General features: G+C 32.5%; 8 protein-coding genes across 24 annotated transcripts; 3 read left to right on the forward strand and 5 right to left on the reverse strand.

Annotated features, from left to right (window-relative positions):
• The first annotated feature begins 2,544 nt into the window (after nucleotides 1–2,544).
• LOC100797663 (adenine nucleotide transporter BT1, chloroplastic/mitochondrial) lies at nucleotides 2,545–7,061 on the forward strand. Its single transcript, XM_003526367.5, has 3 exons — nucleotides 2,545–3,414; nucleotides 6,146–6,307; nucleotides 6,421–7,061. The coding sequence occupies exons 1-3, from the start codon at nucleotides 2,875–2,877 to the stop codon at nucleotides 6,892–6,894; spliced, it is 1,176 nt and encodes a 391-aa protein (XP_003526415.1). The 5' UTR covers nucleotides 2,545–2,874; the 3' UTR covers nucleotides 6,895–7,061.
• A 1,292-nt stretch (nucleotides 7,062–8,353) lies between these two features.
• LOC100798193 (cellulose synthase A catalytic subunit 1 [UDP-forming]) lies at nucleotides 8,354–14,387 on the reverse strand. Its single transcript, XM_003526368.5, has 14 exons — nucleotides 14,145–14,387; nucleotides 13,774–13,969; nucleotides 13,487–13,665; nucleotides 13,150–13,267; nucleotides 12,866–13,055; nucleotides 12,225–12,491; nucleotides 11,777–12,122; nucleotides 11,433–11,570; nucleotides 11,226–11,351; nucleotides 10,573–10,785; nucleotides 10,191–10,455; nucleotides 9,799–9,995; nucleotides 9,326–9,676; nucleotides 8,354–9,205 (listed from the first exon to the last, which is right to left on the reverse strand). Exons 1-14 carry the CDS (start codon nucleotides 14,226–14,228, stop codon nucleotides 8,621–8,623), a joined length of 3,255 nt encoding a protein of 1,084 aa, XP_003526416.1. The 5' UTR covers nucleotides 14,229–14,387; the 3' UTR covers nucleotides 8,354–8,620.
• A 1,696-nt stretch (nucleotides 14,388–16,083) lies between these two features.
• Nucleotides 16,084–19,468, reverse strand: LOC100798718 (protein OVEREXPRESSOR OF CATIONIC PEROXIDASE 3). The gene is made up of 4 exons (XM_003526369.5): nucleotides 19,223–19,468; nucleotides 18,638–19,027; nucleotides 17,267–17,575; nucleotides 16,084–16,423 (listed from the first exon to the last, which is right to left on the reverse strand). The coding sequence occupies exons 1-4, from the start codon at nucleotides 19,397–19,399 to the stop codon at nucleotides 16,283–16,285; spliced, it is 1,017 nt and encodes a 338-aa protein (XP_003526417.1). The 5' UTR covers nucleotides 19,400–19,468; the 3' UTR covers nucleotides 16,084–16,282.
• Nucleotides 19,469–21,456: 1,988 nt separating this feature from the next.
• On the forward strand, nucleotides 21,457–23,639 carry LOC100500138 (uncharacterized). Its single transcript, NM_001250434.2, is given in 3 exon segments — nucleotides 21,457–21,641; nucleotides 22,327–22,558; nucleotides 23,245–23,639. Coding segments are annotated over 3 exon segments (687 nt in total). The 5' UTR covers nucleotides 21,457–21,483; the 3' UTR covers nucleotides 23,542–23,639.
• An 8,566-nt stretch (nucleotides 23,640–32,205) lies between these two features.
• On the reverse strand, nucleotides 32,206–34,519 carry LOC100799240 (TATA-binding protein-associated factor 2N). 2 transcript variants are annotated; one of them, XM_041016317.1, is made up of 4 exons: nucleotides 34,338–34,519; nucleotides 33,427–33,823; nucleotides 32,666–32,792; nucleotides 32,206–32,524 (listed from the first exon to the last, which is right to left on the reverse strand). In XM_041016317.1, exons 2-3 carry the CDS (start codon nucleotides 33,816–33,818, stop codon nucleotides 32,693–32,695), a joined length of 492 nt encoding a protein of 163 aa, XP_040872251.1. In that variant the 5' UTR covers nucleotides 33,819–33,823; nucleotides 34,338–34,519; the 3' UTR covers nucleotides 32,206–32,524; nucleotides 32,666–32,692. The 2 variants fall into 2 exon arrangements, with proteins under 2 accessions (XP_040872251.1, XP_006581363.1); XM_006581300.3 differs by having other exon boundaries at nucleotides 32,672–32,792; nucleotides 34,338–34,495.
• A 6,500-nt stretch (nucleotides 34,520–41,019) lies between these two features.
• Nucleotides 41,020–46,426, reverse strand: LOC100799769 (acyl-protein thioesterase 2). 3 transcript variants are annotated; one of them, XM_003526371.5, is made up of 10 exons: nucleotides 46,174–46,426; nucleotides 45,425–45,517; nucleotides 45,158–45,272; nucleotides 44,132–44,168; nucleotides 43,923–43,992; nucleotides 43,607–43,711; nucleotides 42,357–42,507; nucleotides 42,191–42,273; nucleotides 41,534–41,627; nucleotides 41,020–41,450 (listed from the first exon to the last, which is right to left on the reverse strand). In XM_003526371.5, exons 2-10 carry the CDS (start codon nucleotides 45,453–45,455, stop codon nucleotides 41,360–41,362), a joined length of 777 nt encoding a protein of 258 aa, XP_003526419.1. In that variant the 5' UTR covers nucleotides 45,456–45,517; nucleotides 46,174–46,426; the 3' UTR covers nucleotides 41,020–41,359. The 3 variants fall into 3 exon arrangements, with proteins under 3 accessions (XP_003526419.1, XP_014631689.1, XP_040872243.1); XM_014776203.3 differs by having other exon boundaries at nucleotides 45,425–45,551; nucleotides 46,174–46,421; XM_041016309.1 differs by lacking the exon at nucleotides 46,174–46,426 and adding an exon at nucleotides 45,806–46,070.
• Nucleotides 46,427–51,412: 4,986 nt separating this feature from the next.
• On the reverse strand, nucleotides 51,413–58,031 carry CYP43 (peptidyl-prolyl cis-trans isomerase CYP43). 7 transcript variants are annotated; one of them, XM_026128697.2, is made up of 15 exons: nucleotides 57,765–57,942; nucleotides 56,970–57,094; nucleotides 56,832–56,886; nucleotides 56,518–56,606; nucleotides 56,203–56,227; nucleotides 56,035–56,067; nucleotides 55,507–55,545; nucleotides 55,277–55,394; nucleotides 55,024–55,151; nucleotides 54,492–54,801; nucleotides 53,913–54,025; nucleotides 53,539–53,746; nucleotides 52,460–53,449; nucleotides 52,291–52,362; nucleotides 51,500–52,102 (listed from the first exon to the last, which is right to left on the reverse strand). In XM_026128697.2, the coding sequence occupies exons 2-15, from the start codon at nucleotides 57,045–57,047 to the stop codon at nucleotides 51,775–51,777; spliced, it is 2,586 nt and encodes an 861-aa protein (XP_025984482.1). In that variant the 5' UTR covers nucleotides 57,048–57,094; nucleotides 57,765–57,942; the 3' UTR covers nucleotides 51,500–51,774. The 7 variants fall into 7 exon arrangements, with proteins under 7 accessions (NP_001344107.1, XP_025984482.1, XP_006581364.1 ...); NM_001357178.1 differs by lacking the exon at nucleotides 56,035–56,067 and having other exon boundaries at nucleotides 51,413–52,102; nucleotides 57,765–57,934; XM_006581301.4 differs by lacking the exon at nucleotides 56,035–56,067 and having other exon boundaries at nucleotides 57,899–58,031.
• Nucleotides 58,032–63,511: 5,480 nt separating this feature from the next.
• Nucleotides 63,512–68,531, forward strand: LOC100800837 (uncharacterized). 8 transcript variants are annotated; one of them, XM_006581306.4, is made up of 6 exons: nucleotides 63,512–63,723; nucleotides 64,365–64,795; nucleotides 65,039–65,664; nucleotides 66,277–66,330; nucleotides 66,573–66,711; nucleotides 66,812–68,531. In XM_006581306.4, exons 2-6 carry the CDS (start codon nucleotides 64,397–64,399, stop codon nucleotides 66,989–66,991), a joined length of 1,398 nt encoding a protein of 465 aa, XP_006581369.2. In that variant the 5' UTR covers nucleotides 63,512–63,723; nucleotides 64,365–64,396; the 3' UTR covers nucleotides 66,992–68,531. The 8 variants fall into 8 exon arrangements, with proteins under 8 accessions (XP_006581369.2, XP_006581373.1, XP_006581374.1 ...); XM_006581310.4 differs by having other exon boundaries at nucleotides 67,406–68,531; XM_006581311.4 differs by having other exon boundaries at nucleotides 67,990–68,531.
• The last annotated feature ends 1,400 nt before the right edge of the window (nucleotides 68,532–69,931 follow it).

The following is a 69,931-nucleotide window of genomic DNA, read 5'->3' on the forward strand; positions in this document are numbered from 1 at the left end:
TAAATGTTACTAGTTTTGACATAGTTTTGATGTACAAGAAAATAAATGTTACTAGTTTTGACATAGTTCGTTGACGACAGTAAAAAGCTAATAGTCAAATGTTTCACCTTACCTACAAAAGAAAAGGTTAAATGATATAATTTAATTTTAGAAATCTAATGTTATTAGATCCTACATTTTAGATATTTCAAATTTTCTGTTCAACCCTTAATTTTACATATATTTTATTTTAGTCCAATTGAACCCTAATGGAATATATTTATATAAGATATTGTCCACAAATAATTTAATTAATTAAAATATAAAAAATAATAATAATAAGTTATGCAAAATCTAGAATTGAATAGAAATTGCAAAATTTTAAAAACGTAGAAACTGAAATGGTGAAAAAAAAATTAAAAGGACAAAATCATGGATCAAGAATTAAAAAGAGACTAAAATTATAATTTAGTCTATTTTTATAATGCAGTACGAACAATTAGAATTTTAATAAATATAAAATAAAATATTATGAATATAAAAAGATAAGTTAAATAATATAAAATAAAATAAAATACAACTGTTATTTTAAAGAATATAATAGTATAAAAATTTAAAATGAAAATATACTTTAATAGAAGGATGCATTTGATCAGACAAAAAAAAGAGTAAGTAAAGAATAAACAATAACTAAAAAAAAGAATAGTATAAATTATAAAACAATAAATGCAAAGGTCACCTATGCGAGAAAGAATAACGAGAAAAGGAGTCAAACATGGTAAAAATCCAATCTCTTTAATCAAATTTATATATATTTTTTTTATTGAATTTTGATAAGAGTTGCCATAGCAACACATTTATCACATTTTTTAAATTATTTCGTGTGAGAAACGACGTATTTTTGCCATTAATTAAAGAAGAATATTTTTTTTATCATTCAATAAAGAAAGAAGATTAGTAACACTCTTTAGACTTTAATATATTTCTTTTTTTTTTTTAACATATTCTTCTGTCACCGTATCAATTAAAGAAAAATGATAATGATTAAGAAAAGAGCAAGTACCTAACTTCTCAGCCCGGCAAGAGGCAGCTGCACTAATGACCAAACAAAACGAACTTATATATTTAGCCCACGTTGTGTAGTTTGTTTTATTTTCCTTTCTCATCGAAAAAAGTAGAGAAGAGACACAGCACACACAAAAAAATATTCAAAATAATAATTTATTTTATTAATTATTTGAGAGAAATTAAAACTACTCATGGACTATATTTAAGTCTATTAATTACTAAATTTATTTTTGTCTTAATTGCGAGGTCTATTAATATATTCATTTGTCATGAGATGTATTTATTAGGTTATTAAAAAAATATAGGAAATTGTTGAATAGTATGAATATTATCTCACATGAAATGTATGAAGGTTTAAATCAACAGCTGTTGCATGATTTTTGTTAATTTTTTTTTCTTTTCATTTGATCTTTAACCAATAAAAAAAGACACCTATATTTTGTACTATTTCGTGTATGGACTTTGGTACCATTTAGCGGTACAAATTCAGAAAAAAAAAACCATTTAGTGGTACTACAAAATATATTTATTAGTTAAAAAATTATCTTTTAATAATAATTATCACTTAAATCATTTAATGTTATAAATAAGTTTTTAGAAAAAAATTAAAATTTATAATATTATTAATTAAAATTAATTAATTAAAATATTTTTATTGATCATTATGAATCAAATATGTATTTACCTGAAATAGTAACATATAAAAATATTAAAAATATCATTACACAACCATTTTTTTTTTTAGCTTCGTGGACCCTGTTATGTGACACCTCCGGACGGGCCAAGGCCTGTATATGCAAAAAATGAAGATATCACCGATAGGAGAAGAAAAAGAATAGGAAGAATAAAACAAGTCAAAATACATTCTCTTTCATGAAATTTGAGTTTTTATTATTATTTAATTTTGATACCACGAGGCGAGGAGTCATGACAACGCACTTTTATTATTTTTTAACACATTTTTTATTAATTAAATAGGAACTTACACATTGTTTCTTATATTTCTTCTAAAAATGTACCCAAAAAATGTTTATAACATTTCTCTTTTTTCTAATAAATTCCTTTTAAGATATCTTCTTTCCATTAGTTAAAGAAGAAATTAATAACATATCAACATGTTTTTTAATACATTCTATGCTATTCGTCAAACTTTATTGTAAATTACAAAATTATGAGTGTGATTTATTAAACATAAAGTAAAATTTATGATTTTTAATAAATTTGTATTAGTAAAAAATATTATAAAAACGGTCAAATTGTTAAAAAATTAAGAAACAAAATTATGTCATTTTTAATAAATAAAAATATATTTAATAAATTTGATTCTACTTGATTTGAGTAAAGGTTATTTATCATAAAGAATGCATGTCGTTTATAAAGAAAATTAATATATTTGACTATTTGAGAGTACTTGCGTATCTTTTTATTATTATTTTGATTCAAGCATATCTCTTTCTATAAAGTATAAATATACGAAAATTGAGGTTTAGGATTCGCCGCCGCATAGTAACGCAACATTAAAAAAAGAGCAAGCACGCCTAACTTCGGAACCCACCAAGAGACAGCTGCACTGAACAAAACAAATTTAAATTACGATATTCGTTTCAAGCAGAGGAGAAGGGACACACAGTTCACACAATAATAACATCTTCATTCGTTTACCCACTTTTCTTTACGACCTTATTCCTTCGATTCTGTCTTAGAATGACGAATTCACTATCTCCCTGAAACCATGACTGTGAGGGACAGTCATCATCATTGAGCCTTACCCAGAACTAAAAAAGCAATCTTTATCACATATCACAATTCACAAAGCTTCTGTGGTTGATGGGTAGAAGGGGAATCCAACTGTTTGATGAGAAAAGAGATGTTTTTTTCTCTGTCTGCAATTTGGGGTTTGAATCCAAGGATGGCTACCATCAATTCGGAGGTTTGTTTGCCAGTGTTGGTCAAATGGGAATGGGGGTTGGCGTGCAACCTAACGACCCTTCTGACTCGCGTAACAATGATGGCATGAAATTTCCCTTAAACGAATTGTTCCTCAAGCATGTTCAATCTCAGGGGAAGGAAGAGGGTGTTGAGGAAGGAGTTAAGGGGAAGAAGAATAAAAAGGGTGGTGGTGTTTCACTCAAGCTTAAGATCAGGAACCCTTCACTGAGGAGGTTGTTTAGTGGGGCAGTTGCCGGGACCGTGTCTCGGACCGCCGTGGCGCCTTTGGAGACTATAAGGACTCTCTTGATGGTGGGGAGTAGTGGCCATTCCACCACTGAGGTGTTCGACAATATTATGAAAACTGATGGCTGGAAGGGATTGTTTAGGGGTAATTTTGTTAATGTCATTCGGGTTGCGCCTAGCAAGGCCATTGAGGTAATGTATACATTCTTCTGCTGCCTCTTTTATCATTTATCCCTATCCCTATATGATGTTTAATACTATGCTTGATTTTTTTTTACCCCCTTGGGTTACTTGATTGATATCATTTTGGTATATTTATTTTGCAATTATAATTTATAAATCTTTTCTGTTATTTGATCAGTGATTTTGATGCCAAGAGTGGGGGTTTGTTTATTTTATTTACTTTGTTCTTGATTTGTGGATTTCTTTATAACATGGATTAAATTTTCAACTATTGTATTGCAAGTGTTTGTTTAAGGAGGGCTGAGGGCTATTCATGTTTTCTATGTAAAGAGTGTTTGCAAGATCTTGAATCTATAATTTTTTGTTTTTTAAGGTTGTATAAAGAGTTCTCAGGAATTAGTGAATTAGATAATTTTTGTTTTGTACAGATGATAAAAGGAGTTACAATGAACTTTTACAAGTGCTAAAACGAATTTAATTCACCAAAGCTTTGGGTTATACGTTCTGGATTGGAGCCAGGATGGAATTGTGGATTTAAGCCGGTTTTGCTGGAGTCTCATGTAGATTTAGAGATGATTGAGCATAGGTGTAATATGATCACCCTTGTGATCCTCTTCTAGAGCCATTCACAACATCTTCAGGCAGCTATGGTGCCTGGAGCTTTGTCATACTGTTAGAGAAGAAAAGAGCTTCAGATTGGCTAGCTAAGTTCTCTCACTCAAGGGTACGTTTCTTGTTATCAACTCATTGAAGCTCCTCCAAAGGGATTGTCTGATTCTGCTTGATGACTTGGTTGGGGGGAGTAGCTTTTCCAATTTTCCTACATTAGTTTCTGTTCAGTTTTCTTGGTCTTATAAACCCTTTCATGTGCCCAAATCAAAATTGTTTCATTTTCTAGGTCTCCTTTCACATGCCCCAAAAAATCAATTTAATGCATCATTTTTATATGGAGAGAGAAATTGAGTGTGAGTATTAAGTATTTGCTGATTAGCTATGATATACAATTGTAAAGGTCAGGATTGAACAGAAATACAAGTATACAACACATCTTAATAGGTAGTTTATATCAATTTATCCCTCAAACCCTTTTCTTTTCTGTTGTAATGTTTTCTAATTCAGGTGCAGTTGGTTCTTTTCGCAGAAACAACCTCTCCTCTTATGTTGGGAGGCTCGTGCGCTAGACCACCTTTTAATGTTTTCATCGAGAGATCTACCAATTGAAACTATGTGCAACCATTTCTTTTCATGATAGTGTCCACCTTCAACTGTTTGCTCCAATATTTTTGCTTGTCTTTAATAAATTTTTTTTATATATTGTCTTTTCTGAAAAAGGCTACTCTAAACTTCTAAAGTGGCAATGTGTGTAAAGTGTGCAAGTATGGTAGATTCACCTTGATTTTAGTGAGTTGAGATAACAATTTACTTTAAATTAAATCAAGGGTAAATACGCCCTTGTGAACTTTACAGACAAGTTCACTTTAGATGTGCTTTTTCATATTTTAATACACCATTTGGCCATGGTTCTTTCTCTGGAGTAATCTTCATGACAAATACTTTGGTTTATTGCTCTCAGAATTCAATTACTTTTAAGTTTTATTTGGATGCTTTATATTTGCCTTACCCTTTTAATCCCGTAACAGTTTTATGGCTTAATTTGATTTGATTTATATTGCTAAAGAGCTTTGATATGATAGTGCCTTGTTCTTGTTTTCTTGTGTTTTAGGTGGGGGTCATATATATATATATATATGGCCCTTCAGGTAAGTCAATGTGCAAGTATGCTTTTAGTTTAATTTTCGCAATTTTCTGCTGGTGAACTTGTGAATTCAATTTTTAGTAACTCAGACAAACCCTTGTAATCAAATGACTTTGAATCCCATACACTGTGTTTTGAATGTTTGAAAATAAGATATGATTTGATTTGGTTTAGGAATCAAATTCTATGTTTTGGAATCCTTTATAAAAAATGGGATTTGAGTTGATTAGAAATCCAATCTTATGTTTGGACTTCATTGAAGAGGGAGTTGATTTGATTTCATTTTATTATTGGCTACTTAGGAAGAATTAAATGTTTAATCTATACAATTGAATATAAAATCAAATTAATTCCCACCTAATGCTACCAAATTAGAAGGAAAAAGAATGAAATCCATGGGATTATAGACATAAAATCATTTCCTATTTTTAACACTCCAAACACAATCATGATGATTTCAAAGAGGTCTCTCTACCTCTTCGTTTGTGGGCATGAATCTGGATATGTTTAACAGTTCTATGGGTGCCAATTAGTATGGCTTTTGATGACCATGGTTTTTAGTAACAGTTATTAGTGTCTTCAGTGAATATTTTCTTCCAAGGAAAATGATTATGCTCCCAGTGAAACAATCATGATAAGCTTCCTTTATCTGATTTAGGGATTTAATAATAATCCACATACATCATGCAAAATCCCTTTTTGCATTGAAGGAGTATTCTAGAGTAGCATAAAATCGTATTTTTAAATTCCAAGCTATAGAAATTTTACACCTATTTGCTTTACATTTCCTTCTGTACAATTTTTCATGTACAGGAAACTGTCATTGATACTATCAGATTTTGCATAGGAAAAAAAATCCTTCTGTGCTTGTTAATTTGTTGGAAAATCATGCTTCTAAATGTAAAAGGCATTAAAAATCTATTAGAGACCAAATCGACATGGTGGTTTTTATGTATCTCAATATATTTTCACCTGTTTCTGCAGCTATTTGCTTTTGATACAGTAAACAAGAACCTATCCCCAAAGCCTGGGGAGCAGTCCAAAATCCCAATTCCTGCCTCATTGATTGCAGGTGCCTGTGCTGGAGTCAGTTCCACTATATGTACATATCCACTTGAATTAGTCAAGACTCGACTAACTGTCCAGGTATGTACATAACAAAATACAAAAATGTTTGCTTTCCCACATTTATGTTTTAGATTTTCAGAATCCTATCCAAAATAGAAGGGAAAACTAAAACTTGGTCAATGATTTTGCAGAGCGATGTTTATCATGGTCTGCTTCATGCATTCGTGAAAATAATTCGAGAAGAGGGTCCTGCTCAACTTTATAGAGGCCTCGCAGCTAGTCTTATTGGAGTTGTCCCATATGCTGCTACCAATTACTATGCCTACGACACTTTAAGGAAAGCATACCAGAAATTTTCTAAACAAAAGAAGGTCGGCAACATTGAAACCCTTTTGATTGGTTCAGCAGCTGGTGCTTTTTCAAGTAGTGCAACTTTTCCACTTGAGGTGGCTCGCAAGCAGATGCAACTTGGAGCTCTCAGTGGAAGGCAGGTTTACAAGGATGTGTTTCATGCCCTTGCATGCATATTTGAACAAGAAGGGATCCATGGTTTATATAGAGGGCTGGCACCTAGTTGCATGAAGTTGGTACCAGCTGCTGGAATCTCTTTCATGTGCTACGAAGCATGCAAGAGGATATTGCTAGAAAACGATGAGGAGGATTAGGACGAGTCAAAGAAGAAAATACTTTGTTTCGGTTTAGTCAAGAAACAGAACTGCATACTATGTTTATGCATAATCGAATAACTTATTTTGGATTTCTCTTATATTACCTCAAATCACATTTATAAGCAATTGAGAATGGAATATTGGTTTTGTCCTTTTTATGTTAAGCATTTTGGTTTTGTCTCTTGGCTTAACTGCTCATCTTCATGGTCAAAATCAACTATTGTTGTAATCCTATTCTTGTCAAATTAACGGAATACAAATCACTGATTATTGGCCTATTTAAATGTATGTGTTCATTTTCTAATGCTGCGACATTCCCAACTTTTACTTCTTATGCAACATTTTCTTTCCCTTTTTTGAAGTCAATCTCTGAATTCTAATACTTTCTAGCAACGGTGGGGGAAACGTGTAACAGAGTCTCACTGTTGGCAGTTAAATTTCCAACAAAATTGACTCAAGCAATTTTATTTATTTATGTAATTTGATACACGGGAAAGTTCCCAGCAGCAAGCAATGGTAAGTGATGTTAAACACGTTAAATGATTATGTATTTTTGTTATTTCACTTAATATAAGGATAATTTAGTCTTATTACTTGTTGGCTCTATCTTTTCCTTTGTCTCGTAAATTTTAGATTTTGCATGTTGAATAGAACTGAAGTTCATCTCTCTTTTGCACTCTCTTCCTTTTCTTCTTCCTCTTTATTTATATTTGCATTGTTAACAAGACACATTAATAACCAATTTCAGTAACTGTTGCAGACCATAAAGTTTTCAGCAAAGGACCAATTCGCTAAATTCTTAGTAACATATCTTCACAACACATTGCTTTTATGTAGACTAAAGGCCTAAAACTTGTGATTTTCTAGGCCATTTTATATTCCTAGTCATCTTCAGTAATTGTAGTCACCAACTCTTTTGTGAATTCCCCAGCAATTTTTTAAAACCTAACGTGTCCAAGATAATTGCTGTTATGTAGACTAAAGGCATAAAACAAAGGATAAAACATTTTAAAGAGGACATTTACCTTGGTTTTCTGAACAGGTTGCTATATCCTGGTCTCATGGGAACAGAGGTATTGATCCCAGTATTCATGATATAATAACGTCGGGCCATTATTCTTAAAAATTTCAGCAACAGTTAACAGTGACCAGTTTTTATTACAAAATTAAACGAATTATTTATTTAATCTTTAATATAAAAAATTATTGATTTTTGAACTACTGTTCTAAAGATACTGTTGAAAAATTATTTAGGTGTACACAAAATTATTTAGGTGTGCACACAACGTGTGTGTATATATATATATATATATATATATAATCTAGCTTAATTCTGAAACAATTGTGTATACTCAATAATTGTCACTAATTTCTAAATTGAGGACATGTTGGGTTCTTGCCCCGTCCTAGTAGTGCAGTCTGTAGATAGAGAACAATTAACAAATAAGAGGACATGTTAAAGAACAAAACACAGGACCTTGTTGGCTTTCATTAAATATTCGCATAAACAAATTTATATTCAGTGGGAAAAAAATATAACATACACCTCAACATGACTGATTATTCTTGTAAGGAACATGTAGATAAATAAATATAAATAATAGAAACAGAGAGGGTAACATTCCCATCTATTTCAGGGGTTCAATCCTCCAGACAACCTTGATAGGCTGAAAATTCTTGCTATATACACGACAGCAACCTTGTCATGAATCTTACAAGAGAACTAACAGTTGATACCACATTGACCATTGGTTAATTTGTTGGAGTCAGAGGTGAAGGGATCAATCCTCACCCACAGCAAGGAGAATATTGAAGCAAGAAGAACGGACCAAACAATAACAATGGTTGGGGTACGATTTTGCCTGCCCAAGAGACCCTTCAAGAATGGGTATAGATGGGCAATGACCCAGATAGCGAAGAACAGCTTGCCAAATAGTGGACCCCAAGACTGGTAACCACTGTTTATGGCATAGGACACCCCGGCAACAATCCCTACCAAATTCACAATAAGCACCGTTGTAGGAGGGATGAGAAGTGATGTCCATTTAAACACGTAAAGCTCGGCAAAGTCACCATCCTCATCTGATGCCTTTGATGTAACAGTAAAATTTGTATCGATCCCAGCAAGCACTTTAAGAAGCCCTTGGAACACAGCAAAAAGATGCGCAGATGTCCCACCGATAACCCAGAATTGTTCATTTCTCCACCAGTCTTCTATACTGACCCCACTCCACCTAAGCTCAAGAATTGAAGTGGTAAAAATGGAGACGAAGAGAAGAATGAACCACATGCTGGCAAAGTTGCTTATCTGCATAAGATTAACCAAAATGTTAATTGGACTTCCAAAATTTAGAAAGTTCACATTGACAATTAGATCACATCAAGAATTATAAATTTATCAGCAAAAAAAGAGATAGAAATCATTTACCTCAGGAATAATAAATTTATTTGTGAGAAGACAGAATGCAGGAAGCGTACAGTAAGCAATCAATGGGATTGAGGTAAATGGGTAGACAATGGTGTTGATATAAGCAAGCCTCATCAGAGGCTTCAACTTCCCATTGTAGCCATACCACAAGGGACAATGCCTGCTAAGAAAGATCTCAATTGAACCTAAGGCCCACCGAAGCACCTGATTGAGACGATCAGAAAGATTGATAGGGGCAGAACCCTTAAATGCTGGGCGAGGTGGCATGCAATAGATGGAAATCCAACCACGAGCATGCATCTTGAACCCAGTCAAGATATCTTCTGTCACAGAGCCATAGATCCATCCAATCTGGTGAAGCCAGAAAATGTTTAATTAACATCTAAACAAGCTACTCATTAATGTTGAATCTCATATTTCCTTAATATCAGAGGACAGGAATGAAGAGCAAAATGATAAATTGACATGCTCACCTCTTTTCCCCACTCTGTCTTGTCTTCGTAACCACAGCTGATGACATGGATCGCTTCCTTAAGAAGAGTTGCAGGGTTTGTTGAAGGTGGAATGCCACCCTGCTCCATGAAAGTGGCAGCAATAAAAACTGGAGACTGACCAAAACGCTTCTCCAAGCTCTTTTGAGACATAAGTAGTGTCCTTTCATCATCATAACCTGAAAAAAGACACATTGCAAATTCGCATAAGTTACCAGTAAAGTTGATCAATGGAATATAGGGGGCAATAAAATTACAAGAAATATGGGTACAGTGGATTCTCCTTGTGATGTTGGAAGCCAAGTCACTTAAATATTGAGCCACCCACACAAAATTTTATATGCATAAACAAGAGTTTTTTCATAACAGCATACCTTCAACACCCTCCTCTATGTCTTCCATATTAAATATGGGTACAGTGGATTCAGTTCTGCCCATCGCTTTCTTCTTGTCACTGTACTTCTTATTGCCACCCTTTCCCTTCTTTCTAGAACCCCAACAACTCTTTACAATAATGTTAGGTTCCAAATCTTCCTCAGTCAAAACAGGATCATAACCATACAAAGCCTGCCTATTGAAACAACAACCAGTTCCCACATAGACTGGGCCCTGAACACCATCCTGACCTTTCATGTTGATCTGACAGGTACAAAAAAAGAAATGAAATTCAGCCAAAGCACTGATGAGCAATGCAAACAAAGAAAATGTTTTCAATTTAAACTTAAATAAATGACACAAAAATAAAGTGATACATACATCAAAGAACACAATATTGCGATTGGCATATCGATCGTGCAAGTCAATGCCATCAAACCTCTGAGGAAATTGCACATAGCATGTCTTCTTTCCAATAACAGGATCCATCATGAAACACATGGCTTCTTTGAGGGCTTTGCTATTATTGAAATAGTGATCACAATCCACATTCAGAAGATATGCACCATTGGTCAAGACAGCAGAAACTCGAATCTACATCACACAAGATAAACCAAGGTTAGATATGCTCAAACTGGTAAATAAAAACCACAACCATCATGGCCAACCTTGGCACAGTAAAGGAAATGTATAATTGATTTGCAGAAGGAACAGTAATAATTTCTTCTACTAACTCAAATACAAAATCCACATGATCAACTACCAACATCGTTCACATCCTAAAGCAGATTAGAAAACTTGTTACAAATAGTTGCTACTCTATCATTGTGCCGTGTTGAATCACACCATCAGTTTGTAGGTTATTTTCCATATCTATTTAGTTCTGACATAAACACAAGTAAAAGAGTAAAACCCACTGCTACATAAAAGTCATAAACTTGATAAGAGTGAAACAAGACACAGGACAAAGACATTAAGAAAAGTATAAATCAGCAATTTCATAAAACATAAATAGAAGCTTCAGTTTAACAAACCAAAGCATTCATAGCTCCAGCCTTCTTGTGATGTTGGAAGCCTGGTCGCTTCTCACGAGAAACATAAACAAGTCTAGGCAGCTCATTTCCATCTGTATCCAGCCCCCCACTATGACCTAAAAACACCTGCACAAAACAAAAATTACAACTTGAAAATATAACAAAGGGAAAAAGATTATTCGTGCACTTTGAAGAAAATGGTAATACCTGAATCATTCCCGGATGATCCCTAGGATTATTTCCAGGCCAAGCAGTTCCATCCTGCATTGTCCAACCTTCCTCTGGCATCTTCTGAGCTTTGGCTACAAGGGCATTGATCCGTACTTTGAATTCTTCATATTCCCTCTGATAAGCAAAAAATATCTATATTTAATTTCCTATACTCATGTACCAAACACTACAGGCCATGGGTGGAGGGTAGTAAAGAAGATTTACATGCTCAAGTTATGGAACATCATGCTTTGTCAACAAAGTTTTCACATGGGATTATTATAAATGTCTAGATATAAATATTTAACTGGAAGTGGAAACACAATGCCTCAAAGAACAACCTTCATTGCTCGTCGCTCTTTTACAAATGAGGGCTGAATCTTGTCCTTCAAGTAATCAATCTTCTGGGCAAAATAAAACTCTGGGGCTCTTGGTTCAATATTGTGCTTTTTGCAAAAAGGCACCCACTTCTTTGCAAACTCAGCTGTTTCTGATAGTGCTTCAAAGGTCAACATAGCTGAACCATCATCTGATACATAGCAGGAAACTTTGTCGACAGGGTAATCAACAGAAAGTATAGACAAAACAGTGTTTGCAGTTACAAGAGGCGGCTCTTTGAGGGGATCCACTGTACTAACAAACACATCAACAGGATCTAACTGTGATGGTTCTCCTTCACGATCATACCTAAACAAGACATGCTAAGATTAGTGACATAGAAAATGACACATTATAGTTAAATCAAGATGCGAAGCCGAACAAAACATGAATAAAATGAGCAACACGGACCTTAAAGCAAGTCGTTCAAGATAAGTCTCACGATTAATGGGAGACCATTTTGGAAACTGATCCAAGAGCCAGGATAAGGCAAACCAAATCTCACAAATAACTGATGTCAACCACAGGGGGTATGCATCTTTCACAGGGTGAGTTACACGATATTGTAAGAAGAAACCAAGAATAATCAACCGGAGGATGATAACAACACGATAAGGTGTCAGCTGAGATGAAGGAATTGGCACAACACGACTCATAGGTTGTCGAGCATCATCTACCCTGTCAGGAAAAAAATTTTGACTATTTAACTTAAAATAGAAGAAATGAAATTCAAACTGCATAAATATTGAAAGCTAGTATATTCTGCCTGCAAGTTATGAATTTCATTAAAAAGAATTTAGACCTGTAATCCCCCCACCCCCACTTAAAATAAAAATGATGTAACACTAACACAAGTACTAATCTATCCTACAATGACAGGGAACTAAAATGCAATCTTTGTAACAGAGAATGTGAAACACCATTAATGACCTAGAATGCTATGCAAAGAAAAAAATTTCATTGTCTAACTTACATTATCAAAGATTTCTGCAATACTTTCCAAATTATGATCTAGTTATTAAACATCAATGAAAATGGCATAAGTGGCTTACATTTGAAGTTCTTCTCCATTAGAACCAGTTCCTTCAACATCTCCACCTTTCCCTTCAGTGTATCTACCAGTCATTTGCACCATATTTTTCTCCTGCTTGAGCTTCCAACCTTCAACCCTTTCTTTCCAGTCAACATTTCCCAGACCATAAGAATTCAAGTCCTTTGATGGGTCCACAATTCTTACTGGAACTGTAATAACAAAGATTTGGTCAAATATAAATTTCATAATAACCATGAAATAAGAAATATCATATTGTAGCATCACTTCAAGTTAACTCTATACCTGGTTGCCTTGGATCAACATAGGGAAGTGAGTGAACCTTTTCAGATGGGCCCAAAGGACCTGAAGTAGTTCGCACAGATTGAGTATCAGGTGTGGCACACGGAATCTCACCAGACATCTGATCATATTAAATTAAAAATGAGATCAGAGGGTTATATTACTCTCCCGGCCAGCAGTCAGCATAAAAGATGTAAGAAAAACGCATGCAATATCTAGGCAATTGGACGCACTTGAAAAAGTAATTAGAGTAAGTAATAGAGAGATCAATAGTTTAGGCAATAATTAGAAACAAATGTAGCACATATGGAAACCATAAAACAGTTGAATAGATTAGTACCGTTTGGCCATTGGTGAGGAGGGGAATTGGCTGTTGAGATTCGCGTCTAGAAGACGACGACAGGTCAGCGTCATCTTCCCACTGGCGCCTGGCCTTGGCTTTTCCTTGGGCATAATTGAACTCATTCTCGATATCATCAGAGTCATCTTCATCTTCATCACCCTCCACTCGAGGACTCCCTAATAAATAATATCCACAATCATCTCGTTCAAATCAAAACTCAATCACAATACATCATTGTAATTGTAATAAAAAAAAAAAACAAGTAAACAAGCTCACAAACCTACCTCTGTGCCTCTTGTATCTAGTCTTGCACTGTGGACAAGACTGGTTCCCATCCTTTCGCTCATATTCATAACAAGGACGACACACAGGGAAAGCACACTCGTTGCAAGCAACAAACACATCACCGGTGGCAGTTAATCCAACAGTATCACCGCATATTTGACAGATTTGCCCATTCAAACTCTTCAAGGGTTTAGACTAGAGATTTAAAAGCATCGCACTAAGTCAGAATTATTTTAATTCATTACTTAATTAAATAAAAACTCGAAGATCGAACTAAGTAAAGCAAAAAAACGCTAAAGTGAAAATCAGATCTGACGCAGACGCAGAAAACGAGAACAACATTGTTACGGAGAGAGTGTGTTAGACTCACCCCGCTGTCAGAAGAATCGTGGCGAATCCGAACGAGCTCGTTTCGCTTATGCGAACCTGCGACCATTCCCGCACTTGCTTCCATTTTAACAGAAAAAGTGCTTCGCTTAATCGCTTCAGATCAAAGATTGTGAGAGAGAGAGAGAGAGAGATCAATTTGGAGGCAAAAGCAAAGCGTGAAAATCTTCGCCCATTCAATACGCCATCTCTCTCTTCACTTGCAGACTCCAGCTAGCTGGCTAGACTCTCTCTCTCACTGTCTGTTTTATGGTTATTACTTTACCGGATGAACCCGTTCCCGGTGTTCTTCACAAGCCGTGTAAGCTCTGGCTTATGCGGCTAAGCTCAGCTTCTACTTTGTCTTCTTCTGAATTCATCCAATCACGTGAGAACACGTGTTAACCGCTGTGAAAGAGACGCCAAGCGATGTGGAGTTTGGCATGTGGAATATTTCCTGAAGTGGCACCAGGCTGTCCGAGTTATTACCGGTTGCTCCCGTTTTTCCTCTCACCGGCTGTCGGTGCCACGCGATTTTACAAATGTGCTCCATCGTCGATCAAATTACAGATCTAACCTTATTACAAATATAATAACTGGACCGTTACAACTAACGCTGAATAATTTGCTGTCCTTGTAATAATATTATGAGTGACCGACAAATGAAATTATTTGTCAAATCAGTGAAGTGATATTTTTAATTATATCTAAATTTTATTAAATTATATAATATCATGTATATTAAATTTATATATTTTAAATATATGATTAAATAAGAAATTATTTGTATAGATAGAAAATATTTGTTTGTATAAATAATATTTACAAGTTTTTTTTTTATAAGTTGACATCACGTATAATTTGAATAGAGTTTTTCTGATAGAGTTCATTTGTTGTGGTAGAAAGATGATATTTTGAAACAAAACCCAATGTGAACCAGCCCATTTAAAATCTAGTTTTATTTTGTGAGTGAAAGCAAAATACAAAAAGAACATCTTTAATTTTCTAAGAATGTTTTGCTTGTGTACTATTAGAAAAACAATGTAATAAGGTTTTGAATGGAGTGCGGCTTGAAAGAATTTGTACAAAACTTTATGTAAAACATTATTTTCGGATTTCTACCACCAACTACACTTTACACTAATTCATAAAGGAGCTTACACACCCTAATTAATAATTAAAAAAAGAGCTTACACGTTTAAAAGTATGCCCATTGTGAGCATATGTAGGATTAGAATAATACTATAAATTGCATACGTCGAAAGTTGTTGTGCAATTTATATCACTGCATTAATAATTGTATTCAATAATTTATTCTAATAAATAATAGTTTATTTATGCCTCAAATAATTATTAAGGATTTAAGCAGTAAAAAAAAAAGATTTGTGTCATAAAAAAATTATGAAAATAAAACTTTAATATAACCGTTGGATTTAAACTGTATAGAGGTGCAATCATATTTGAACTCTAAAGAATCTTAGTTGCAGGTTGAAGAATTGATTTCGAATTCAAAATTTATTTTATACAAATATTAATTTCATGTTAGAAAAAAAAATTATAATTAATATGAATCCAAAATTAATAATGAATTAAAATAAATTTAAGTAATTTTTGTGTTGTATTTAAAATCTTAACTTTTTCCAATACTATCACGCCCATTACTCGAAGCAGCACATCTCTGTATCTGCATTTCTTAGGCAGAGAAAAGAAAAGGGAGATCAATCATTATATATCATCTCAGAGGAGTCGGTGGAGCTTTCGCTAACACAACCTTTTCAATCTAGTGTGTGTATATCGGGGTAGATCACCCTTGGGCAACATGGCGTAATGCTTAAGAATAAATTATATTAATCTTCTCAAAAGACTATTACATGACAAAGAACTAGAGAACCCCTTCTTAGTATTTGAGATAAGAAGCAAAGGACCAAAAAATGCACATAGTATCAGGGAACTGCAGCCCTATTTTCAATAGTCAGTGTCATAACCATTAACCAATGATCACTTATGTCACTTCTACTTCTTCGCATAACTAACCCTCAAAACATGACCAGGGTTGGTGAAAGTGAAACGTAGCTTGCTATACAATTGTAACATTTTTCACATAGCCTACAATATAAAAGCAGATCAAAGAAGTTAAAATCTTCATGCAGTTTCAGGAACAGAGCGCTGGTAAGGAACACGACGATCTGGAACTCCCTCCTCAGCACGTTTGTCTTCAAACCACTTAACAACTTTTTTTCGAGGAATGTTTGTTACATGTACGATACTACTGATCATTGCATTCTGCATTGTGATTCAAGGCAGACAGAAAACAGTATCGAAGTTAAAAAAAAATGCTTTAATGAAAACTACAAAATGATAATAATGAAAAAATCTATATGCAGTTGCTTAGGTGTTTTTAGGGTTATTCTCCAATCAAAATAGAGTTTCACTCATGTTGACTTTTAATACAAACCTTTTGTTATGCAAATTACCACGATAAAACTCCAATTTTGATTTTAAAAACAACACCAAAAGAACATTCAAGTTTTATTCTTATAATCACTAGAAAGACTCGTGTTGCCATTAGCCTATTACCAAATGCAACATATCATGTTAGTAAGTAATAGTAATGGAAATTAGAAAACAGAGCAGTTTGATTTGAGCAGGCTTTTTTTTCTTTGTCTGCCCCTTTTTTTCACTTTTATTTGGGGCAAATAAAGATAAGAACATGTGCATATTTAGTGTTTATGACAGAGGTCAGAGAGGGAGTGAAGTCTCTATCTCTCTGATATTAACATGGAACATTTACCTTTGAGCACTGAGAATGAGAACCACTGATTAACTTTCATTTTAGCAATTGTAGCACATGTCATAAAATTTCCCAACCAAAATTATGACACAGAATCATGAAACACAAAGGTATTAAATTACAGTATTAGACATCTTAATTGTTTTGCTTAAAACCTCAATACCAGTACCAGCCGTACAGTCATGCATTATTTGAAGTTTCCCCCTTGAAACTATTGACTCAAGAGGAAGTTGCTAGTAAAAGAGAAAAAATGGAGTGAATAAATCAGAAGATTAGTTACAGAAGATCTTCCATCACAAAACTTGTAATGTTTAAGTATGGCAAATGTTACTTACAGTGGGTCGTTTTGATCTCCTATAAACTCTCTCCAAAGTGTCAACATGGGCCTTTTTCAATCGCTTTTGAGCATGCCAATTACGTTGCAAGGTATGAACAGGTACTTTAGCCTTGGGTTCAGGTTCCGCATGATCAATACTTGTTTCTTTATGAACAATTTCGCTGGGCTTAGTTTCAAGTGATACTACAGTCGTTGCGGGTTCATCAGGTATTGTTAGACTCATCATTAAAAGATTTGGAGGAGGGTCACGAAGCATTTGAAGAACAAGAGCCCTGTCAAGACAAAGATCAGCAGCAAGATTTTTTATCTGCAACAAGTTAAAAAGCGAATTAGAGGTATGAAATCCTGATGTTGATACAAGGGGGTGTCCTGACAATAGTGTCTTTCATGTTAAGTATGCATGACAATAAAAGGAATTCACCCATCTATGGCAATCCCTCACATGAGGAGAAAACAAAAATTTCCACCAGAAAATTTATCTTATCTAAAGTTTAAACCTTTTGGGGAGTCAAAAAGTTTTTGACTTGGTTCAACTCAATTTACTCTTCAACCTTATTTTACCAATCTAGTTTAATCCTATTTTGACCGATCCATTAATATCCACTTATATATATAATCCCAAAAGTTTTGTAGATGTACTGAAAAAGAAAACTTCTCTTTCTTCTTCTTCCTCCTCCTTCTTGCATATTGGGCTAACAAAATATTCGTTGCAGTTCTGTGAACCAGGATTTTTCACACCTTAGGTTACAGATTTTCTCGTATTTTCCCAGCATCTTCTTCATCATCTGAACACATAAAAACTACCTTCAAATTTGCTCCCTTTCAAGCAAAATTCAAGCCACGATTTTAATCTCAGTATTTCAACAAAAATGGAAATAACTTCATGTTGAAGTCAAGGGGCTTGCAAATTAAAGTGGGATCCTCTGCTCTAACTAGTATCAATTGCCCTTAATCAGAAATTCAGAACCCCAGGCCATTCAGTAAGCTAGCAGCTAGACCTGGAAAGTCTCAACAATCAATCAAGGCTATAGGAAGTTTCTGCCTACCGACTATCAAGAAGAGGCCATAAAATCAGAAATTGCATCATATAACCAACAGTATTGGAATAAAAGTCTTTAAACAAAGAATTGACATTTTCCCATACAGATTGTGATTTATCAAAATTATACAAGCACCTCAAGTAGGGAACAAATCAGCACGCTTAACCTCTGCCAAGGGTAACCAAGACAATACCATATACCCTTAGTTATGGTCCCAAAAACATATTTTTTATCGGTTATCCATTTAAAATAGTTAGCTAATTAAGCACAAACGAAGCTGGAACAGGGCAATTTCTTAAAATAACGAACAAATGAAACAAGACACTTACACTTGTTTTGCGGCGGCCAGCTTTTAAAGCTCTAGCCAATTTCTTCATCTGCCAACTCTTAAGGTTCAGCGACCTTTCATCTCCACCACCATCATCATTCTCAACGTCATCACCATCACCATCATCATCATCATCATCATCATCATCATTTTCTGAATCAGTGCCAGTTTCCATGTCGATTACATCCGAGTTCAACAATTCAGCATCAAAGTCCCCCAATGCATTTTCCAACTCACGTTCAAGCAATGCCATGTCTTCTTCGGTTATCTCATCATCATCTTCTGGCAAATCACCGCGTTTGAGATCTTCCTCGAGTTGCTTGAAGAGCAGCTCAAACGCGTCCACGCCATCGTCATCGTCCTTCGTAACATGATCATGAGACTTTTTTTTCTGTGAAATTTAAAGCAATAAAATTAACTCAGAGTGAAAATTAAAAAACCTTAACACACATAAATCAAAATGCTAGGAGGATAGGCAGAAATATTCATCGACAATTAAAAAGAACGAAAAACACTTAGCATACATACAATTTATTTATTAATTTAAGAGATAGAAGCAGAAAGGAAATGGAGGTAAAGAAATGACCTTGTTTTTCTTTTTGGAAGAAGCGGCGACAATTGAAGAAGAGAGATTGCGAGCGCGAGAGGAAAGAGGGACAGAGCAAAAAAGTGGTTTGCGTTGGAAAGGAAGAGTGAGGGATTGGCTTGCGGTGAGGAAGGGGTCACTCCGAGCACATGATAAACACTGAAAAGCCACAGCCATCCTTCTCTTCTCTTCTCTTCTTCGGGCTGGGACTGTGAGAGTGATGAGACCAGAGTAAGGTTTTATGTATTTATCTACTTTTTTATTCGGTAAACCAGCATTTTAATTTTTGACGAATTAGTCTTCTTTTTTGAAAAAAAATGGTGAAGTAGGCTTTCAAATATTAAAAGAAAATTATCTTCACAAAATAAATACTGAAAATTATGTTAAATAATTCCTAAATATTTAAAATATCTAATTAATCTATAGACTTTATTAAAATATATCAACTTAAAACTCAACTGATAAATATTTAATATTTCAAAATTTATTTCAATTGTTTTGTTGCTTTAAAATTAGTTTTTTATTCATATTTTACTATAAAAAATGTTGCCTGAACTTTGTATTTAATTATTGTATTATTTAAATCAAATAAAAATATACACGGGACTATACAAAAAATATTGATATCTAAAACTTTACAATAAATTGTATTAATTTTTATATTTAATTACTAGAAAAATATTTGCATTATAAGATATGAAAAAATTATTTTTAGATATATTAATCCTTGAATTATTCTTGTTATCGCATGCCATCCCACACTAGATTCTTCTGGCCCTTCCCAGTAAATCTTCGACCATCATTCACTATCATTATAGATGATTTTTAATGTTGAGGTTTCATTTTTTTTTTCCTTGCCTCCTCCACCCTCTCCCCTCTCCTGCCCCCTATTTCAACAATCTCTTTATTATCGATGACTGCATTGATGAGCTCAACTTCATGGACCAGCAACTGTCTTCTTCATCATCACCAAGAGATCAATAAAAAACCATAAAAATCTCCACTAACAATAGTGGAATTCTATGACTTCTTATACTAAAACAATGAGTGAGCATCGAAGAAATCATCTCATAAAGCCCAAAATATTGTGCAGTTTGGACCAATTATTTGTCATCAACTCTGTTCTCCCCACCCACCTCAAAACTAGTTTCCACAACCTCAAATCTTTCCACCCATCAAACCCAAGACCAATGGCAAATGCCCAAACTTACACCATGGTAACCAAGTCCCAAAATTTCACCCACCAAATAGAACCAGATTCACCATTGGATTGGCATTGTTTATGTGTCTTGATCATTGTTTGGTTTTGCATTTGCCTCTTCCATTTCCTTTGAGAAAAGTTCGATTTTGATGTCAACATAAAGGCACGATTCCCAACAAAACTTTGGGGCTTCAAACTTCCCTTTACCTCATCAGAGGAGGGTCTGTTTATGGTTTTCTTCGAAGAATTATTGAGTGAAAAGTTGTCACCAAATTGACCTTAGCAAATTATGAGTTGGGATTAGAACGTTTTGGGCTCCCGATGATTGCGACAACGTCAATGTTATAGGTGATGGTGGTTGTGGTCATGAAGCCAACGTTATTGACGACCTGATGATGAGAATCATTGCATGTAGTGGTGAGGAACTATTGGAGGGTGGAGACTGGAGAGTATGGGAAAAAACTCAAATCTCACTTGTATAGAAATAAGGTCAATATATTAAAAGAGACAATGCTCATCCTATAAGTTACTAATTTTTTAGGTTGAATTTAAGTCTAAATCCTCATTTTAAGAGAGAGAAAGAAAAAAAATTGAAGGACATAAAATACAATTATGAGCATTGCATGGATCAAATAGTCAATAAAATTGATTTATCATAAACCACTTAAAATGTCGATCCAATGTAGCCTCTACCCTTTTAAAATTATTTATTTCTCTACAGTTTGAATCTATTTCAACATTATACTCAAACATTTTATTTTTTATTTGACGTTCGTAATCACAAAGTATGAAAGTAGTACGTATTCAATTTCACTAGCACTCTTATGATTAATTAGACAGAAAGAACAACATTGATGCAATTTTGAAAATTAAGCAATCAAATCAAACTTTTTTATTAACAGAGGATTAAATTAAATCAATTAAATAAAAAGATGGACAAAAAGGTAATTTAGCATTTTATCATTTTTTTTCTCAGTAAAGACAAATTAATAAAACAAGTTTATGAAATAGAAAGACATAAAGTAGCGGAAATGACAAATGGATACCCTGTTACTGTTAGATGTCACAGGGAAGAAAGAGCGTCGAGAAGGTTCAGTTCAGATCCTCCGTCTCCACCATGGCAACTCCCAAGGCATCGTCGAAATGGACCGAGAACATTTCCTCAATAGCAGCTCGCATCTTCTTCCTTCTCATCATCTTTCAGATCCCTCTTTTCAGGTACTCCTAACTCCCAAATCCTTTTTTTAGATCAACCGGGCTGCACTCGTTCTTCCCGAATCTGCTCAAATAAACGCACGCCTCACCAATTTATGCATAAATCTTGTGATTACTTTCGAAATCATCTTCATCCAAGAGTTGAATTGTGGCCACGACTGACAACATTTTTTTTAAAATGGGAAATAAGAGAGAAAAAAAAGAAACATGTGTTCGATTTAACCGAAATCAATATTTGATTGATGGTTTCCTTTATGTTAACCACCTTAAAACTTAAAAGGTTAATATCAACTTTCAAATCATTAATTAATCATTTGATGGTTGACTTGGATATCTTCATACACACATGCTACCGATTTTACTTAGTTTCTTCTGCGATCTAATAACCTCGTTATTTATATTGTTATATGGTAGTTAAATAACTTAATTAGGATGTACTGATAGTGTGGAGGTTTTTTACATTATTATCCATTCACATACTGTCATGTAAATTACTTTAATCGTGATATACAAAGTGATTTCTGATTACTTGATGGTGTATAAATCTTTACACTCTGCAAATTAAACTCGGTAGATAAAACTATACTATAGGTTGTGCAATGAGTTTGCTTTCCCTTTTATCCAAAAAAAAAAAAAAGTTGTGGCAATGAGCTTGTTTGAAATTGATTCTTTTTGGTTATTTTTGCAGGGTGACTTGCAGATCTGGCATGTGTACAACCCCTTTGCATGTCACGTCGTCACAATTAATTGCAAGTGAGATCTTTCCTGTTGTTGTTGTGAAGGGCCTTCTGTACCCAGGGGCTGCAGTGAACGGCCTCATCCACAACATGACTGTTCCAAGTTGGGATAATTTGTTGGACTTGTATAACTTGACCAGTGTGAAGGAAGCTTCTGCGGTAACTGATCTTCAGCGCTTGGAGGTTTGGCAATTTTACCACCCTACACCTTTTGTCTTTTGATTATTGTCTATTGAGGTCTCTTATACTGGCTTAAAAGTTAAATTAAACCTCCTTTCTCATTCTCTGGAGTTGTTAGATTAAATTAAAAGTTGCAACCATCTTTTCTAATTTGAGCCTTACTCTTGTCAAGTATTTTGAGTGGACTATTTAGTTTTGAAATGGCTGATGTCTTTACTAAGTTGAATAGCTAAACAAAAAATGATTATTAGATTGCCAGTTTTACTTGCTGTCAAGGCAATTTTGTTTCCCAAGGGAAGAAAGGAAACCCTCTGGCCAATGAGAATACTCTGTTGGTAAATTGAAGAGGCATTAATTCCTAATAAAATGTGTGCTATAGTTGTTCTTATTATTCTTGTCTATTTGCAATTTGGTATACCTACATTTGCCTTGTGGATTTTTCAATTAATTGCATTTTATCACACGATTCCTTTTTCCATTGGGTTTCTGTTTCTATGTTTATTTTGATGCTTTTAATTCCTATACTCCATAATTACTCCGTGCTATTCTTGTCTATGTGCAATTGGATATACCATCATCTGCCATGTGGATTTTTAAATTAATTGTATTGTATCACATGATTCCATTTTCCATTAGGTTTCTGTTTCTGTTGCCACTTTTCATCTAAAAAATACTTCAATTGTTTTCAGGTTCTTGCAGGGAGCTACTTCACCGTGGCCGGAGCACTTGTGGGTATTCTAAAACCCGGGAGAATGAGCATGTTTGGGTCCCTACTTATAATTTGGGGGCTGGTCAAAGAAGGGATTTTAGGAAAGCCAGTAAATACTGATCCTGCAAAAGCTGTGTACGTTTACCCAACAATGGTGATCGCCATGATATGTGCTTTCTCATCTGTTAAGTATGATGTGAAGAAGGTGGTCAGGTCAGCCCCTATCAGGTCATCTGCAAGACCACTAAAGAACTCATCCAAGTCTAAGCTGAAATAAGTGATACTCATGTTGACAAGTTAAAATTGTATGCCTTCCTCCCAAATTCATTTTGGAACATATAGTTCAGTTTTTCCAGAATTATTACCATCTCATTTTACTATGTTCCTTTTAATTGATTGAGAGCTTGTTGATTTGTAGATGGGAAAGAGGCTTACCAAATTATTTATTAGATATCAATCAATTCATCAAAGTGGTTGTTATATTAGAATACTAACTTAAAAGTTGGCATCCTTCTGTTTCCAGTACATATTTTTGTTGTTTTATGATAAAACAATAACATAGATGCATAAACATTTCAGCAACAGGCAAATAATTATGTAGTTTTTTACTCTATCCCATACAAAGGGAACAGCGCATTAATTTGTTCAAGGAAAGAAAAACTTGCATTGTCGGAGTTTTTGACAATTCCTCTACCCAGTTTTGAAAATATTTCTTCAGCAACTAATAAATAGTAATTGATTGCTTGACAAACGATGCGTCCAATATTTGAAATAGCCCCTTTCATTCACATACTAGCGGTGATTAAATGAATAATCTACTCAATTCATATATGTAATTTAAGAAAACTTTCTAAATAATAGTATAATACTAATTTCCCGGTATATAATCCAACAGTTATTGGAACAGACCCGTTCATGGCAATTACCTTTGAACATTTTCTAGCACATCAATCTCGTTAATCTTTTCCTTCTACATGCGAGACCTACCCACCCCGTTAGTAAATATTTTTATAATTTAAAATTTGTAAATATATATTACTTATATTAATTCTATTTTATAAAATAAAATATTTATTTTAGAATCTGTTAAGTAAAATCAGATTTTCTATTTTTCTAAAATTTTGTTTTAATTACGTTTGTTTTAATACCTGTAAGTTAGTTCATAATTTTATTGTCTATATATATTTATTGTCTCCCCTCTCGAAGAAAACACATGAGCATAACGATAATTTGATTTTTTTTCTCTCTACGATTTTTTCTTCTTTCTCTTATAAAAACTTATTTTTGATAGCAAGAGCTGTTTGGAAGGTTCGGAGATTTTTTGGCTGATGAGTTGTCATATCTTGGGAGAGGAGTGTAATTTTACCTCTACAATGAGAGTGTTTTCTTTCTAAAGATAAGTTTGTGCGCTTTAACTCAGACTAATTATTTCTTCCCCAAGGATAATGCATTGTTGATTCATATTCCACCCATTAAAATTATTTTACTACTATTTAATTCAAAGCTTATTATTTATTTTATTTTATTTTATTTTAATTTTGCTAATAATTTCAATTACTAATACAATATTTTTATTTTATATAGAAATAAAATATTATATTAGAATGAAAAAACAATAACAAAACTAGAACAGATAAAATAACAATTTAAAAAAATCATGAGTAATTTAATTTAATAAATTATGTCAGTTAAAAATTAATGTTTTTATTTAATAATTAATTTATATATAATAAATTTAATTATATGATATGTTTTAAGAGTTGAGTTGGGTTATTAAAAAAATAGAACCCATTATCCAACCAGTGTATGGTTGGATCTAAGTACACCCCTACCTTCTCTATAAAGATTTTCTTGCCACTTATATCCTTTTTTTACCCCCACGCTGGTGTTATTCTTTTAAACCCTGTTTTACACCTCTTCCTTTCATTGAAAGGATAAAAAGCGTTTTCTCTTTAAACTCGAAGAAACAATTAGCTTTGCATCACTCAAAATTAAAATTGAAATTGATATAAGTGAAAAAAAAAAACCCACTTTACACTTGCACTTCGGAAACTAAAATGAGAGGTAATAGATGAAATTGCCACACTGATACACTTTATGGAGGAAGAGAATTGAACTTTTCTCAACTGATTTTGATTGAATTCACTCGTTTAAGAGTGCGGAACATGGCTGCCTTTTATAGGCAACTCATTCTAATAAAATAATAATATGTTTAATGCTAACAACTTCATTTTTAAGAATCTAAATGACGGTGATGTCGGTGAAGGAAAGCGGTGCAACTTGTGGCTGTGTTAGGCGATGCACTGTAGCTTCTCGATTCTTCGATATATTTTGATAAATTAGTACTTAATATTGAAGCAAAATGACGGTGAAGTAAAAAACCTATTGATTTAATATTTAACCGACAGAAATTATGTTTGGTCAAAAACTGTCCTTTCAGATGAGAGGAATCAAGGAGTGCAGTGAACGGAACTGCAGAACCACATTTCCAAAAAATTACATGCGAAGGAAGAAAGTTGATGATGACCTGTGATGGGGAATGCCGTTTACATGGTGGGGTTGCAGAAGACGAAGACAAGCACGTCATTGTGAGAGAACCACGACATGCAAACAAGGGGGTTTAAAGAAAGCTGTGTAAATCATGGTTTAAAGAAATAACAACAGCGTGGGGGTGTGTAAATCATGGTTTAAAGGTTATAATTGACAATAAAAATAAAAAGAGATGGAATGGAGTGCACTTAGCAAACAGTGCGTGTATTTAGCAAGATCCTTAATTAAATTAAATTAAATTTGATCCGAACACTTAAATAAAACTCATTTTTTATTCTCCTCCTCTATTTTTACATTACCAAGCGAGAGAGCTTTATAATATCTTCTTTGTTTACTTTCCCTCCTCTCAAATTTCCTTACCGTGTCCTCTCTACAAAACAAAGTGGAAAAATTATAGTGTATTTTTTTTTTGTTAGAGGCTCTAAATAGAATTTTAATTAATTCTTTGAATAAGAGAATAAACAAGGGATGCCCAAAAAAACCCACATATGTGGATACCTACAAGTAAAACCCATTACCTTTTATTAACTAGATAGGAGTGAATAGTAAAATATCCATAAATACCTATGGATATTCACAATTTAAAGTTACTCTAATGCTCTTATAATATATAAAGTAGTAATTTGTTTTAGTTGTTTTGAGTATAAATATTTATTTCAAAATTGTTATTTTTATTTTTAGTTTAGTTTTTACTTCTTTAAAATTTTATATTTTAATAAATATTTGTAAGTAGAGATGGATGGATATACGGGCCAACTCAGACCCATAAGTAAGTGGTCAGATAAGATTGACTTGAAAAATAAATGGGCTATGAAATTATTGATGTGCACTGGCTCATGTTTTGTTCATGGGTTGGCGGACTAGCCTGCTGGTTAGATAAAAAAGTCTAAAAAATGTTAAAAATATTTTTTAAATCTCACTCTAGTAATTATTATTTTTATATTATTACAGTAATTCGACAACTAAATATAAATAATACAAATAATTTTATGTTAAAAAGATTGACACGTTGATATTATAAATAATATACGATCCCATTGCAACTCTAACAGTGATTTTGGAGACGAAATTTACAGAATATATATTTTTTATATTAGGACATACGAACATGAATAATGATATAAATAATAGTATAATACTACTATCAAATAAAAATATAAAACTATTTTATAAATAAATAATTATTTAATTTTACAAATATTATGTTGATTAAAAAAATTAGTCTATTTACTCACAAATCAATCATGTTTAACCCATGGACTAAATGAGTCAACCTATAGATCTACATTTAAACAAGTTTGGTTTCTTCCTACACTCCCATAATTGCTTCCAACACCTAATCTCGGATGTAAAATTATATTTTGGATTAGCCTTGCTGGAAGCTAAAATTTATATTCTAAAAAGGCAAATCCAGAATGTAATTTTATATTTTGGAATAACCTTTCCGAAAGCTTTAAAAGGTGCAAGAATCAAGTTTAAAGGTGCAGGAAGTAATTGTCCTAAATAAGCTGATAAAAGTTGGACTGAAACCCGCATATACTGTCAGTTAAATGGGCCCGCCCACATACCATAGCCCATTGTTATTACCCAACTCTATCTACTAAGAAATACTTCTTAAATCGGTAAATACTCTTTTAATAAATGCCCTTCTCGTCCCATTAACATCCCACTGTCAATTTCCCATTCTTGGGGTCATTCCTGTTGTTGTCGTCGTCCGGCCAACTCAGACTCGAATCACAGGGAATAATCGCTGTAAATATATACCATTAATTTTATTATAAAATAGAATATTTATAATTATGTGAGGTATGATTGGTTAAGAGGTATAAGATTACTCTTTTATAAATAAAATAGGAGTAACATATTAACATTCAAACACTTTGAATTGAGTACGTATATGGTGAAAAATAAGTTGCAAGCTCGGCCCCATCCTACATCCTTTAACGTGTATGGTGAATCTCAATAAAAATAAATAAAAAAATTCTTCTTTTTTAACTTCTTAACCAATATCTTAACAGCATTGGTTATGATTTGTCTTCTAACTATACCCATGTTTTAATTTAATTACTCGTGATCCAGTCTTGTTATTTTCAAAGATATTAAAAAAGTGTTTATCGATGTTAAAATGGTTTTTTTTTATTTAAAAAAAAGGCTTTGCGCGTAGATCCCTAGTTATTTCCCACGTAGCACATATATCGATCTCAATTATATAACTTTGGGAGAGGATGTGTGTTTGACCTGCATGTTAACCAAAGCTAAAACCATTTATTTCAAAGGAAAGAAAGGGAAACCTTTAAACATGCTTGCTTGGGTTGAAAAGAAAGGAAAAGGGAAACTAAAGCTTTTGAAAGTGTATCTCATTTTTTTCGTTCATTGAATTGGATAAAAAGTCCTCTTGTTTTTGCTAATCTTGACTGCCACAGTATAGGGTTTTCAACCAGCACAGGTTTAGTTTTGATGGTATTTGGGACCCAACTGACATTACAAATCCTCATGATTAAAGATGTTTTTGTTGTGCTTTCTTGAGCAAGGGTCTTTCTTAGGTCTTGTCTTTGTTAGATTGGCATGAAACCAACAAAGTAGCACACAAACACTGGTCAAAATACAAAAAAAAAAAAAAACAAAACAAAAAACAATTAAAAAAAGCATGTGCATGCATATTATTTTTGTGTTTGTGGTGAGAAATAATTATTGAATAACTCAACAATAAAACATCAAAGAGATTTTTATTCATCAGGTTATCACACTTTGATTCAAAATCTTAAATCATTAAATTTATGGATCTTTATTTTTTTATATGTTGTTGAATTTGTCTATTTTTAGTTGACTTCATTTCCATACTTGAGCTCCACAATAATTATAATTATGCTTAATAACTTAAATAATGAAAAGAAGAAAACTCCTTAAATGTTGAATGGTTGAAAATTAATTAAAAATAGCTTAATTATTAAATCTCTCCCCATGAATTTTATCGACCGATTTTTTGGAGTTGAGATTGTGATTTAAGCCTTGATGTTATGATAGGGAATATGCAATGTACTAAAAATGGCTCAAACCTCAATTGCATAGTTGGAACCCCAAAGCACATTATTGAGCAAGCGAGCGGGAGGTACTTCACCAAAGCACATGATTGAACAAAGCATATGAAGTAACATAAAGCTTAGATTAAAGTGAATTTAAAGAATCTTGTTAAAAGCTATATAATGGAGTGTAGTAGCAGACACTAATGAAGTGTGGTTACTTTTGACCAATGAGTGTTGCTGTTAAACGTAACCCAGGATGTCAATGGGGAAATCCATGAAATGTATCATAAGCTTGTAAAGTTTCGGAATCCTATGTCAATTGATGCTTTAAAATTTTTAGTTATTCTTGATCTAGCTTTAAAAACCATGATGCTTGGTTTTAATTAATTAAGCAAGGTGATTAAACCCCCTCCGTTGATCAATAAAGAAGAAAAATGGTATTTTATTAATAGAAGATAAGCACTACTTTAGTGTCAAAGGAGTTCTTGTTCAACCAATCAAAGCTTTTAAATGCCTTTCGTAGAATCTTAACATCGAATCGTTTTTCTTTTTCAATGGGAAGGAACTTTAATTAAGCTATTTCTGATGGATTGTTGGAGAAATGATATAGTATTGGATTATCAGACTTGAGCACCAATAACGCTACTAAAAAAAGATATAGATCAATAAATAAAGCTGGGGTATAAGAAAAATCTAAGTTACTGATTAAATAATTGAATTTTCTTTTATCATATTTAAATAGTTTTTATTTCCATTTTGAAAATTTATGAACATGTGTGACCGAGAAGGAAATTTTATAAACGTAGTATTATGGGGATGGAATACAAACTTTCAATTTACAAAAAAAATAAGTATCTAACAAAAAATTAATCAATTAAGAAAAAAAAAAGGAAAAAATACGCACTTTTAGTCCAATTTAGTCTCCATACTTTATTAAGAAAATGTTTTAATCCTTTCGTACATACTCTTCTCTTCACTGAAGACATTAATTTTGTCAATTAGAATTGACTCTGAGGATTTTTTTTAAAAAAAATTCAATACAATGACATGAATTTTTTTTTTTTAAAAAAGAAGTTATTAAAATGTCTTTCCAAATACGTCAAATTTTAATTTTCAACTATTTCATTTATGTCTTTGTTTTCACCTTCATTTTTCAACCATTCGTGTTGCAGATTTATAAATTCTCATGATTTTTTTATCGATATTTGTACATAGGAGTTATGGTTTGAAACCCACAACTTTAATCTTCACAACTAAAATGAAAGGAATGTGCGTATAGGACAAAATGTTGTTGAAAGCAATAATCAACAATAACTCCGTTCCCAAGAACTAACATCATTTGTGAAAAATATATGCCGAAAGATTAAAAATATGTTTTTAATAAAATACAAAAATTAAATTAAACCATATAGAACTTGGGGACTAAAAACAAGAAAAAATGAAAAATATAATAACTAAAATATATTTATAAAAAAATTAACTTTCAAAGGTTTTCCCCTTTCTAAAGTAGGAAAATTGTATTACAATAATAGGAAAAATATAGTTATAAATTAAAGTTCTTCAATTTCTTCTAATAAAAATTGATTTGTTAGTACAAATATTATAAGTTTTTTAACAAAATTACTCATAGGCTCAAAAGATATTTGATAAAATACTCTCAAAACAACAACACCATAAGTAGAAATAGCTGAAGAAACAAATTTAATATAATCCATCACTTCTCGTCTAAGTCCACAAGAACATCCCAATAAATATTTATTATCTTGAATAACATTAAAAAGACAAACTTTCTCTCATTTAAAGTTTTTTAGACAAACTTGAAATATTCTTTCCATTACATACATGAACTTCTGCTCACTTGGATGGCGTGTCTTCTCTTTTCAGAGAGACCCTTTTTTATACACGTTACATCATAAATTTATAATAGAAAACAAGTCTCCAAAATAAAAATAATATCTATAAATTTAAATAATATTATAAAGATTCTAAAATTAAAAATTTGAATTGATCTTCCAACGAAGAGAAGTGTGATTAATTGACACTTAGTATAATCTCGATAAAGTTACAAACAATAAATTTTATCAATTTTGTATTGGAAAATATGTAAATTTTACAAAGCTTCACATCATTCAAAATATTAATAATACTTTATTAAATCACTTTATTTAATTAAAATATTTATTATAATAAAGTAAATGTGTTATTATTAAATTATATATTATTTTTTAAGCGAAAACTATATATTATCTTAAATTGTTTATATATATATATATATATATATGCGCACGTATAATGCGCGTGCGGGCGTGTAAATATCAAATATAATGTCACATGCATATTGATCATCAATATAATTAATATATCGCTTTTGTTATTTTATTTTTCTGAAGGTTTTGGACATTACATAATTATTCTTAGACTTAGTTTAAATAACTCCAATGCAACTAAAAATACAGTTAAACAAACTCATTCTATGTCCCCAATAAAATTACAATAAATGCATTAAAAGTCAGACTGCTCACTTGTTTAGATTTTTTATGCACAACATTCTAACTAATTATATATTTCTTCCATTATTTTTTACTAATTTTAAATTCTGTCCACTTTTTAAATTTGGAATTTTTTGTTTTTGGGAAGAATTAGAGAGTGTCCAATTCAACCCATCTGCACCGTAGGATTAAAATTAAAATTAATGATTGAGATTGATTCATCAAAACATACTATTTCACTTAACTCACTAAGCTTTCAGTTTTAATTTGGTTTCCTTTTCCCTGCTACCAAACCAATGCCATGTGACCATTTCTAGCTAAACGTTCAGGAAAACGGTGGTACTATAATTTCTTCAACATAGGTTTTAGAACTTTCAGCTGGCTGTTCCTTTTCTATGTTCGATCTCCATCGTCTAAAGTATTAAATTCTCCAAAGAAACAAAAATGAAAGCATCATATTGTTGAGTTTTGGCTTGACCTATGGTTACATTAATGTAACAGCGATATATGCTAGCTGTGAATTTTTCACCTCTTTATTCTTGATTTCAAATGAGAAACCGCGTGCGTTCAATTCTTTTTAAAGAGTAAATATCACATACATGCATGCAGCATACACATGTTTATACGCAAACTACTAGGGAACTTTGTTATGATGGTTTCGTCCCGCAGTGGTCCTTATATTAAAGAGAACATGGGTTATAACAGAGTTTTTACGACAACAGTTATGAATCAATTATTCCTTGGACCACGTCGTCCCCACTATAAAGCTATATATATGTGTATATCTGAGAGTTAAAGAGAGAAAGACAGAAGCAAAGAGCATCTTTTCTGAACACATATCGGAGAATTAGATAAAGAACATCTTTGCACCAAATCATAGTGATGATGAGGCTTAGAAGCTAGCCCCCTCTCGAAACACATTAACACGTACTCATATTAAATTGTTGATACTTATAAAAGTACATGGGCTAGCTGCTGAGTCATCATATACCAGAATCACTCAGCGCCAACAAAACCTCAAAATCATAATTCACCTAAAGCTTCCTAGCTGGAAGAAAATCAAAAAAGCAAAAATAAATATCCGCATGAGATGATGAAGAAAGTAACATATGGAAGCAAGTGAACAAAAAAAAAAAAAAAAGTAAACTATCACTAGGAAATAGGGATAGCCTCTCGATTCTCTCCTTGGACAGCAAACCTGTAAATGAGAAAAAGAAATGGGTGATCAGTGCTTGTAACTCTAATTTACACTATGATATTTAATTATATATACAGCTAGCATGGTGAAATTAATTAGATAGCTAATTATATATGCAAGAAGATATATATAGATTATTACAATTACCACATCAAATGATCAGGAACTCTACGATGAATAGGGAGACCTGGCACTACTGGAGTCCCTCGGTGCATTGCATCGGTAGCACTCCATTCTATTGGCGAAGTTATGCTCGTTGCATCCTGACCTGCAACATTTTATTCACACTCCATTAATATCATTACTACTGTTTTATTTTTATTTTTTTGGTGAATATTACTACTTTTTATTTACTCACACTTTTTTATTTTTAAAAACCATTCTAATAGAGATAACTATAATATGTTAGTTATTCAATATTCAAATTAATTACAAATCTGTAACGTATATAATGTATAATTATAATATTTCTTTGGTAACAAAATTTAATATAAACTTAACTTAAAACACGAATCTTAAATAATATAAAAAGAAACCAATGTTTAAAAAATGAGCATAAGTGATACTGTGATAGTGATTTTTATATGTATAATGTATCGATATAATAATTTGAATAAAAAATATAGTTAAAATTATTTAAAGTTTTCGTGAAATAATATATATACGTACGTTTTGTGAAATGCTCCCTTTAATATCCTATCTATCAGATAAAGCAACAAGTGAGGAGTACATTGTTATTGAAAACCTTTCTCTTTCTCTATATTTTTTTTTTTAATAAGTATGTTGGAACTTAAAACTGATTAAACTATTGACTCAAAAGCAACCCTTAAATTTGTGTGGGAACCATAACAACTCTAGTGAAATATTGCGTGAGCACACAAATGAAATGAAGTGATAAGGACCTGGTGCATATCCAGTCACCGGATTTCCAGCCAGGGCGAGCAGAGGAGCCGCCGCCGCCGCTGCCGCCAAAGCCGAAGGGTCTCATTCGGGGCATGTCGACGTCGAATGGGCCGGCGGAGGAGTCCTCCTTGGGGGCACCGCACTTGAAGCAGCTGGAGCGGCTGGCAAAGTTGTGGGCTCCACAGTTTCCGACGGTGCAGTACCAGTCACCGGGGCGAACATCCGGGCCAGTGGTGAATCCGCCAAAGGAGGAAGAGCCTCTGCCCCCACCGAAGCCGCCACCGTAGTCGCCGCCGCCACTCCTCGGCTCCCCGCATCGCTGACATGATTCTCTTCTCTGGAAGTTCAGGTGGTTGCATGTCCTGCAGTTCCAATCTCCTGGTCTGTTCATTTTCCCTTCATAGTTCCCAGATTCCACCATGCACATGTAGAGTAGACTCATTATTCTCAATTGTACATGAAGTACTAATTTTTTAACGAAAGTTAAATGCAATTAGAATAAAAATGCATACCCTTCAATGCTACTTGACATTTTGAAAAAGAGAAAAAAAAACTACATGATATGATTTGACAATTAAAAAAGCAAAATGGAGAAAAAAAATAAGATCGTTAACTACTTTTATTTTATATATATATATAAATCAGGAATCATACAATTTCTCATGTGACCATCATCTAATCAGAATTAGAATTTCACCTCAATATATAATTCATCATAATGAATTTTATTTTAGAAATAAGTTAAATCACTTGGAGGTGCATATAAGTTTACTCCTATGTTTTTATTAACTTAAACAAATGTCAAAGTGATGAGCAAGGAAACGTATGCATGGGAAAAGCTAGAGACGATCGAGAATTAAAAATGGAAAAGAAAAAAAAATGAACTAGGGAAGGAATTAATGATATTCACCTTTGGAGTTTGGAGACTGAAAATAAAATGAAGGTAGATAGTGGGTGGAAGTAGCTCCACAAGTTGAATAAGGAGAGTGTGTTGTTTAATTGTGGTTTGTGGTGGAGATGAGTGAAGAGGCTGAGGTGGTTTATATACTGTCCATTAAGGCCTCGAAAATCGGGCAGATCGAAGTAACTAGCTAGCCAGTGCGCAGGCTGGGCAACCGGTGCTTCTTTTTTGCTTCCTTCAACCCAATGTGATATCATCATAAACTAAATTTGGGAAAAGGGTAAAAGGAATTTTCGAAGTGCCACTCCATACACACCATATATATTCATTATTAATTGTATAATAAATAAAAGGTATGAGAATGTCATAATTGGCACAATAGTATTTTTTAGGGTTTCTGGAGATGCCAAGTACACACATATCACTGATTAGAGTGTGTATTTTACATATAAAAAATATATTTTGAGAGAATTTTTATTCTTATTTATTTGTGGTTTGTAAAATTTAAGATCATGTTAATTATTTTTTATCAATTATACTTGTATTTGTATTTTTTTTTATTTTTAATTAATTTACACACATGTATTTATTGTAGAATGAAAAGAGAAATGAATGGAATAAAAAATTCTACAATTATTTTATTAAAATCAATAAAATTTATTGTATTTTTTAAGGCAGATAAAGAGGAACAGAGAGATAGTATATACTAAGAAAAGAGAATGTTATAATAGCAACATGCCAAATTCATCATGCACGTAAAAAAATAAAAATTGACTACGGAAATTATAACTAATTTGTTGATTTTGTTCAACTTTGTCAAGCTGTTCTTTTTTGTCCCCACAAAAAGCAAAAATTAGCATGCATTGTAACCTCTAAACACCACAATGCCCATTGCCCATACCCTATCTTTTAAATCTTGTAGTCCATAAATGATAGCAAAAGACCTTTTTGACTGTGGATATGTGTTAATTGGACCCTCAGTTATAGTGAAAGTGGCGGGGAAAAGAATTTACCTTACGATCACCACATGGTCTCCAAGTGCATCCTCTTCTTCTTCCTTTTTTTTTTTTTTTAATTTTCCTCTTTTTGATGTTATTGATCAATGAGAGGATTGGATAAGAAGGAACGAAATTCATTGTTTATCACCAGACAAAATGAATATTCCTCACACTTCAAGGGAAAACCTTAAGATCATAGATTGTTGACCCCAGTGCGCAGTGGCCCAGCTTATTCCCATATTCATAAATAATTGCCAAGGAGGCGTCATGTCTTACTTTCAATATTATACTTTCAGAACCTGGCCGGGAGTTATAAGGGTCGTCACAAACTATATGATAAAAATCGGTGCTGCTTTTCAATTTTGAATATTCCTCTTTTGTACTTTGGACTTAATTTCTTTTGGGCATAAGTCAAAAGGATTATAATATCACATAACCTTATTGTTATGTAATGTTCTTCTTTTTAATATTTTTTATATTTACGTGAACATTTGGCCTAGCTACCTACTACACGTAAATCTTGTACTATATTTACTGTCCAACTTACTAACCTAATTAATGATCAAGATCATGGAATGTAAAATGTCTACATAATTAATTTCCAATCCTCCTTTACCAACCTAATTAATTAAATTAATTTTAGGCGTTTGTTCCCATTTCCCAACGTACTATAAAATCATTAAACACAACGAAGATATGAAAAAAAGGTTTATAATCATGTTGGGGGTTATATAGATGTCAGTTAATTAAGCAAATATTGAGCTACTAATCCTACTCTTTAAAGTGGTCCCGAATAGTAATTCATGTTTGGAGAATTGTTTGTAACACATAAAGACCCTTTAATTTGTCCCAACCACAGAATATGAAGAACGATTTTATTGATGATAGTGGCGACGAGATTTTGGACCGCGAACATAAAAAACTGTGTTTATGTGTATATTATTAAACTGAAAATAAAAAATCAGGATCACTCGTGCATGTCAGATGCTGAGGATCTAGAGGGTAAAATTATGTATATCTCCAAGACGTAGGCGATGTTAAAGTAAAAGTTGCATGGCCATTACTTCAAGGAACGTCCTTGGTTTCAATTATTATTGCCCTACTACGATACCACTTAGTGAAAGAGAAAAACGATTCTCATTGATGACTAAATGTTGATTGGAATTGAAGGAATAGTTCAAAAATCAAAGAAAGGAGCAAAACTTGGTAGAGTTTCGATAAAGATAGTCGAAGTTGATGATGATGGAAGAGAAGTCTTCGAGGTTCAAATTTTGACCATCTAGCTTTTCTTTTTCTTTTTTTCCCCCTTCGTTACACTGATATGGCTTTTTCGCTGTCATGTTCTTTTCCTTCCTCATATCGCATCGCATATTCTCTCACTCTTTTTAAAGGGGAAGAATTAGCCATAGCAAAGAGGGAAAAAAAACATATAGCACGAAAACCCCCAACAAAATAAAAAGAAGGAAAATCTTAAAACTAATAGAAATCACCCACCATTTTTCTTGGGGAATGGTAAAGAAGGCTGTGAAAGCAAAAAGAAAGGAGAGGGAGAGAGTACTGATTCGATTCTCTTATTGGGAAATGCTTCCATGCATGACCATATGACCAAACCCATGGACGCCTAACGTATACTTCTACTCTTTACTTTATCTTTTCATTTAATCTCATTATTATATACACTACCAACAGATATATATATATATATATATATATGATTCTCAATTGGTACACATCAACTAATTTAAAATTGCAAATTATATATATAAATTAAGACCTTTGAAAATTAACCTAGCTACTTTACTACATACATGCGTACGTGGACTTCTAAAATTTACATATCATCTATTTGTACCTGGCAAATAGATAAAGCAACAAAGACATTGCATGCACTTTATTTTAAGAAAAAGTCTAATTTCACAAATCGTAATATCATGTAAAAAGCAAGAAATTTTTGTATGTGATACATACAGTAGTTTAACTGTTTCCAAATTTGTCTTCGTCGGTGTTATATACGCACAACCTTTTTTTAGTACAACACACACAAAATTAACCAATTGCAAATATTGAAAAATATAATCTTTGAATAAAATGTATATATGTATTATTAGAATTACGTACATATATAATTCGTTTTTTTTTTCGTTGCATGCACGTGAGTTGGTAGAAAGATGTGAGTGACGTCATCAGAATGATAAAAGTTTTCTCTTTTCTTTTACTTTTTAGACCTCCAATATCTTTTATAATCAATATGCTCTGAGAGTCCCCAAATGTCCATCTTCTTTGATTTTACACAGTTTTCTACCAAAATTACTTGAAATATCATGAGCTTAAAATAACATTTCTCAACTCTCAAATATACCAAAAACTACCTAAAATGTTATATATGTGGTTTTTATATAATGTCAAATATAATTTGTATATATATGATTACAGATGTAACATTGGTCTGAAAATTAAAATAATTTCAAAATGAGATTAAATGAGTAATTTATATACATAACTCTCAAAGGAAATAGATTAGTCGCTGGATAGCTCAATTTCGAATAATATACATGAATTAGTTAATTTTTCATCATGTTTTCTGAGGTCCTTGATAGAGAAGAAGTTAATTCATTCAAAATCTCTGTTTTTAATGATTACTATATTCAGAAAAAAAATTAAAGTAACCAAAATTAACATGAACGACAAATAATTTAATCTAATTATTTTTAACTTATTTTATATTTATTTTTGCAAACAACATAGTAACTTAAATTTTATTTATTGCATACAAATAAATAAACAATTAAAAGCAAGGATGTTATGAAATTTATAGAATATTTTTATATCACTTCAACTAGTTTGTATTATTTTATATAATATAAATAAAAACAAAGGGATTGAAAATTTTAATTTACAAGTTTTGCATAAATTATTGAAAAATATGATAAATACAAATTTCAAAATTTAATGTTACTAAAAACTCATTTTTTTAGAAAAATTAAAATATGTTTAAAAGGTAATTATGTGACAATTATTTTGCTATTTAATTAATTAAGATAATGCATATGTATTTTGACTTTATGTGAATTGTTTGTGACTTATTATATATATATATATATATATATATATATAGGATTGAATAATTTTACTTCCGATAAATAGAATGACTTATAATAAATTTTAAATATTTTGGAGAAAACGTATGCTTAAATAAAATGTATGTTTGTTTAATTTATTTTATTTAAAAAAAAATGTTTTTACCAGTTTTTTTAAAGGACTTTTTGATAAAAAGAATAATAAAAAAGTCCAATCCAAAATGTAATTGTCCAATCTTAAATGTACTTGCATTATGGATTGAGTTCTCCGGAATGCAAGCGACCAGCAGAAGGGAAAACCCCACTATTATTAGCCCAGGGTTATTGTATCCTGCATCCCATTATTGCATTCTGCACCATTCAATACATTTTAAAAAAATCAAATGTAAATTTATATTTCAGAATTTTCAAAATATAATAATAGGAAGTATCTGAACAACAGTGAGAATGAGGATATAAATACCTAAGTCCAATATTTTTTTTTATCAAAACTAACACGATATCATAAATAGCCCAATTCCCGTTTCTTTTTTAGTTTCCATCAATACCGATGAGCCCATTGAAGTTTGCAGCTAAAAAATGATTATAAAAAAAAAAAAACCCAACCATATTGCAACCTTGTTTAAAAATAGAAGATTTCATGCCTAAATTTATAGTGGGTGGTATGCTACTATGCTTCAATTGTTTTGTTAGAGAAGACTATTACATATATTCATTTTCACTATGAATTTGTGTTTTTTTGTGTAGACTACGAATTTGTATATAACACCAACCATCTTTGATTTCCATTAAAGTTCTTATTTTTCATTTTTTTAATTTAATATATATATTCAATAATACGTAAACACATGGGTTCATAATGCATTTATATAAATAACTTCCTTGTCATTTAACATTGTTGACATTGATTTATCCCAAACATTAATGTCTTATATTCAATTACACTTAATTTAGGTATGGAGACATGTGCTCCGAAAAGCAAATCAAGTGGCATATTCTCTATGAGAGATTGACTTGTCTCTTGATTTTTAGGAGTATATTGGATTAGAATTTTAAAAGATTATTTTGGTATAAAAAAAATTATGTAAATTTTTTTTAAAAAATTGTAAGAATATAATGACTTTTAAGATTTTTTAAAAGATTTTTATTATTAGGATTTTGTAATTTGAAATTTAATGAATTTATAAAATATGAATTCATAAGATTTGAAAGAATATTATGAATTTTTAAGATTTAAAAAAAATTTGTGAATTTTTTAAAACATTCAAAATTATTGATAAATATCTATGATTTTTTTCTCACTTAACACTTTAAATAAAATCATCATATACAAAGATTCCTAAGCTTGCTACATAACCAATCAATTTTCTTTTCAATCATCAATCATGTTACAATGTCCGTTAGTAGCATAGATACTTGTAATCATTTTCACAATAACAATCTCACCAAACAAAAAGCATGTTCGACAATTGTTTCAAATCCCATTTATAGATGTATCAACTCATGTAAAAAAAATCATTTGTATATTTATTCACTTATACATGAGTCAACTTCTCACGTTCGTTAAAATAAACATGTAATCAAAATGTCTACAATTCGAAGAATTGTGAAGATCTCTCACATTACATGTTTGACGGTATGTTGTCCATGAATCAAAAAAGTAAAAAAAAAAATTATGAATATCTACCGCTTTTAACAAAGAGACAAGAGATTATATAAAATGTAAAAAGAAAAACATGTAAATTGAGAGGAAAAGAAAGAAAGTCTCATAAAATTTTAAGAATTTTTGTGGGATTGTTTAATGTGAGTTTTTTACTAAAAAATCTCATAAAATTCATTAAAATCCATCCCAAGAAAAAAAATCATTGAAATTTGTAAATTTTTTAATATTAAAAACTTTTTTTAAGTTATAAAAAATCTTAATTGAATACCACTAGATTTTATTGGATTCCTTAAAAAATCCTAATAGTCTTGATTAAATAACACAAGACTTATTTCTATTATTTTAAAATCTTGATTAAATACCTCAAATCTTTTAAAGAAAAATCTTTTAAAATCATTTGAAATCCTAATTGAATAGATCCCATTACTCCATCTTTTCTTTATTTTTCGATTTTAGCTTATGTAATAGTCATGATTGTTTTCCTTCGTGGGTTTTAATCTTATTTCTTCTCAGGGGCTTTTGCCCCATGATTCACAAAAAAAAAAAAAAAAAAAATCTCCATCATGAAACCAAATATTTAATTTCAAATAAAAACCCTATTGAATATGTTTGATTTTCAGTTGAGAGGTTCCAACATCCATTCAAGAAGTAAAATAAAACAAAAAAAAAAAAACTTATATTGAAGTTAAAGTAAAGAGAGGATAAATTTCGCAAACTCAATTCCCAAAATAAAGTTCATTTTTACAAACTTTAAATCCAGACATAACTAACAACTATAGGAAAGTAAGCATTTGTTGAAGAACCTTCTCAAGAATAGAGAGGCAGGGTCCAAATTGTTTTGCGGACGTTTTACAGAAACAACATTGTCACCATTCACATGCCCCCAGCAACCATAGGTTTTTGCTGTTCTATATCTATAATGAAATCACATAGGCAATATTGATAAATATGACTTACTAAAATTTGACTTTATTTAGACAATATGAATACAGAAAGCAACATACATATCCATGCCCGAATGAAATAAACAAAATTTGCTGGATGCAAAGGAAACTATCCATGTCCTTCCACCAAAGCATTCCCACCAAATCCCAAAGCAATAAAGATAGTGAGTGACCCTTGGATCAAAAAACATTTATTTAGTACAATGAGAATATAAGAGAGAGAACAAAGCGGCTATACCATTACCAATATACCCCACCCCACCCCACCACACCACTATGTATTCTATAGCCCCTCTTTTCATTGCCTAAAACTAAGGTTTTATAATCTATGACCTTGTTGAGCTTTACTCTAATTCAACCGAAACCCCTCCAGTCCCAAATTTGCAGTTAGCCACCTGCAAACTTCATCTGTCTCTTCGGGGACTGTATAGTGGCCCAATCTGCAAAGCAGGAATATATAATTCATCAGACTAATTTCATCCACAAATATAAGTGATAACATTTGCAGAACAAAGAAGAATACCCGTTGTAGCTCCTAAATATAAGATTCTGGAATCCTGATGAACTCAAGGTCACTGCAGACCTCTCTCCATGTTCATATGCAACCACATCATCACCTGCAAAAACAATTTAGGTATTGAGCAGGAATAAAATCAGGTTAGTCCTGCATGACTGAAGATGTAATATTTTGGCTACTAGTACAAACTTGAATGAAGAATGAACTAAAATTTTGTTAGAAGTTCAGATAATTCACAGAAACCAGAAAAATAGTCAGACAGTTTAACCAAATGAAGATCTTAACAAGGTGAATAAAAGAATCAATGAAATTTCAGACTGGTAATTGCAACATGTGATAAATCCGTACAAACTAAAACAAGGAATTCTACACATGAGAAAAGAAAACTGTTCACTTCCCCAGTCAAGAGTCTTGACCAGTGACTCCTACAAGGCATTATTGACCAGACAGAACTACAGATTATTGAACAGAGAAAGCATAAATCTAGTATCTCAACTTTGATATACATGTATCAAGAAAGAAGTTTAATTCTGAAATATTGATTAAAAAACAAAAGTAGTGCACAGGCCATTGAGTGGAATCTGGAAAGGAAAAGATTCCCAATAATAACAATTTAAATTTTCAGCTATAATGATAATGATAAATGATAGAACTTATGAATACCTCTTCCATGGCAGAGAAACAAGGGCAACAATGCTGCACGCCTTATGCCATCGCGTGATTGTTCAATTTGGTTTTTCAAAGTCCTGGGTCAATTAGAAGCTTCTGAGTGGAATATATAATGTATAGCTCTTTACATATTCACTATGACAAATGGTAGAAACCAAACCTTGAACAAGGAAGCCAGCCACTTAAAGAAACAATAGCACTTAAGTTGATAGGGTAAATGTTTCCATTCCCATAGTGCCCCAAAATATGGCATGTAGCTGAGTAAAGTGCAGTTGCAGCACCCATACTGAAGCCCCCGATACCAAGTTTGACTGTACAGTAAACAGTATTAGTTAAGTCAAATTACTAGCAACTTGAGTCTAGTTAAAAGTTAAAACATTCCCATGAATACAATATAAATGTAATGACTGGCTTTGCTCTAATTTATTAATTTACTAAATAGAACTTCAATCACTTCACTCAATATGCAGAAGTATATAAACCTAAAAACCTTATTGATAGCAAATGTGGAAGGTTATTGCAAAGGCTCAGTAAAGCTTTACGGACTTGTAAGCTTGCAATTTTTTCTTGTTATACCATCATACAAAATTCTGTGCAGCTGAATAGAAATTAGAGAATAATTTTCCTGTTGCTACTAAAGCATACATGTAAACAAGTTCTTGTGGTGCTTATTGTTCTATTAAATACAAACAAGGAAACAGTGAAAAGACAAAATATGTTGTTTTTCTTAACAAAAACGTTCTCTCTTTTTCCCGAAGTCTCAAACAAGTATGCATGTATTTAGCCAGTACTCACAGTATGAATACTTGCCAAAGGATAATCAATAGAATGAATTCCTCTACAGGACAACTATAATACTATATTGAATTTTTAAACGGAATCTATAAAAAAATAATTTAGAACATAAACATGATTGCTTCAATAATTTTCAAATCTTGTTTTATAATTTCATTGAACACTTGAAATATAGGAGAACCCTTTGATTTCACTCTACATTAACATAAGCAATAGCTTACTTCATGTACCCAGTCACATAAGGCTGAGGAGAAACAGATTAAAAATTAGCAACAATTTGTAGGGAGATGTATTCTGAATGTATTATATAACAGTTTCTATTAGGACATTTCCTATTACCAATTTAGTTAATGTGGTGAATTGGGAATGGATCCTCTCATGTTCAAAATTCACATGAAAAGATCATGTGCAAGTTTTGTATCAATCTCTCTCATGATAGATATTAAATAAGTGGGGCCCTATAAAAATTAATAAGGAGAAAGACACATATAAAACTTGTACATGACCTATCATGTCATACAAGAGTATCCTTTCCTGTAGTTAATCATACCCATAAGCAAAAAACGTATGGCAGATGATATCAATGAGTTTCTTAAGTGATCATGGAAAACCTACTATTTGGAGGCTCTGTTGACAAAAGATTGGCAACGTGTGCTGCAGAAGCATCTAACCCCTCCAAATCAATAGGAGCATCTTCTGAAATCTCCCCAGCATCAAACCCTGGTAGAGATGCCTCAATCAAATTAGACTATTCTTGACAGTTAATAAAAAGTTGACATTTTAGTTCTACATTGTATATACAGTAAGTTAGCAAAGAAAACTACATATATCACTGCAGTGTAGAAGCAAATTTTGTAGTAAAAAAGAAAATGGTAAAAGAACAATGGTGTTTTCAAGTGAACAATGTAGAATTTCAAGCATTGGATCTTACAAGCAGTGCAAGGAAATCCACCAAATAAGGCTACAGGCCGTGTAGGAGCAGTTGGGCAAATCCATTTAATCTGCAACATAAATTTCAAGAAAATAAATGGCAACTGATTATCAAGTACACGTGCTTTCCAAATATTGCATACTAGCATGTGGTGCACCATCAGATGTGCAGTAGCTACTGAAAAAATGACAAAGTATGCTTATTCTTACATTTGGAAGAGGAAGAGTTTCCAAGAGTTGGGACCAGCTGCAAAACAAAATAAAATCCATTTTATTCACCATAGGCTAATCTGGAACTTGTCAACTAGCTATACAAACAAGTTAAAGTAAAAAAAATATTAGAACTATTTATGGGCCAAGAGTTTTGCTAGTACAGATTAAATACACATTAGAATTATATCACCCCTATCTAATTTTGGGACCACGTATTAATAAATGGCATAATTTGTACTATATGAATATAAGCACTAATCAACCTGATTTCAAAATTATGAAAATCAAGAGTTTATTACTTAAGCATTGGGTCTATATGTATCCTTTGGTGATTAGTATTTACATTCCTTTAAGTTTTGGTAACAACATAGCTAGTGACGTGGTCCCCTTTCTATTTTTTGGCATATAAAAACTTAGAGTCAAGGTTACCTTTACTGCAAACTTTCAAGCTAGAAGATGAAATAAAATGAATTTTATAGTACTTTTTTGGTTGGCAGTACCTTTGTGTCATCCCACCAAATCAAATTGGCAAGAATCTTCCGAAAGAGGATATGGAGTCTAGGAACTTATTTAATAAAAAAACATCACCAAGATAGGACAAGATATTGACATTCCCTTACTCCCTCCATTAAATTTATTAAATGAAAACACATCCACCACCACCATTTCATTGAAGGCATATTCTCAAGCATGAGGAGAAGGTATCCACTCAACTAAGTTAGCCAATAAAAAAGGAATAATCCTATACAAATATTAAATTCCAAACATCACCAATTCCAAACTGTTCAACCATGCAAAAATTGACAAGGACAGACATTGAGAAAATACATGGCAGTTTATTGCTGTGAGTACAATCAGTTTTTCAAAATATAAACTTGTAATTCCATTTGCCAACCAGCTCAAAAAGAAAAAAACTTTTCCCTTAATTAAATCTCCTTATGTATTCCAATTCTAATAAAGATAGTATTCCTCATTAAACCATGGACTGCATAAGATGTTCATGTTATATTGTTATCAATGTACCTTGAGCCATTATCACCAAGGCCATGTAGCCAAACTATAGTTGCCTGATGTTTCCCTTTAGGTCTGACCACATGAGTCCTTCCAAACTCAAATGTCCTTCTAGAAGATCCACTACCTGAAACATGGCAGCAATAAAGTTCATTTAAAAAATGCCAGAAACCCTAGACGATAATATAGTTGTTAGAAAGGTTCACTAGTAAATCAACAATTGTAGTGTTTATGTAGGGCAATGAAGATGGCATGGAAATATGGAATCACAAAACTGACCAGAACTCATTGAGGAGCCACTATAGCTCATATTTTCTACTCAAACAGCTAGATGCTCACTCAGGTCACTGCCACAATGCTAAAGATGAGCTTCTGCCACAACGAAGAGCACCAACATCAGCAATCTCTATTTGTAACCAAATGTGAGGGTGGCAAAGGAAAAGAATAATATCAATGAATCTGCATCAGCTACCCTGCTTACAACACTAGCCAAAACCTCGTTGAAAATTGAAAGAAAGTGAAAGGCACTCAAGAAAAGGAGATTGAAACATAAGGAGCCAAAAAATCTTCTTTAAAAAAAAGTCTTAACCCTTTTATGAACAAGAATCCACAACCAATGTAGCACAAAATGCAGAGAAGGAGCCAAGGTAAGTATTTTACTTTGTAACACACAGAGAATAAGATTGGAGAATTTATTCTCGAGGAAATTGAGTAAAGCGAGGAAAGCACTTGGCCTAAGACCACAAGAAGAATATTTGGTTATTAAAAAAATCCTTTTTTTAGCCATTTGCCATCTTGAATTTTCCAAAAGGATATAATGTGCTAAATAGCATTAAGTGAATGAAGTTGAAAGCTTCACGTTGGAATGATGTCATTCATACTTGGTGGTATGAACTTGCTGGTATATTTCTCTTTTTGTATAATATATATACCAGAATCTTACATAAAAAAGAAATTAAAAGTAAAAAGAAGATTGAAAGGTGCAAAGGAAATGGAAAAGTGAGCAAAGTTTTGTTCTTTGCACAAACCTAAACAACTCAAGCTGGTGAGAAACAAACCCAAAAAAGCATAAGGGCTTTTTCCTTTTCTCCCTGGTCTGTCTTTGTTGGCTTCTTCGTTCCCACGACTTTCCCTCAGCTCTTTTTGTTTTGTTACTTCACTCTTCACTCTTCACTCTTGCACAACACAACACAAAACCCCAAGCATACAGCTGCTTGTTTTCTTACTACCTTTTTGTGTTGGCCATAATGCCCCTTACTCGGTACTCATCATCACATTCACACTCTAAACAAGAGACCCTAAAGATTTGGTATTTAGGTTTGAATAATTTTTTGAACTTTTGTAAGGTATTTTTTATTTTAGTCTTTTCATTTTAGTTAAAGTTGATTTTTTTTGCTTTAGCTCATGTTCTCATGTAACAGCCTTTAATTGATGACAATGTAGCATGTCATTCACTTCGCATGTCATCAAAGAATTTGATATAATAATTATGTGTATTTTTTATTAAACAAATAATTATAAAATGTAATTTAACCTATATTATTTTAGAGCAAATTATAACCATTTTTTCTTTGGTGTAATTACAAATAATCTCATCCTTTTTTATTTTTTTACATTAATCTTTTTTTATGTTAGAAAATATTACATTAACATATTCTTATATGTTTGAACTCTTTCAAACCTTAAGCCAACACTCCTGCGGCTCTTTTACCCGAAAGGATATTTTATTTTATTTTTTAAATTTTTCACATGATAGTGTGTTTCAAATTAATTACTGAAAAAGATAAGTAGTAATAAGTATTAAAACTATTTTTTAACAGAAGTCGTAAATAATTTTACGACTTTAGTATAATTTTTTTTTTGTTTTTATGACTTCAAAGTTGTAATACATTTTTTTAATAAAAATTATAATTTTTTTCATAAATGTTTTTTTAATCAAAGTTTTGAATTTTTTTTACGGTAATTTTGTTATTTTATTTTTTTATTTTCTAATTTTTAAAAATTATAAAAAAATCTGGTCGACCATTCATTCAATATTAGAATTGTTAAAAAAGAAAAATAGTAACATGCATTTGTTACGACTTATCCCTCTCAATGATTAATTTGAAACCCACCTCCATATGAAAAATACAAAAAAAAAAAAAAAATCCCTTTCTAATTGAAAAACCCACTCTCATAAGACAAAAGTAAAAAGTAAAATATATGAGGTATTTGTGTAATTAAATCAAACCTCTCAAGAGAATATTGTTGAAATTTATTCTAAAATTAAATATCTCACCCTATATTTCATGTAATAATAATGGAAATATATCAAAAGTGTAACGTAACATTAATTTTATAAATTAACAAAGAAAATATATAAATATGCAAATAAAAACCAAACAATGTCCATAAATACATAATCAGCGCTTTTGAATCCACTTTTTAGTTTTAATAAATATGTTTATATTTTTCCTTCAGTAATCTATATTTTTTTATTATTTTAGCTTCTTTTTTTCTTTACAATTTTTTTTATTGTTTTATCTTAACGATATTTCATATGATTGGTGATTTTAAAATATAATTAGTGTTATAAATACAATTCATTTTAGTTAAATTTGTGTTCAATTAATTGAAATTAAGTATTTAACTTTATTATTTGGAAATCAAAATATTTTTAATTAAAAATTATTAAAGTGGTTATATTGAGAGAGAAAACTAATAATTTTCTTGGCTATTTAGTTGTTTATATTAATTATTAAAAGAAAAGGTACAAATTATATCTCAAGTACATTAAAAGTTGATAAACTTTTGTCGTTTTCTGAAACAGAAACCTTTGATAATCTTTTTTTCAATGTTGATTGTTGAAAAGTAAAGCAGGTTTCATCTCCCAAGGGCGCGGAAAAAGGACCTGTTAACCATTATCGATTAGTTAACATAGAAACAACATTTTTTTTTCTTTTATAAATTAGTCATTGCAAAAAATTGTTGTTAAGTGAAGATATATGTATGAATAGTTTTATTTTGTAAATAAACTTACGTCATTGCAGGTTCAATACAAATTAGGTCATGGATTCTTAATGGATTGTTTGATCTATTCTTGTCACTATTTATGTATTGCTAACAAATATGTGTTGTTAAAACAAAAACCGTCGTTATTAAGTGTAACTCAAGCATAGAATTTCAAAGGAAAAGATATATATTTTATAAAATGAGTTTAATTTTTATACATATAACTTTTAAAATTAATTATTATAAAAGTTAATAATTTTATCATAAATGATAATTATATATATATATATATATATATATATATATATATATATATATATATATATATATATTCTGTTATAATGCATTTTAATTAAAATTTTATAAAGATATATTTAATTTTAGAAAGTTTATTGCTATGCTAAGACTCACTATCTTAACTTTAAGATGATATCACCTATTTACTAACAGACATCTCTTATTTGGATATAAAACCTTTAAATGAAATTTTGTTTAATTCTCACTTGCCTTAAGTTATAATGCAGAACTGTTACATACTACAATTAGATCATGTGCAAAACCATTCCTGGGCTTATCTAATGTGCAGCAAAATACATTGAAACTTTTATTAGCCTGTTTTACAGGATGTCCTGTAACAAGCTGTGATAAATTTGAAGTTGCATAGCCATTTTTCTCATATATCAAATATAAAGTACCCGCAAATATTAATTTTCTCTTTCAGAAAAAATGGAATCTTATTTATAAAATTTGTACAAACCTTTCAAGTAGTCAACTCAGGCCAAGCCCCACCACAATCAGTAAAAGGAGAATATCGAAGTTAACCAAAACCAAAGAAATCCCAAAGAAATCAAAATTCATCGCGAGTGATTGGAATAGCTGGCGTAAAGCAAGGAAAGACATTCTTGCCTTCTTCTGCATCAATTAATTATTTTTTTAATAACCTAAACCTAGTGTATTCATCGTGTAACATATAAATATAAACTAAATACCATCACTGTCTCAGAACAGTTCAAAAGTAGAAATTCTAGCTTAGTATTTTAAAATGGTATATGTGTCGGGCATCTACAGAGATTTTAAAAATTAAAACTATTATTGATATTCTGTATGCCACTCACATAAGGTCAGACATATTTTATTGGTCTCGAAATTAATATTTAAAACAACAGTAAGATATTGCTTTCTCAGTGGGCTAGGGTAGAGAAAGCTGTGAGGTAGGCTTCAAAAAAGTTATTACGGGATGTTGCTGCTTTGCTGTAGAATATATTGGATGTTGGACAACTTTTATTACATCGGAGAGTATATTTTTATACAGCTATTTTAATTTTAAAGTCAGAGATTTACTTTATTTATTTAGAGGGAAAAAGTGAAATTTTATAATATTAATTAGAAAATTAACAATGAAAGTTGAAATAAATATTTATTATACATATTCGTGTATTTAATCATTATTAGTAATGAGATTTGATATTTAGTTTAAAAAGTTGTATTAAATTAATCATTTTAGCACGGATGAAAATTCTGGCAACATACAAAAGGCGAATAAGAATATCAGCCGCACCTTCCTTATTCAACAAGGACCTCCCTTTCATCACACTCAACATTTCCTCTTCAAACCATTCAACCCTTCCTCAAACCTCGCAAGGAGACTAAGAACAGCAAGAGAAGTTCCAGCCAAGTCCTCATTATCAGTGCCCTTTGCAACCCTGAGTAGCACTGAAACTGCCCCAGCTCGCACGGCCAAAATGCAGTTTCCACTAGCAACTGAATTGTGCCTGCCACCCCAAATTTGGCCTTATTTTTGTCATGCATGGCCAAGCTACAAATCAATGAAGAGACCAATTTGGAGGATTCAAGGGAACTTGTTGAGGTTTCCATGTCAGCAAGAGATTGCTTCAGATCAGGATTGAGGGATAGGTTGAAAAGGGTCAACAAGGAAAGTGTTTGGATGATAGGAGAGGAAGAGTTTGTTAGTGAGGCTAATGTTGGGATGGCATTATCTGTTTGAGCTAGCATGGTTCTGTTTTGGGCACTGACCTTGGTGATCGAAGCCAACGTTTGAAGAACTTTCTCCTGAACTTCAATGGATTCTGATTGAACCAGAGATAAGACATTCAATAATGGTGTCAAAAAGTACGAGATACTGATGATACTAACATATTCTTTAGGCTTTTTTATCTATAGTGTCAATATTGAATTTAAGGCTTTTTAGCTTTCAACCACACCAAACTTGTGGTCTTGTGAACTGAAGTATTTAAAAAGCTTAAACGTAAACTGTACATCTTTGGTTATGTAAATTACATATAGATAGATAGTTTCAAACTTTTGTTAGCATTGGGAATTGCTTCACTTCTTTCTTAGGTTTGTGTCCTGCGCTTGGGTGTTCTGACACATTTAATCTATATCTTTGTCCCTTCTCATTGGCAGGGAACGGGATTAGGGAGAACGGTTTAGAAGTAAACTAATGCAAGTGCTATGGTCCATGTTGGTCCTGCTAAGAGCTAACACATAATTATGGGCCATTTCAACTCGGGCCTCGGGCCTCGGGGAGAATCAAAACTAACAAAAATGAAATTATCCACTTCATAGAATAATTTAGTGTGACAGTGTGGCTAAGAATCTGTTCGGAGTACCAAAATCATAGTTTGAATACGCTACAAGAGACTGGTTTTCGCCCAAATTATGGTTCAGAACTTTCCAAACGAAAATTGGAGCATGCACACGTGATGTGAATTTGACCTAAATGCCAGTTTAAACTTATCCTCAAAGCTGAACGCAACTGGACTTGCTCCATTTAACATTATTTCCAGCTCATTACACTTACGAATAGGAATTTCTTCCTTGAAAACAAGGAAAGGAGATGCCAACAAGAAATTATTACTGGTTTCCTTCATGTCTAGTCCAAGTTGATCTTTAGGTGACATTTTTTTTCTCGATAACTCCTTACGTGACATTGTTCGGAACAAAATAACTTTTTGTCCTCAGATATTCTAGTTATTCCCCTAAGCTTAAATCTTCAAAAATAGACGTTGCGCTTTTTCTTTAAAAAAACAATTTAAAATTCAAATCTTCTAAAAAAAATCATGATACGTTTTTCCAAAAAATACTACTTTTTAATTTCAAAGATAGCACTAAAACAAGTTTTAGTATTTATATATTAAAAAAGATTACAAAAATATATAAATTTTACAGTTTTTTTTAATTAAAAAACGAGTTGTTCATAAGAAACGTACAAAAAGCCCAGTTTTACAATTCCTTTTCGATTCTTGGAGGGGAGGTATAAAAATGGTCTAGCGAAGCTAAACCTGATTTTATAAATTAAACTCAATAAACTCAAACGCATGTCCTAACCAACGAAGACATAACTGGAGCAACAACATGAGTCTCGATTCCAACAAATACCGCAACAACTTCACAGCTAAGGCTGCATCCTAATGTCACAAGTACCGCCTATTGTCTAACTTATTCTAGGACTAGAATATTTCAACATGTCATTGCTGTCTCTAAAGGGGAAAAACAAGTGTCATTCACGAATTCCATCAAGCAATGCAGGTGCTGAAGTTCAAAAATTGAAGCCTGCAACTCATTAAAGGTTACAGTGTGACCCAAAGCCCTCAGCACCACATATTTCACCTTTCACATTAGTATGGAGAACCATCGCCATATGAGACCAAGCCTTTCTTTCCATCTGGGCTTCTGGACGATGACCTGGACCTGCTGTCTCTACTTGCTCTTGGTAGAGATTCCACGGATGACCTGGACCTAGACCTAGACCGGGATTTGGATGGACTCCTGCTCCGAGAAGAAGATGCACGCCTCTCCACACGAGTGGGGCGGGATCGATCAACTGGGGAACGACTGCGAACTGGACTCCTACTACGAACTGGGCTCCTACTTCGGCTATATCGTCGAGCTCGATATCGTGGACTGCGTGAAACAGATGGTGTCCTGCTCCTCCTGCTTCGATACCTACATACAGGTTTTCAAATATAATCATGCCGCTAACATTATTGAACACAATGACAGAACTAAAATGGCATTAAAAATCTCCAATGAAAAAATTCATGATAAGAATTAAAAAAGATACAAATAAAATAAGATACAGTAATATAACTTTAAAAAGCAAATATTATGAGGCAAGAAAAAAAACAAAAAACCTTGGAGGAGTTCTTCCACGCGGTGGTGGGCTCCTGAAACGCCTAGGGGAAAACCTTCTGTAACTAGAATATCTGAGGACAAAATGTTAAAATGCTTATTCTGACATTCAATTCTTGAATAGCTAACATTTTAGTGCGAAAAATACTATAAACTAAACACGATATTTACCTGTCCCGGTCATTTCTTCCATTGTAGCGGTATGACCTCACAGGAGACCGGGAGGGGGTTCTATACCTTCTTGCATAAGAGTATCTTTCACTGAAACCTCTTCCCCTTCTGATACGCTTTGGTGAAGCATCAGGTGATACGCTCCTTGACACACTTCTCCCACGAGGTGTCCTTGTCCTACGAACAGGGCTAGGACTTCTAGAATAACTACGGCGAATGCTTCTACTAGGTGCTCTGACTGGGCTTCGGCTGATGCTTTTCTTTGAAGGAACCCAGCCAGAGCTTCTGCTTAAACTTCTTGCAGGTGATCTAACTGGACTGCGGCTTATACTCTTTCTCAACACTCTTACAGGGCTTCTGCTGATAGTTTTTCCTGATGGTGCTCTAGGAGAACTCCTGCTCCGGTGGCTTTGAGAACGAGCTCTCACAGGGCTCTTGCTGACACTTCTAAGAGAACGAGTTCTCACAGGGCTTCTACTGACACTTTTAAGAGAACGAGTTCTCACAGGGCTTCTACTGACACTTTTCCCATTCCCGCCTCTCACAGGGGTTCTATTGACATTTCTCCCATTCCTGCCTCTCACTGGGCTTCTACTGACACTTCTCCCATTCCTGCCTCTCACTGGGCTTCTACGGACACTTCTCCCATTCCTGCCTCTCACTGGGCTTCTACGGACACTTCTCCCATTCCTGCCTCTCACTGGGCTTCTACTGACACTTCTCCCATTCCTGCCTCTCACTGGACTTCTATTGACACTTCTCCCATTCCTGCCTCTTACTGGGCTTCTACTGATGCTTCTGCTCGGACTCCTGCTGATGCTTCTGGCAGGACTTCTGCTCAAACTCCTCTGTGATGGAGGAGGGCTTCTAACACTGGGACTTTTGCTCAATCTCCTTTTTGGAGTAACACTTGGGCTCTTGCTCGCACTCCTCCTGGGACTAATACTCATACTCTTACTCATGGGTCGCTTAGGACTCACGCTTCGACTCCTGCTCATCAACTTTCAATAAAATACCAGATCTGGAAGAAATGGTAAACATAAGAAATAACTGAGGTGTGACTAAAGAGGAAAGTAGACCTAGTTTTGCCTGAATGATCATCCATAACGTCAGGCTGCCTCTCTTCACTTCTGTCAGATCCATAGTCAGCTCCTCCAATGCCATTGTTACGTCGCTCTCCGTTTTCCTTTGACAATTTTTCCTCATTCTCTAGCATACCCATTTCCTCCTTTTCATGATGCGCAGGAGGCAAATCTTTCTCCGCAACCAAGGGAGACTTTGTTTCAGCTGCCACCACAAAGTATGGAAGGAGGAAGTTTCAAAAAATTGTTGTACACATTACCAAAGAATCAAGCAAAAAACAAAAACGATAAACTCTTGCAAAATATTTCAATTTGTTTCATTGAAGACAAAAAAGGTCACAGACAGATTTATTTGAAACAAAAAAAATTACCATTTTTCTGAGAATTATCTTTACGCTTAAGCCCTTTATGTTGAGCACCAATATTTTCACCTTCAGAGCTATTGTCACTGTTACTCTCACTATCTGAGTCACTGCCCGATTCCCTAGTAACATGCAGCAGATTCAGGGACGACCATGAAAAAATGAGCAGATTAAATATGACCATGCGTGAAAAATTCCACAACAATAATATATTAATTTTTTAAGAGAATACCACATAATGAGATGATTCTTACTGACAAGAAAAAGAAAATAATTCACAATGAAACCAGGAAAAGAGTCTACAGATTGTTAAAGCACACAAATCCATGTCAAGAGAAATGAGAACAGCTAAATGCATATAGTAACTTCAGCATTCATATACATGAGAAATAATCTACCTCTTTCATAGTGCATTCACATGCAACAATATTACACAATAAACACAATCCAGCCTTCTTGACCTAATAATGGCTATTTTAAGTTCATCACAAACATGAAAGCAACAAGGATAGATGACTGAAATCTGAAATTCATAAATCTTAACCCAAGGTTTAATCAAATAGTAAGTAAGTATTAAGTGTCCAATACCTTTTTGATTTACGCTTTGATCTCTTATCCTTTTTCCTTCGCCTCTTGTCACGACGTTTATCTTTTCTCTTTCCCCGTCTATATTTATCTTTCTTAGATCTCTTTCTCTTCTTTCGCCTGTCATCACTAGAAGAACTCATGTAAGATGATGAGGACATATCTGACTCGGAATCACTATCAGTTTCCAAAGATTCTGTATCAGAATCTGAAGAGCTCCCGGATTCAGATGAGTAGTATTTTCTCCTTTTCCTTCTGTCTTTTGAAGATTTTTTATTCTTTCCCATTTTTGATTTATTTACCTTCTTTCCATCTGTAAGTATAAGGATTCAAATCAAGAGATCAAATATATTTAAAAGTGAAATACAGGACCAGAACAATGCACATTCAATTGAAGAGGAAAAATAAACACAATTCATTATGATCTGGGCATTTACAGACTTGAACTCTCAGCAAAAAAATTGGGGTTTAATCATCACCATACGTATTAGGAATATAGTCTAAGTATTCTCCAAATGGAATAAGTAATTCTCACCCTCGCTATATTCACCACAATTAATGATTTTAACAGTTACAGTTGGATGCCCTTCTTCATCACCGAATTCTTCAATTTTCTTCAATACATTATGCCCTTGCACAAGCTTCCCAAAGACTACATGTTTCCTGCAAAATGGCCACATAACTGTACAGTCAGGCATTTTACCTTGCCAACCCCCACAATCAAAAATCAAAATAGAACATCCATGTAAGAAGTAAAATGCTGCCAATAATTAACCAGACACACAAACCTATCAAGATGATGATCAGCTTTCAAAGTGATAATGAAATGGGAACCGAGTGTGTCACGGTCTGCAATTGCCATTGATAAAAGGCCAGTAGCATCATGCTTTAGCCTAGGTGACTCATCTAAAACAAATCACAGATACATAATACATTAATTATAAAATACAACACTACAGTACTATAAACAACTCATAATGCAAAATATGATCTTGAGAGTGTGACTTGGCATTCTAACCTGGGAACTTTGAACCATATATGCTTTCTCCAGCAGTCCCTGCAAAACATCGAAAAATATCATGCAATCATCACAGGAAAATAAAGAATGATACCAGAGGGTGGGAAATCAAGACATCGAGGAAATTTATGAAAAAAAAATGCACATGAACCTGGACTAAACTACTAGTAATAATTTGGAATTAGGAAATACCAACAGAGATTGATATTCGGCAGTATATTATTTTATCAGCTACAATACTTTCAACTCCAACAAAATAAGGAATGCATGATATTTTGGTATCATTCACACTGGTTAATTGTTGAAAGCCCAGTGTATCCTACAATACTTCCAACCCAATGACTAAAGTGAATTAACATATTCACAAAATTATTGATATTAACAGTGATAATACCAAAAAATAATCCAAAATTAACAAATAAAAAATCTTTCATAGCTTTAACACCCCACTCAATAACAAGGTCAAACTGTGTTGATGTAAAGGAACTTTGTTAATCATGTTCCTAATTGACTTAGAAAAGAAATTACCATTGTCACAGGAAACATGCAAATGGAACAAGGCTGGCAACCCGGACAACTGAATGATCAAATAATAAAAACATAAAGTGACTACATAAATAGTATTAAATTGCAACCTTCAAAAAAGGGATAGGTAAGGTAACTCAATGACATGCAATGTATGAATAAAATACATACCATTTCGATTGACAAAATCTCCACCCTGTAAAAGCAAAACCAGCCATTAATACACATAATCACACTACAATAATAAGACATAGAAAATGGGCTTGGGCTTCATGAAGCTTATTAGAATTAAGCGGATGAACAACTTAGTAAGTACAACCTTAAAACTATATCACAAGAAAAGCAGTCGTGACCATCAGCCCAGTGTATCCTACAGCATAAACAAGGGTAACGGGGACCACAGCCACGTTCAACCACAAGACATTTTATATAGAAGTAGAACTCTACCATATAGCAATCGATACAAGTAAAAATAGAACAACCTACCTGCACAATGGAACCTTTTATGATCTGATGGAAGAAAGAACCCTTGTAGTGCAGTGATTTTCCAGTATTTGGACTGATGCCTTTTTCTCCTGAACATGGAATGAAAATGAAAATTTGATACAAATGCAACAAGGAAGGAATTAGTGGCTCATTGATCAGATAAAAACAATCTTCAGCAAATGATCCACTCTCAACCAAAAGCACACAAGCATGTCTAAGTACAAGTTTGATTGTTAAATAACTGTGATGGTAGAAAATGTCCAATAAACAAAAGTTAATGATGAAATTTCCCATGCAAATCAAATTTATAATACCTGTACATAATGCACGAAAGTTTTCTGCAGTCTTGGGAGCAACATCATAGAAAAGCTGTGAGGGGAAACGTTCATTAGATTGAACATTGCAAAAGTTGCAGCATAAATAGTACACATCAGAACAAGAACAAAAACTACCTCAAAAACCATCCTTTCAACAGGATCCCCATCGATCGACACATCCATAAACACCAGGGGATTCTTCTTCTTAGTCATCGTCTTTGCCTTAATTTATCAAAATTTAGAACAGTAAAACCACAGACCTGAAATAACATAGCATTATTAAACAAACACCCAGTTATTCATTGATTTTAAGTGACAATGCATCAACAGGGAACTAAAGTTAAGAACACAGAATTAAAGTTTTGAGCTTGTCAAAATAAATTTTCCAAAATCTACATCATTTCACGTCAAATTTTCAGACAGGAAAATGGGGACCCTATCGAACAATGATAACATGAAGTTATCGGTATCCATCCACACACACAAAAAACGTAGTAGCAAATTAAGAATTGCGCTGCGGCATCATCACTATACTAATGTACACCTTAATTTTCTCCCATTACAAGTACACAAACAAACAGTGTTCCAGTCAAGCCAGCAGAGTCGTAGCAAAAAAGAGCTTTGAAAACAAAAACCGGTTCGGTTCGTATCAATCTCACACATTAAATCCAATCCAAACATATCGCAGCAATCACCAACTGTTAATGATGAAATCGCGAAGATAAACCGCAACAAATTCCACTAAAACCTTGGTTGGGTTGAGAAATCCAGATCGGCAAAAGAACATTAAACACTAAATCGAACCAATTAACGAATAGAAAAGCAAGCGTTTAACAAGAGCCAGGGAAGACAGATCAAACGGCACAGATACAGCAAAGAGCATCAAATTAAGCAGCAAAAACTAAACCCTAGCTAGATTCCAGGAAAAACCTCAGAGGACTTGAGTTTTCGATAGATCAGTACTAAGCTCCAATTGAATAAACAAAGCGAAGAAGAAACGCATGCGTAACGCGAGATTTGCAAGGAGTGAGCAAAACAGGAGAATAAGAACCCTAGGTTCTTACCCGAGTCGATAACCACGAAAAGGATTCATTCGAGATGGTGAAAGAGGAGCTCATGGGCTGGCTTATATACCAAGGCGTGGCTTGTAAAAGAGCCGAGCCTAGCTGCTTCCATTGGAGCGTGAAGTTACCGGAATATCCCTGCTCTCTTGAACGCGCTGGCCAAATAAGTTATGATTCAGCAAAGAACAAATGTTCAATGGACGAATTTATCCTTCTCTTAAGGATGGCAAAGTCTACTCAAACCTAGAGGTGTTCTTGGTATCATTTGATACAATTTTGACTTAAAATCAGTTCCAACCAAATAAGGAAATTAAGCATGCTCTGTGTTATGATTCAGTTTAAATTATTTATGAAATTTAAATTAAATTAAATTAATTTTTTGGTTTGGTTTGATTCAACTTTTATAATTTGAAAATTCTACTAGTATTAAAAGAAATGTTTAATTTTTTTTTGTTAAATTACTCATTTCCTTCCTATAATTTCACGATTCTTACTTTTTGTTTCGAAAGTGGTTTTTTCAGTCCCTATAATTTACATTTTAATTTTCTTTTGGTCTCTATAATTTTGAAAGTGAATTTTTTAGTCCTTATCATTTGTATTTTAATTTTCTTTTAGTCTCTATAGTTTGAAAGTAATTTTTTTTAGTCCCTGTAATTTATATTTTAATTTTATTTTAGTCTTTACCATCAAAATATAAGTAATATTATCAATTACAATTAACTACAAAAATATTCGCAAATAATTCGTAATTAATTTATCGTAAGATAATTTACAATAAAAAATAATTGATAATTTATAACTAATTTGTAGCTAATTAATTTTATATATTATTTTATAGTAAGGATTAAGAGGTAATTAAAATATAAATTATAGGGACTAAAAATATCACTTTCAAACTAGGGATTAAAAGAGAATTAAAATACAAACTATAAAGATTAAAAAAAACACTTTTAAACTAGATGGACTAAAAGAAAATTAAAATATAAACTATATGGACTAAAAAAAACCACTTCCAAACTATAAGAACTAAAAAGATAAGAATCATGAAATTATAACAACCAAATGAGTAATTTAATCAAATTTTTTATTAATTAGATATAAGTTGAATAATAATTAGTTGAATAATCAACGATATAAATAAAACAATAATTACTTTCAAGTTATATAATGCTTAAATAATAATCATTCAACTTAAAAGTAAAAAATAGTGCATAATACTTGTTTTCAAGTTTCAATAATTAAACTTAAAAATAACAATAAAATAAAATTGATAATACTTACTTCCAATTATGAAAACTTATTTAGGAATATTCATTGATGCGGTTTGATTTAGCTTGGATTACTTTTCCTGTGTCAAATCACAAATAAAAATAAACCAAGTCAGGTGATTTTGGAAAGAAAAAAATCAAACCAAATTGATGACAATCAAATTTTATATCATTTTTAATTTTATGCTTTATTTGGTTTGATTCTTAACTTTGAGGAACCAACATGGTGCAACCACCAACCCAACCTTGCTAAGCCAGAGCCATGTCCCACCACCTTGGTGCCGAATAGTGTATGAACGTGTTAAAAATGTTATGGTTTTTATTAATGTGTGAATATGTATATATCTAATTGAAATAGCTATTCATTGATTTAACTAATAATTTAACGAGTGAATTTAATAAGGGAGGCTGGCTAATCATGTAGCCGATGCCTTGTTCAAGCATGATCTGTCCCTAGAGTCAATGACTAGGATGCCATCCTTTATTTCTGTTCACGTAGGTGCTAACTGTGTTGCAACTAGTTTCCCAAGAGGTTTCTAGCTTTGGTTTTTTTGGGCTCGAGCCCTTTTGTTCACCAAAAAAAAATATTGGTGGAAGCAAAATGACTGCTTAATTCTGTAAAAAAAATATGCAGTGGAATATTTGATGAATGTATGTACATTGTGTAACATTCTCTTTTTTTAAGAAAGTGCAAAATTCCTTTATGTTTTGATGATTAGAAAAATAAACTTAAGAAGGATTGTAATAGAAGACTAGGTTTATGATGTTTATAACTTATATTTGATTACTTTTAATGTTATATGCTTTAATATTTTAAGAATAAATTTTAACTAATATTTTTATTGATTTATTAATTTTATATATAAGTAAAACACAGATAATAAATACGAATATGGATATATAAGTACCTAATAGGTATAAGTTGGGGATTAAAACTACTATCAAGTATAAAGATTAATACGAGTATCTTTTTGTGATAATAACAATGTTCATAAAAAATAGCATGATATTCATAATAGTTCACAAAATATTATAACAAAATAATATTTGAGATTTTTTATGCACTATTAATATAATATATATATTACAGCTAATTAAAATTGACCATAAATATTACTTTTGAGATAGTTATTATAAACTAAAACAAATATATCATACATGTCAAAATAATATTTTAGATTCTCCGCACTAGATTATTCTTCACTTTGTTCATGGTGAACCACAATCTTTGGCCTTTGATATAATATATTGGCATAATTTTATTTTAGATTATCCACACTAGATTATTCTTAGTGACCTCAGGCTCATTCACATCAACAACAAGTGAATAGTTACTGAATAGTTGTCAATGAACTCCCTTGTGCTTTTAGGGGTTTTGTATATTTCTTCTTTTCATCCTAATTTTCATTTCAAATCTTTCTTGTTGTTTTAATTTGAATGATTTCAATTGTTGATCTTAGTTGTAGATTCCAAAATACTTGTTGTAAAATGTCTTGAAGGGTTCTTGTGTAGGGTTTTGAATTGTTATTTTTTTTCTATTACCGCAAAAGAACCATAACATATAGGAGTGAGTATCAAACCCATGGTCAACTGAAACCGAGTTATCCAAGACAAGTAAAAATGGTGAATACCCGATCAGATTGGGTTACGCGTGAAATAAGTGAGAAACATTGGTTTAAAGTGGTTGATGAAATTTGTTCTTTTTTCTTTTTTTGTTCTACTTTTTGTTCTTTTTCATTTCTTCTTGAATTATGCCTAGCTCCTCCAAACAGGGAATCTTGCTAGAGTTGCATCAACTGCTATTAATATGTCCTCCGACAACAGCAATGTTGTTAACTCATTGGCAAGTGCACCAATTCGTCCAAGTAGTATTTTAAAATGGTAAGACCGAGTGTCGAGTCCACAAAAACTTTGATTGTACTCAGAGTTTGTATATGTCTAATTTTAAGCAATCAATGAACTAAATTCGATATTGGTCAAATAATGACATGGAATATAAAATTCAACATAAATGAAGATAATTAAGCAGAGCACATTAAATAGACAGAATACAAACACGCAGAGAATGAGTTGTCGGTTGAAGTAGAATTACAAAGTGTGTTGAGATTCAGTCTATCGAAACTACTTTTGATGCAACATTAAAGATTTTTCACTATTTAACATTATTTCGATTATTACCTTCATCCACTAACTTACCCTAACTATGATCTTTCATGCGAAAGAGTCTAAATTACCTAATTTCACTCCCAATTCCTTAAGAGCTACATCAAATAATTTGCTTTGAGAATAAAAATGCATAAATAAGGCTAAATAATACCATTCTATCCCTAGACATGGATTACCCAAATGTTTTTTTCAAGTTCATATAAGCAAATTCAATGAAGTCAACAAACTTTTGCAAAACCTATTTTATTTAAGAATACAAAATTTTCATTCATCTTATCATTGCTTTGATAAAGAATAATCACTTTTCAACCTAGAAAGTCTATTGGGTGAGATGAGATAAATATAGATTTCACTCATAGATAACAATACAAGACAAGAGAAATAAACTCAATTGAAAGTGACAAAAACTTTATCATGTCAAATCCCAATATATGGTTATATTTGATAAAATAAATAAACAAAACTATAAATAAACATAAGTACGAGGTATAAATTGTTTTTTCTTATATGAGTGTTGTTGTTGTATTGCAAAAAATAAATAAAAAATAAAGTGCATGATCCACTGAGTCAAATTTGATCGTTGGGTTACTAATTCAACCTCTAATTTTGTCAAGTCAATTAGGGTATGTTGCATGGTCAATCTATTTAGTGGCTCAAACTAGTTAAGTGATTGATTTGCAAGTTAATAGGACGACCTGACCAGTCCAAACTAGGTATGATAACAATGCACACAAGTTTGGACGCCTCAATCTCGTATCTGAGTTAGATCTCAATAATTGTTTCACTAGAAAGTTCCCTGATGTGGTGCTGCATTTGTCACAACTCAAGTTCTTGGATATGAGGTTCAATGAATTTAAAGGCATGATCTCTAAATAGCTATTTGAAAAGGTCCTCGATGCAATCATCATGATTTGTGAACAACTGTTTTGTTTTCAATTTATTAGATAATTCTGAAATCCCAACAATGTTAGTGAAATGAAATGTTGCCACCACTTGAAATCGCCTTCGACAGTAATGCATGGTGGTTGGTGGCGAGGATTGCTTGGCCTGGGAAAGACAGACAAATGAAGAATAATTTAGTGTGGATAGTCTAAAATAAAATGATGCTCCATGAATTTTTTTAATAATTGAAAATCCAAGATTGCTAGGAGATTTTAATAATTCACGCGCTCTATTCAACCAATTTAGTTAAACACACTCCATAGAATATAATCTAAATGTACAAAATTATGATTCACCATAAACCACTTGATGTAGTGGTTCACCATCATTAGTCTTCATTTTAAAATTCATGCTTTAAATATTTTTTTATTAGCTTTACTTACATTTTAGAATTACTTGTGTATATTATGAAGCCATAACTCATTCTTTAAGCAAAACAATATCAAAGTTAAATATAAAACACACTAAAAATGACAAATACAAAATATAAAACATGCAAAAAAATGACAATCAAATGATTAACAATATGAGATGAAATGACCAAAGTAGTCAAAAATTGATCGGGAAAAGTTGTTCCATAATATTGACATAAACTTTCCTTTCTAAATAGATCTTATACAATAAATATTTAAAAATTATTTTTTCTTTAGAAAGTACAGTCAACATATTAATTTTTTTTCTTATATAGTATTTTTTCCTTCTTCTAGATAGATCTTATATAATAAATAGTTTCAAATTTCTTTTTCTTTAGATTTTTTTCTGGCTAAATAGAAAATATAGTCAACATAATCTTTCCTTTTCTTATATAGTAAATAGTAAATAGATTAAAATTATTTTTTCTTTATAAAAGATAGTCAACATAATCTTTCTTTATTCTTTTTGACAAGAACATAAACTTTCTTTATTCTTTTTGACAAGAACATCAACATTCTTTATCTTATATAGTATTTTTTTTTTCTAAATAGATCTTACATAGTAAATATTTTCAAATTACTTTTTTTTAGAAAATAAAGTGAACGTAAACTTTCTTTTTCTTATATAGTAAATAGATTAAAATTAGTTTTTCTTTAGAAAATATAGTAAACATAAACTTTATTTTTTTTTCTTACATAGTAAATAGATCTTATATAGTAAAAAATAGATTAAAAATACTTTTCCTTTAAAAATACAAATCTTTTCCTACCAAGCCTACAAATGGCCCATGACAAATTGATTCAATCCCGTTAGGCCCATCTACCGTATTCCACCGTCATATTTCTTTCAACCTATTTTTATCTCCACTGCGCCCATAAATTGCACATTTGTGCCATTTTTGACATCTCATTTGATTCTCAGAAACCCTAATTTCCTCGTTATTTCGATACTCTCTCCCTTTGGAAAAAATCAAAGGTGCTCGCAGTCGCAGCGATTAGTTCAAAGATTGTAAGCGATCGTGAATCGTCGACAAAGGTCAGTATTCATCTTCTTCACTTTTATTTGAGTTATTTCGGTTCATGTCATCTTTTTCAATTTCGACGCTGCTGCTTCGATTTGTGATATCTGCCTGCGTGAATTTTGATCTTGTTACCTCTTTTCAGGCCCCTTTGTTTATTTTATGTTGCATATGCTTTTGTGTTTTGTAGCTATTTTAAATTTATGATCACTTTTCAATTTATCGCGTAGCCAATTTTCATTTGGAATTTGTGGGTTTTCCATTGGAAAATTTATCGGAGGAAAAATTATTGTCTCGACTAGCAATAGGCTTTTTTTTTCTTCCAATTTATTCGATTAACGCACCTAGACTGATCAATAATTATTGAGGTCATTGTTTTAAATTGAGGTTGCGGTATTGTCGTTTTTATTGATATTGTGGGAAATTGTAGACAGTTGTGATCGCGATACAGCTGCAATCATGGGCCGCAATTGCGGTGGCGATGCGGTTATTTGTCCGTTGCTGAAATTTTTTTGAAACCTTGTCAGTGATTGTTTTTTCATAGTTGACAAATGTTCAATATTTTCTTAGAGTGGAACACGAAAATAATCTCTTAAGGGTATCTAATATCAGCAGATTTTCTTCTGTTTTAATAACATTTATTTATGAAATGTCACAGGTTCGTGTCTGAATTGAAGTAGTGTCATCACCATGAGATTGAGAAAGGGAAATAAGGTGGAGATCCGTGGCAATGCTGATGGACTTAGTGTGGAATGGTGTTGTGCTCGTATAATTTCTGGTGATGGACACACCTACAGTGTCCAGTATGACTGTTCTAGCACAACAAGCGAGGCCAGCATAGAGAGAGTTTCAAGGAAGGCCATCAGACCATGCCCCCCTCTTATTAAAGGTATTGAGAGTTGGGCAGCAAATGATCATGTGGAGGTTTACATTGCCGGTTCTTGGAGAGCAGCCACTGTTTTGAAAGTCATTGGTGGAGATTTCTACTTGGTTAGGTTGTGGGTATCTTGCAAGGAGTTTAATGTCCTCAAAGTAAACATGAGGGCACGCCAATCTTGGCAAAATGGACAATGGGTTGTCATGTCAAAGGTGAATTTCTATTTGCTCAATATAAATAGTACAACTTCACTTCTGGTTTCATTTTTTATTTTAGCCAGTATTCTCAAAGTTTTAGATATTTGCTTAGTGGTGGAGAATATGGTCAATTTGAATATTTTTACCTTTTAAGTTAGTATTGATATTGCTTGAGAATTGAGATACTTCTTATTTTTCATGATTACACTGAAATTTGTTGCCATGCCCTGTCCTTACATGTGTTCATGCTTGTTCCAGGGATCAGGAATGTCTGGAGATGTGATGTCTAGCCGGTATTTGATTTCAAACAGTTACAAGGATCAACCTGAAAATCAGTGCAGAAATATTTTTTCTCCAGGATTAGATGCCAGTGGTCTTCAGGAATCTCGTCTGGCTTCATCTTCAACATTGAAGAGAATGTCCCCTTATGACTCCTCTGTTATTGAGGCTTATCCCAGAAAATTAAGGGATGTTGAGAATATGGGTGTGTGTGAAAGGTTCAAAGCTGTAGCCACAGCCCCCTTGCTGCAAAAGGTAGATGCTGTTGCTTACCCACAAAATATTATGGGTGAAAAATGCATGCATACTTCATATACTAATGGTGCCAACCAATATTATGAAACAGGAAAGGAGAATCCTTGTAATGTTTCAACACACTTTCTTGAGAGAATTGAAGAACCTGATTATTCTTGTAGTGATCAGAGTTCGGTTGGCAGTTGTAGTGTGATAAGTAGTAACTCAAATAAATTTTCCAGTGATACTTTAGCAGGTTCTTGCCAGGATGAAGATTCCCTTTGCAGTGATGCAGAATCTCTAGATGTTGAACCTGTGAATGAAGGATGCTCCACTTCTTTTGAAGAGGTTGTAGCAGAAAGAATTCATAGGTTAGAGTTGCATGCCTATCACAGTACCATAGAAGTTTTGTATGCTTCAGGTCCTTTAAGTTGGGAACAAGAAGAATTATTGACTAATCTTCGTATTTCACTCCATATTTCAAATGATGAACATTTGATGGAGATAAAGAACTTAGTTTCATCTGGTCTGAATTTTTAAATGTTTACATGTGAATTCGTCATTTGTACAGCCTTATTGGGTTCTGAACAAGAGTACATAGTTTTGAATAATTCTTTTTTCTTAATATTTCTATATTGGGAAAATTATGTTGCTATACTCATTATGAATATATCCAGTTATGACGCTCTATTTATTTGCCCTACTCTCTCTCTATCTCTCTATTTATTGATGTCCTAATTGTCCTTTTCAATGTTACAATTTCTTAGCATTTACACCTGCAATGATTTGTGGATATGAGATTTTTCTAATTGTTTCTTTAACTACCTTATGCTTGTGTATATTTAATTGCCATATATGATTAATAACTTCATGGATTTACTTGGACAGCTTGATTATACTACTTAGATCGATCTAAAATCTATTTTATGGCACCAGCTTTTCCACCATTTGATTATCATTGACAAATCAACTACATTTTCCAGGGCCAGTGTAGGAGGCTTGCATGCCTTGCTTCCAATGGCTAAGTATGATGCTAGGTTTGCTTCTTTTCTCTCTGTAAATTAATTGGTGATGTCTACCAATAATTTTCTTTCAGAGATAAGAAATTTTTTACCACTGTTTTCTCACTGTCATTCATGGCAGAATATGAACTTTCTTATAAGCTGTGGACGTAATCCTCTTATGGAAGATCTTCCTATAGTACAATACAGATAATGGTTTAATTCATATATATGTTATCCTGTCAATTGAAAAAATAAGTGATGCTAGGATGTTTCAGTATGTGTTATATCAGGGTAGTTAATCACACTGGATTTCTGTCACATGGCCTCCCCATGATGCATAAGCAGATGTGTGGTGTGTTGACATGGCAGCAAATTGCAGCTGCAATAGTGCTTTGCGGCTGTTACTCCAGACTGGTAAAAATCTTGAATTGCCTCCATTTTTGCATCATTTACCTAGTTGTTTTAAGGTCTTTTGCTCAATTTGTGTGACGTTCTCTCTACTCTTCAATTCCAGTCCATCACTGCCTGCCAGCTGCCCTGCCTTGTTCTTGTGTGCGTGATGTGTTGTGCAATTCCCATTTCACAATCTTCTGTTTTCACAGCTCCATGCACTCCTCTGTTCTGCCTTAAGAAAGAACACCACTGTTTTGCACTTTGTTGTCCTACAGCCATTGACTTGTTAATTATGCCTTAAATATACAGCAAATGTGCCCTACAAATTACTTATTTTGAATGTACATAATTTTTGTTATACAGATCATCCCATTATCTGCTCTGCCTTGTGTTATAACGTTTTTTCAACTGGTCACTTGGTGCCTCTAGTTATTCATCACCATGTTAGCTCGGATCTTTAGAATTTAAATTAGCTTATCAACATTGCTTCTTCGTTTGTTGGTCTCCATTGTTAAAGGGCCCACTTTCTTTTGGAATCTGCTCTTCTGACATGCTTGCAGTTCTTGGGTGGAAATTACTTCATGAGAATAAATTTTGTGCTAAAACTTTTACTGTATCTAAGAATTTATAAAGAAACATGGCAATAAGCATGCACCCATGTTACTCAATCAGCTCCGTTCCTCTTTTCTTGCCTGAGCTGTTTCTGTGCATGCAGGATTGCAGGTGTCTTGTCACAAGTTCAAAATGTCTAACATCTCTCCGTATCCACTCTATTATCAAACATACTCACAAATGACCATTATTATCTCTATTTCAGTTCTTACATGGCACGATAGTGTACTTTTATTTATTTATTTTTATATCAAGAGAAGTCAACTTCCATTGATTGCTTTGTGGCATGGAGCATCATTTTTATCTGTTGTCATTGAGGCTAAATTTATGTTTTTAAATCTTATTGATTTTGTCTCCAATTATTAAGTTTGTACTTTGTAGGGTTTACATGAATGTCTATTGATTGGTAATGTGATCCGTAGATGGCATTGTGTAAACCTTGCAACCTTATTATCATTGTGATTCTTAACAGTCTATTTTGAAAGGTTATATGGGTGAATACATATCATGGCTATTAGAAAACATAGTTCCCTCATTTTTATTATCATTGTGATTCTTAACAGTCTATTTTGAAATGTTATATGGGTGAATACATATCATGGCTATTAAAAAACATAGTTCCCTCTTTTTTAACCCGATGTTTTTTTTTATTGTTAAATTCATTTAGGCCATTTTGGTTGTGTGTAGTTTTGGCTATGGATACAATGGGTCTCATTATATTGCGATTATTGTTGAGCTGATTAATCATTTGACTCGCATATCAAAAGGCTTGTGGAAATTAAGTATGGAGAGATGATGCGAAACTCTGATGTATATTTTTGCTTGTTTATATAAATATGCGTCTGTAAAATCTGATATGTTTTCCGTATTTGTTCTGATCCTGTTTACGTTGCAAATAATCAAATTTAGTCCATATACGATGTTTAAATTAATGTGCTGTTGGATCAATCATAACGTACTCTCTATCCTTTGTTTTCAGTAATGAACTTGTCCTATGCTGATAGTTGCCTTAATCATTTAATTAAGAAGTCCAGCGCAAGATTGACCTTGACCCCTCTATATCTGGTGCAGACTTTGTATGTCAGATAGCTGCCAAGCATGTGTGATACTGGTTTTGATTTTATTATTATTTTTTACATTTTCCAATTTCTGCCTAGTAAGTTGAGTTTGTAATATCTCTTGCTAAACCAGCTCTTCATCTAAAAGTCTTAACAAACAATTTTGAACCAGGATGCTATTTGTTTTTCAATGTATACATAATTGGGGTTCACTTGGGATTTTTAGAACCATCTAACGTCTGTATACACGAATCTGGTAGTTTTGTATTGGCGTAAAAGTGGTTTTAATTAATGCGTTAATAAACAATAATTACACAGTTTAGGGATTGGCGTAAAAATGGAAGCTGGTTCCCAAGTAACAACAAACTAGTTAAAGTGAATTAAAATCGGCAACAAAATGAATATAATCTCGGAAGGGAAGATATTGCCCGATTCCTTTCTTTGGATTAAATTTCGAGTTCTATCTCGAGGGATTTATCAAAATAGTTATTTAAGGGTGTACGGATACGCAGTTTGTGAAGCTACGCATCTTTGTACTTTTTGACATCGACCATTAACATCTCTTCTTCTATGATTGACGAAGACAAATGCACTGGACATGTGACTCATCATGTGTTCGTAATTTTTGCAGCTCTCTCTCAGTATTAACCAGGATAAATAAGTTAATAAAGTTATGTATGATTAATTTAATTCTTACTTTAGTTTATATAATTGAGTTTGGTCAAATTATAAATAAGAAGTCATCAATAGATCAATTTCTCAACGACATACATTAAGGATGCTATAAGAGCTGCCAAACTAATTGATAAGCTTTTTTAGAGAGGATAAAGAGAAAAACGGACAGAATTAGACATGCTACGAGTAATTTATAATTTACTAGTTAATACAACACAATATTTACAAAAATAATTTCTTGAGATTATATGAAAATAATTTCTTATCCGTTCCTGTTGATTTAAAGTTGTTGAGATACTTCTATAATTTTATAAATTAAGTATCTAGTAAGCTAGATTTCTTATCTGTTCCTCTTAGCAAGGTCGACTTTGCTAATAATCTACTTGATGTATGTTCCAACTGCCTTATAAAATTATTTGAAGTCATTCATACACATATGGCTGAAGTGGAGGCTGCCACAACTAGGCACCGTTCTTCAACTATCCGTTCACAAGTCAGGCCTAACATATGTGAGAGGGGATAAGACCGGCATGGAAAAGGTGAGTCATCTCCTCCACATACAAGGGTGGGAATTGGGTTTTTAGTTTCTCAAAACGGGGTCAATGTCGAATTCAATGTTGGACTTTTAACTTTAATTGAATTCTTGAGTTAATTTATTGAATTGTGCTTCTCACATATTGAGTTCTAAGATATTATAACGAGTTTGTATCCCTCCAAATTTTCATTATTTTAAACATTTTACTAACATCTTTTTTTTTTTTCTTTTTTTCTCTTTCTATCACATAAAAAATCCTATCATATCTATATTTTTGTTCTCTTTTTAGTTGTTGGATTGGGTTTAAGGTATCCATTAAACTTCTTTCAATGGGAATATTGTTAGGTTAGCTTCAATCAAC

Source organism: Glycine max, chromosome 6 (genome assembly GCF_000004515.6).
Source record: "Glycine max cultivar Williams 82 chromosome 6, Glycine_max_v4.0, whole genome shotgun sequence".
NCBI lineage: Eukaryota > Viridiplantae > Streptophyta > Magnoliopsida > Fabales > Fabaceae > Glycine > Glycine max.

What these genes read in the sequence shown, in the direction of transcription:
- LOC100800837 (XM_006581306.4), top strand. Translation starts at nt 64,397, where the DNA reads ATGAGATTGAGAAAGGGAAATAAGGTGGAGATCCGTGGCAATGCTGAT. An exon ending in ATGGCTAAGTATGATGCTAG is followed by an intron (nt 66,331 to 66,572) that starts GTTTGCTTCTTT and finishes AGGATGTTTCAG; the next exon opens with TATGTGTTATATCAGGGTAG. An exon ending in GCGGCTGTTACTCCAGACTG is followed by an intron (nt 66,712 to 66,811) that starts GTAAAAATCTTG and finishes CTTCAATTCCAG; the next exon opens with TCCATCACTGCCTGCCAGCT.
- CYP43 (XM_026128697.2), bottom strand. Translation starts at nt 57,047, where the DNA reads ATGACTAAGAAGAAGAATCCCCTGGTGTTTATGGATGTGTCGATCGAT. An exon ending in AGATTTTGTCAATCGAAATG is followed by an intron (nt 56,068 to 56,202) that starts GTATGTATTTTA and finishes CCGGGTTGCCAG; the next exon opens with CCTTGTTCCATTTGCATGTT. An exon ending in CGTGGAAGAACTCCTCCAAG is followed by an intron (nt 52,103 to 52,290) that starts GTTTTTTGTTTT and finishes ACCTGTATGTAG; the next exon opens with GTATCGAAGCAGGAGGAGCA.
- LOC100798718 (XM_003526369.5), bottom strand. Translation starts at nt 19,399, where the DNA reads ATGGCTGTGGCTTTTCAGTGTTTATCATGTGCTCGGAGTGACCCCTTC. An exon ending in CTGGCCGCCGCAAAACAAGT is followed by an intron (nt 17,576 to 18,637) that starts GTAAGTGTCTTG and finishes AACTTGTTGCAG; the next exon opens with ATAAAAAATCTTGCTGCTGA. An exon ending in GGAGATCAAAACGACCCACT is followed by an intron (nt 16,424 to 17,266) that starts GTAAGTAACATT and finishes ATCACAATGCAG; the next exon opens with AATGCAATGATCAGTAGTAT.
- LOC100799769 (XM_003526371.5), bottom strand. Translation starts at nt 45,455, where the DNA reads ATGAGCTATAGTGGCTCCTCAATGAGTTCTG. An exon ending in CTTGGTGATAATGGCTCAAG is followed by an intron (nt 44,169 to 45,157) that starts GTACATTGATAA and finishes TTTGTTTTGCAG; the next exon opens with CTGGTCCCAACTCTTGGAAA. An exon ending in ATATTTAGGAGCTACAACGG is followed by an intron (nt 41,451 to 41,533) that starts GTATTCTTCTTT and finishes CCTGCTTTGCAG; the next exon opens with ATTGGGCCACTATACAGTCC.
- LOC100799240 (XM_041016317.1), bottom strand. Translation starts at nt 33,818, where the DNA reads ATGAACAGACCAGGAGATTGGAACTGCAGGACATGCAACCACCTGAAC. An exon ending in GGTGACTGGATATGCACCAG is followed by an intron (nt 32,793 to 33,426) that starts GTCCTTATCACT and finishes AAAATGTTGCAG; the next exon opens with GTCAGGATGCAACGAGCATA.
- LOC100798193 (XM_003526368.5), bottom strand. Translation starts at nt 14,228, where the DNA reads ATGGAAGCAAGTGCGGGAATGGTCGCAGGTTCGCATAAGCGAAACGAG. An exon ending in TCCTCACCAATGGCCAAACG is followed by an intron (nt 13,268 to 13,486) that starts GTACTAATCTAT and finishes TAATATGATCAG; the next exon opens with ATGTCTGGTGAGATTCCGTG. An exon ending in CTTGAACGACTTGCTTTAAG is followed by an intron (nt 12,123 to 12,224) that starts GTCCGTGTTGCT and finishes TGTCTTGTTTAG; the next exon opens with GTATGATCGTGAAGGAGAAC.
- LOC100797663 (XM_003526367.5), top strand. Translation starts at nt 2,875, where the DNA reads ATGGGTAGAAGGGGAATCCAACTGTTTGATGAGAAAAGAGATGTTTTT. An exon ending in CGCCTAGCAAGGCCATTGAG is followed by an intron (nt 3,415 to 6,145) that starts GTAATGTATACA and finishes CTGTTTCTGCAG; the next exon opens with CTATTTGCTTTTGATACAGT. An exon ending in AGACTCGACTAACTGTCCAG is followed by an intron (nt 6,308 to 6,420) that starts GTATGTACATAA and finishes ATGATTTTGCAG; the next exon opens with AGCGATGTTTATCATGGTCT.